Genomic DNA, 72,089 nt, shown 5'->3' with positions numbered 1-72,089 from the left:
TAAAGCAAACGGCAGCACTACACGGTACATGCGCTGCATGGACGCCCGTCAGCCATACGTTCCGACCGCCGGCGGCCTGATACAGCCACACGCCCTCGGTAGGCGGGCGGGAATCCACGCAACCGTGGCCACCCCGAGCGGATCGGATCAGGACGACGAGGGAGCGCTCGGTCGAGGCACGGCAGACAAGAAGGGACGGGGACGGCGACGGCGACGGCGACGGCGACGGGGACACGGCGCGGCGCGGCGGCTGCAGCGTCGCCACCTCGCGATGAATGCACAACAGCTGGGGTGGGTAGGCCGCCGAGGCCTACTAGCGCCTAGCGCGGAAACCCACGCGACCTCGTGCAGACGTGCAGCAGACGCTCTCGGCGACCTGAGGATCGTGACGGCGCGCGCTGCGGCCACCGGCGCGAGACGTGGCCGGGCGTCGCTCGGGCCCGTCGGCGCACGAGCCGTGGCCCGTGGGGGTCGCGTAGTCATGTGCCGGTGCGCTTCATCAGTTTATTCTTGATCAGTACTGCAGCAATGATTCATGTTTCTCCTCTCGATCGATGTCGACCCGTGTCGTGTAGCTAAGCCTGATATAAAAGAGTTAACGTGAAAGGTGCCTTTTTTCTAAAAAAAAAAATAACGTGAAAGGTGAAACATTCCGTGGCGCTCGTTCTTGTTGCCCATGTGTGGTGCCTGACAATGAAGTGATCCGTTCCATCCAGTTGCTCTGAGTGGTTCGCACACTCAGGTCAATTGGGGACACGGAGATAGAGTAGAACCTCAAGGATCGGCATCAAAGATCCAACATCAAAAGGCTTCAAGTAGTATGGGTAGGGATTGACAATGGGTAAGTAAGGTGCAGGGTGAGTAAAAACACTCGTCATCAACGATGCTCGTAATATTTGGCTATGCCCGCCCTCAATGAGACCCGCGGATGCAACATCACACCTCGCAACCGCACCGCACCCGCACCACACCCGCACCCCGCACCCGAAGGTGACCTGCGGGTGTGCTAGTAAGAAGCTTACCAAAAAAAATATATAAAATTCGAGGGAAAATAACAACAATTATCAGTTTATCATCACCAGTGAATCATAAGTTCACGAGAACTTAATTGAATCTAGCCTAGTACTCCCTTCATTCCAGATTAAATAAAAGTTCATAACTTTTGCTATCTAATTAATTAGATATACACTATGTCTAGATGCATAGTAAAAACAATATATTTAGAAAATCAAAACGTCTTATAATTTGAAATGAATGGAGTACATACTATCTAGGCAACCTAGCCTATACGAATCATCCTAAGTTTTACGTATGTTTGCGCCAAACGTTAGTTCTAGTCTTCTAGGCCCCTAATTGAAGAAGGGGAATAGAGAAAACATGCGTTTCAACCCTCGCAGGTCACCCGTGAGTGAAGTATAACACCCGCACATGACATGACGCTGTCGTGGGCCCTAACCCGAAGACATCCACGGGTCCAATGTTACACCCGCACCACGAGTGTGATTGCCATCTGGTAAGGAACTGTTTTTGGAAGAGGTCACAGAGCGATTGTAGAGTGCTTACCTAAAATCTAAAATTAACTAATACTCCCTCTATTCATTTTTACATGTCATATTAACTTTGTCCATAAATGAAATATTACTATATTTGATCGTCCACTTTAAAAAAAAACTTTAGTTTCACAACATATGAGTTCTATATTGTGAAATTATTTCTCATAGTAGATCTAAAAATACAAATTTTATGTCATGAACCTATATAAGTTTTTTGAATGATGATCCAAGATCCAAATGTTTGACTTGGGACAAAACTAACATGGCATGTAAAAAGAAAGAGAGGAGACACTACGAGATACTCAGAGTTAGAAAAACCACTTTGTCATGAATATTATTATAACTAGAAGGAGCTCTGTCAAACGCCCAAACATGCTCTAAGGTTGAATACATTCGTTGCAACTCGCAAGTTACGACGAGTGTTTGCTTTACTTAGTTTTGTTTGAAAACTAGACCCATGGTGAATTTCGAAATACATCAATGCACGTGTTCTATCATAAAGCATACAAGATTATAGGGCTGTGTTTAGCACGTGTTCTATCATAAAGCATACAAGATTATAGGGCTGTGTTTAGTTGGAGGGAAAGTTGAAATTTAGGTAATGTAGCACTTTCGTTTTTATTTGGCAAATAGTGTTCAATCATGGACTAATTAGGTTCAAAACGTTCGTCTCGCGATTTCCAACCAAACTGTGCAATTAGTTTTTTTCCGTCTATATTTACTGCTCCATGCACGTATCGTAAGATTCGATGTGACGGATACTGTAGCACTTTTTTGGAAGTATTTTTGGAACTGAACACGCGCTAGGTTGTGCCGCAACCAAATATTGTCCTTCATAAGACAATTCTACACGTGCTATTTTCGTACAAGCATTCTAAGCACGGGCACTCGATGCACCAATGGCTAAATACTCGTACTGGTACTGTAGCACTACTAATTTCTAAAAAGTTCTTTTTCACAAAGACCTTAAGGCCTCGTTCGGTTACGGGAGAATCATTCCCAGCCGAGCGACTTCTTAACAACCGAACGGAGCCTAAAGAAAAAGTGTAGCACTAGCCCCCCCCCCCCCCCCCCTCCCCTTTTTTTCGGTCTTTTGAAAAAGAAAACAATCTCCAAATTTTTAACCACACCACTACACCAGGCAAACGTGCGCTACTGTAGTCACCAGTCGGCAGATCCATCCAGCCTGGTTTGCGCAGCCGCGCCGCGCGGGTCGTCAACTTCTCACAGCCCGTTCGGTTGACTGATTTGTATCGTTGCGGTTCATAAAGAAATACTATTGACTAATTTATATGAGAGAAAAATACTATTTCGAACCGAAAACGAGCCATTGCCAAACGAACTGGCTGTCAGTCGCGGGTCGCGGCGTGCCGAACGGAAACCACTGTGGCAGCCGAGCCCACGGGCCCCGGCCACCCCTGTCGAGACTCGAGAGAGCGTCGAGGCAGCTCCGAACGATCTGCCGTTCCCCTGTACGCGCGGGCAACAGGGGGACCCTTCCCACGTCCGTCCCCTGAGATATTTTCCGCTCGCGATCGGCCGTACGCTCCCCATCCGACGCCTCCACTGCCGCCACCGCGTCGCCGGCGCAACCGACGGTTGCCTTTTGAAGACGTGGCCCAGGCAGGGTTCGCTTTTCCCTGTTCCTTCCCTCCCTCCCCTCTCCCATCCCCGTCTCCTGGCTGGCTGGCTGACCAGTGACCAGCCCTCTCCCACCTCGCACGCCTGTGGCTGTGGCTCTTGACCATTCCACCACCGGAGTTAATGCCTCCGCCTCTCCGTCAGCGCCGCCTCGGCTCGCCGTCTCGCTGTGCGCGGCGTGGGTCGTGGTAGCAGTACCGCGCGTGGTGGTTGGGGCCTTGGGGATGGGCGGAATTGGCGAGGGGAGGTGTGGACATTGAGGGGAGAGCTGTTGTGGCGCGTGTCTCCCTGTCGCCCACAGCTTCTTTTTATTCCTCCGCGCCCGGTTCCGTTCCGGGGAATGGATTCTGGGGAGGAGGGATTCTGAGCCGCGGAGTCAGGAGACGCGACGCCGGCGCCGCCGCGGTTGCTTTGATCCCTTGCCGTTGCCGCCTCGGCTCTCGTTCGTACGTCCTCGTCGTCGTGGCAATTTGGGTGAGTCCACGCTTACCTGCTCCTGCCATTCCGGCCTTGGATTTTTTTGGCTGTTTCTTCCCACGGTCTAGGAGCGAGAGTTCCTGGTTGCTCGTTGTTCCTTTTTTCCGTGCTTTTATGTGGCGGTAATCCTCAGTGTTTCGCAGCGGTGTGCGTGTCCCTTGCCTAGATTGGCGTGATCCAATTCTAGTCCAACCGAGAGGCGTAGAGGTGCGCGCCGCAGAACACGAGCGTGCGCTTGGTGCTTGCTAAGGTAAATCTATGTTTCACCTTTTGCTTGTTGATGAGTTGCTACTAGATCCATTTGATTGATGTAGTCATTTTTGGGGGCTATGTCTGAAATTGGGAAATCGGGTTAGCATCATGCTTCCTGTTTTCTGAAGAGTTTGTATCGCAAGGTCATGGCATGCGCATGCACCAAGTAGGAGTACCAACTCTTTGTGGTGAAAAACTTCCTATTAAGTTCCACTCCCGCCATATACATATACCCACCGCACTTCGCTAGTTTTAGTGAAATCTCCAGCGCGATTGATCAGCTGGATTTCAAAGTGGAGTTGTATCTAAACAAATCTAATGGAACTTCTAACCCTTTTATGTTTTCCTGATTTACCGGTTTCTGCATCGTTCTTCTGTCAGGACTTAAAAGATCTCGTTATCTCTGATTATGTTATTGTTTGCGTCCTTGACAGAAGAATCTACAGCCATATTTCCAGGCTCACGGAAAAAACTCATTTACTTGAATCATGTCAGACTTTGTCGGGAGTAGATATGACAAGCAAGAAGATTGTGCCTCCATGCAGCATGCCCGACAGTTCAATTCTAGTATGTGGGGTATGGCACGCCATGTTTCCAATGAATTGGGACCAAAGAATAGTGAACAGGTTGATGAGTCTTTTGAAAAATCTATGAAGAAGGATGCTGTGAACTTGCGAGCCAGGGCAGTTGTGTCAGAAACATATTCTATTCACAAGCTTTCAGAGTTACCGTTGGATTTTCAGAACCTTGGGAGCTCAGATGATCCAAGTCCAGATTGGAGCCACTTTCCAATGTTCGAAATTAATCGAAAGATTGACAGTATTCTCAACCGTAAACGAAGGTCTGCAGCACTTGGTCCTGCACCTCTGAATCTAAATGTGTCTGCATCCCATGTGATGGCTCTATCGTCACAAGAATACATGATGCACTCACATCAAATAGCTGACAAGAACATGGATACGTGCAAACCTGCAGAAGGCTTTGCATCTCGCATAGACGATCCTGCTGGCCTCAACTCAGATCCTTCAGGGCCAAAGTTAAAAGGACAATTATCGGATACCATGTCATGTTCTTGCAGCAAGGATGACAACAACTCAGCAGATTGTCCAATAGATGAGCAGCATACAAGCCACTATTTTGCAAACTCAAAGCATGAACTACCCTCTGTATCTAACGAAAAGAAGTTCAAGTTTGCAGGAAACAACCACAATCGAATTGTTGCAAGTGAGGCCCACAATCTGAAGACAAGAAGATCTGTTGTCCATAAACAACAAAGTGCTGCAGAGGCAATGTTCTGTGCACCAGTACTTGGTAGTGAGTTTCAGAATGAACCAATAACTATTTCTACCATCGGCAAGAAGGATGGTGAAAATTTTCATGAGATGTATAAATCTCATGGCAAGGCTGTTTCGTGTTCTTTGTTACCTTATGAGCATCATCATCATCTCAAAACACAGAGAACGGAATCTGCAGGAAATCTGAAAGTCTGCACGTTACCTGATCAAACTGCAAATAAATTGACAGAAAAGAGTAATGGTGAGCTGCTGACATATGGACCAAAGTCAAAGGAAATGTATACAGGTTCTTGTAACCGAAGAAGGCCCTATTTATTCGAAAAGTTAACGGTTCCTTCCAAATCACAAAGTGCATATCCTAAAAATTCTGTGTCTTCAGGAAAATCTAGCGGCTTTGGAGTTTGTATGTACGGCACCAATATTGGCAGTCGGTTATTCGGAGCACAGAATCAATCTTCAGCTAAGACTGAAACATTGCACAGTGATACTCTTATTGGGTCCAAATCCTCAGCAGGTGAGGTCTAGCATCTATAAATTAGTATCAGCTAAGAGCGTGTTTTAGTATGGCGTCTTGCGTTAAAAGGTGCTTTTTTTTCATCGAACGCGCAGGAGAACTGCACATCTTTATATATTATATAGAGAATACAAGGTGCTTCTTAGTTATTCAAAACATATATGCTAACAGAGCAGCATCACTGGAATGTTTCATTTAATATATATCTTTTTTTTTGTTGCTGATGGTAGCAGTATCACTCTCAGACTCACACCTGTTTTCCTTTTTCTGGATTGTTGTAGGCATTGCTTCATTGCCGGCACAAAAGGTATCAGAGTTCCATAATCCAATAGCAATCTGATCTCCTGTTTTGCGCATGAAGAGTGTTCCTGGACTATTTATATTGTTCGATACTATAAAAAACAACATATGGCTTGGAACTGTTTTTGTATTGTTTGGATGGTTTTGGGGAAAAAAAACTTTCCTGAAAAGGTTTATAAACTTGATTGTCAGAAATGCATTTTGATGTGTCATCAACTTTGTTTTCAGTGTTAGTCGATCTTTCCTGTTTATGCTCTTTAGTTAAAATCCTGGAATGTGAATATATTTAGGTTGGTTTGAATATATGCTCACCTACCTGTTGCTTGTTATTCCACATGATAATTATTTCAAGCTGTGCTCATTAGTTATGGGCCCGTATCAGTTGATAGATCTATGTTTTTGAAAGTAACTTGATAGATCTATGTACTGATTCTATTATTACCAATAAATGTACTACAGGACTACGGTTGCCCAGACGAAGCAAAAAGTGAGCAGCTGGCAGCTCCGTCCAAGAGACGAGATTCAGGATACAGTAAAGAAGATAGAACCCATAATGTCAATGAAGGTCATGATGTTTCGTCCAAAGCAACCATTGGTAGTAAGCAATCGTGCATGCCCGGAACAGGAATCACGAACCTAGATCTGATACTTTCCCAAATGAGCAGAATGAGAAATCAAATTTCCAGTGGTATAATTCAACCACCAATTGGTGCCGAGCCAAGTGATAGATGGCTCAAGCGCCTACCGCTTGACATATCAGATCCTGACATGCCTGGTTCCAAGAGGCCAAAAGTTGGAGACAGTCCTCCACTCAGGCAAAGAAATCGTTCTTTTGACATGGCACTTCCTTGCAACAGGACTGACACTGGAGCAATCGATCGTGTTAAGGAGGACCAGAGCTTGGATGAAGGGAAAAAAATGCAAGAAACGCAAGAAAGAACCCCCATTCTAGAGAAGAGCGTGAATAGTTGGATAGGAAGATGGTGCCAGGGTGGCACTTCAGTTTTCCATGAAGACCCAGGCCAGGGAAGGCAAGCAACAAAGCCTGGCCGGTTATCCGAAGAACTTGAAGGTCAGTTCCCAAGCATTGCAGCGATGGCGATGATGGGGCGAGCGATGAACAAGCTTCGGCCATGCGAGCATCAGAAGAAGGGGCCATTTGTGGTGTGGAAGACAGATTGACCTCGTGGTTTATTTTTTTGGTTTCTTTCCAAAAAAGAAAATGTAAAGCAACTGGGAATTTTGCCTGGCAGTGGTTCATGGTTTATTTTTTTTTTCTGAAGTGAAAGTAGCTAGGTGTAGTGTCTACTGATGGTGTAATGGTTTAATATACCAACAGTATAATACTATAATGTTTACTGTTTCGTTATGATGATGATGTGTTGAGGCCTCCGCTGAAGGGCATTGTCAAGACGAACATGTGAATTATCCCTGAATAGAAACATTGATCTTCATTTTTCTTTTGATAGGGGAACCATCACGCGCCAACATGTTGTAGAAGTAGAAGTAACTAGAACAACTAATGATGAAGCAAAAAAGAACATATGATGAAATCATAATCCGTGTAATTGGGAGCAATGAACAGCTGAATAGGCGGCTAAGCACTGAACTAGTTTCGGTTGTGGTTGTGTGTTATGGTAGGCAGTAGGCACTACTGCACTAGGAGGGTTATCCTGAGATATATAGATGGCCATAAGGCCCGCGGCCCATCAGCACGACCCACGGACCGTTTTGGCTTGGCCCAGGCGCGGCCTGGCACAGAGGAGAAAGGTAGTCAAGACCAGTGTGCTTCCTTCATCCTTGAGACCTTACTCATGCGGCGACACACCTGACCCACGCACGCCAGTCTAAAGATGTCAACGGGGCCCCGTTCCCCGATTCCCCGCGGGGAATTCACCCATTAGGGGACAGGGATGGTATAAATTTTCTCCCCATGGGGAATTAAATGGGGAAAAAATCATCCCCGTCAGGTATGACGGGGACGGGGATGGTATGCATGCCCCCGTCCCCGTTCACCTGCGGGGACCCGATGCCTCCCTCTCCCTCACGCCCCTGATAGTGGGCAACGGCGTCCCCCGACGCCTCTCCCTCTTCATCCCTCCACTCTCTCTCTCTCTCCCTCGAGCCTCGGCAGCGCTCCCCTCCCCCAGCCCGACGCCCCTCCCCTCCCCTCCCCATCTGGCGGCAGCCCCTCCCCTCTCCAACCCGGTGGCTGGCGGCGCACCCTCCCCTCCCCTCTGGCGAGGGCTCATGGCGGCGAGGCCTCCCGGATCAGGAGCACGGCGCCACGCGCGGATCTCCTCTCCATCCCGGCAGCGCCCCCTCCTCTCCCCATCCCGATGGCTAGATCCGGAGCACGGCACGGCGCAGCGCGCGACCCGCCTCACAAACCCTAGCTCTCCCGCTCTCTCCCTCTCCCATGCGCCCCCAAACCCTAGCTTGCCGCCCGCTCATTGACGACGACGCAAGGAGGCTCTCCCTTCCTCCCGGATCCGGCAGGTGGTGTCCTCCTCCTCCCTCCCGAGGCCACCCCTCTCCTTCCTGCGGCGCAGCTCCCTCCGGATCCCGTCGATGGCGCGGCCTTGCCGCCCCTCGATCTCCCTCCTACGGCGCAGCTCCCTCTCGAGCCTATCGACGGCGCTGCAGAGGCCCCTGGAGGCAGAGGCCCTGGCACGGAGGGCGCACCGGCAATGGAGGCGGCGGATTTGCAGCGTGGAGGCAAATCCAGCGCGAGGAGCAGATCCAGCAGCGGGGGGCCACACGCGCCTGATACAGCAAGCGGCGGCGGCGTTGCTCGACCTCCACCGCCTCCACCAGATCCGACTGTATGGGCTCCACCGATGGTGCCTCCAGGTGTGGATTCATCGGCGATGGCGCGTCCAGGTGCGAAAATCCAGGATGGCAGCAGCGTGGGTGTGCAGTTGATGCGGGGATGGGGATCCCCGTGGGATTAAATCCCCGAGCGGGGACGGCGATGGGGAAGAAGTGCTCCCCATGAGCCTTCACGGGGACGGGGACGGGGAAAATTTGCCCCCGCGGGGACGGGGATGGGGCAGTAACCCCCGACGGGGAATTCCCCGTTGACATTGCGACATGCCACACAACCTCTCGAGCTTCTTCTTGAGGTCTTTGCTCAACACACTTCCCCAACCTCTGTCCTCCCGAGATCCTCCCACATCAACCTCCGTCCTCCCGCATAGGATCCCCATCACCAATTCCTCCACCCTGGACACACGCCCCGATAGGCCGCCTTCTCTGTCTTCCCCATCGGCCTGGGATTACACGATTTGCCGCGGGAAGCAGGCTGACCCATGTGGCCTCTGGCGGTCACATCGACAACCTGGCAACCGCATATCTAGCGCCCTTTCGGCTTGGATATCAATGATGGATGAGTGGTGGCCGACGTTTGACCAAGCTGCCGCGGCTGACACGCGGGATTGTGGGTTAAGTCTTTAATCCTGTTCTGATTCCTGAATCTCTGTTCACTATGTGTTCGTTTTGGACTCAGGGTCCGACCGATCGCTCTTCTGATGCCCCCTCTTTATAAAATTTGGGAAAGGATATATTTTTGCATCTTTGGGGGCAATTTATTTATGAACGACACTGCTAGCTCCTAGACGTCCGGCACGTGAGACGCATCCGGACGTCGGGCCTTCGCACTTAGCAAACCTATCCACCCCAGCCGCTTCACTTTTCTTCATCGCCCGACCCTCTTCCTCCAGCCACTTGCTTCTCTTCATCGCTAGATCCCCGCTCCAGCCACTCGCTTCTCTTCACCGCCCCCCTCCCCTCTCCGTGGGAATACAACGAAACCCGCTTGCCCCCCTGCATCACCCGTTCCCCCACGCTAGATGTGTCACATCCTCATCGCGCTCTCGTCAGAAAATTATTTTGCAACATCAAACAAAACGCAATGCGAGGTGAAACATCAGAACAAGAACGACTGCAACAATACAACAAAGCTGCTGCAATACGAGATGCAACATAAAAAATACTAATGCAACAAAGAAAAATTACTTGTTGCAACAGCAAACCAAAGCTACTGCGACAACAGAAACAAAGCAGAATGCGAGATGCGTGTAAGGAAAATGGACCCTTGGCCCATTTATTTTGGATTTTGGTGTTTGATGACCAACACAACCAAATTGGACTAATAAATTTGCAAGTGTTTATTTTGTAGTTCAATAGGGTGCAAGACATGACTTGGACGAAGGCGACGTGATGATACGATGATCAACACCTTAAGAAAGACCTTAAGAGCATAGGAAAAGACCCAAGATATCAAGCAAAGTCCAAGCATGAAGATAGGAACCAAGCCGTACGCAAGATCGCGAAGAAACGAGCTCGCAGAGGCGACCGGACGCTGGACCGGTGGCTCGGCAGATAGGCGACCGGACGCGAGGACCGGACGCTGGCGGCAATCGACCGGACACAGAAACGCAGCGTCCGATCAAGTACAGAGAGGTTCCAGGCACGCGAAACTACGACCGGACGCGTCCGGTGGCAGGCGACTGGACGCTGGCAGCGTCCGATCGGTGGTTCACGGCTACAACGGTCGGGACGACCGGACACGTCTGGTCAGGATGATTCAGCGTCCGGTCAGTAGCAGAATTGTGGGAGTTCGACCCCAACGGCTACTTTCTCAGTGGGGCTTATAAATACAACCCCCAACCGGCCATTTGAGAAGTGTGGAGCTGAGGAAACATACCAAGAGTGTTGATACACCATTTTAGTGATCTCCACATGCATAGTGCTTAGTGTTTTATTAGGTGATTAACATAAGTGCTTTGCGAAGTGCTTAGGTTGATTAGACCACCGCTTATGCGCTTGCTCTAGGTGTTTGCCTAGTGTTTAGTGAGGTTTGCATACCTCTTGCCACCCCGTGCTTGCGAGCACAAGTGTTGTACATCGGAGGAGCTTGAAGTCTTGCGAGATCACACCAACCACGTTTGTGGTGTGGCCGCCACCGTGTACCGGAGGGAACAAGGCCCGCGGCGTTTCGACCAGAAGCTTGATAGTGAAGACGGCGGGGAGCATCTGGGAGAGGCTTGCCGAGAGGCACATCGGAGACCCACTTACGCGTGGGGAAGGCCCGAGGCTATCCACGGAGTTACCCGATCGGGAGCTTGGCCCTTATGAGGGATTCCTTACGAGGGGCTCCAACGAGGACTAGGGGGAAGCTTGCACGCTTCTCGATACCTCGGTAAAAATACCGGAGTCGCCGACGGGAGTTTTTATATCTCTACCTTGCTCTTTAGCTTCCGCATTTACATTGATTACTTTAATACGTTTGCAGTAGAGATAGCAACACACTAGCAAAACCATAGTTGCACATCTAGATAGTTTATCTATTGCATATATTTTGCTAGGGTAAGAAAAAGAGGCCATAGTTTAGAGTAAGTTTTTTAAGTTGCCTAATTCAACCCCCCTCTTAGGCGTCACGGTCCTTTCAATTGGTATCAGAGCCGGTTGACTCATATTTGGACCTTTGGCTTAATCGCCATTGAGCTAACGCTATTGTAGAGTGGTTGGGATGGATACCGCTAGGCCTCCACAATTTGATGGCACTAACTTCCCATACTATAAAGCAAGAATGGCTTGCCACCTTGAGGCGGTTGATTTGGGTGTATGGAGAGTCACTCGTGACGGGATGAAACCCATCAAGAATCTTGAAAAACCCACAAAGAGTGACGAAAAAGAAATGCATTTCAATGCTAGAGCTAAGAATTGCTTATTTTAATCTTTTAGCATAAATGTGTTTAACCAAGTGTTCACCTTAAATATGGCACATGAAATTTGGTTAAAACTCCAAGAGCTCTATGACGGCACAAGTAATGTCCGTGAGCAAAAACATTGTCTAGCCAAGCAAAATTATGATTCCTTTGCTATGAATGATGATGAGCTTGTTCGTGATATGTATTCTCGATTGAATCTAATCATCAATGAGCTCCATTCAATAGGATTATTAAAGCTAGATGATGTGGACATCGTGAGGAAGATCATCTCCATTCTACCACAAAAGAAATATGCAAGCATCATCACCATCCTTCACAATATGGAGAACTTGAGCACTATGACCCCGGGCATTGTCATTGGAAAGCTAGTGGCATTTGAAATGTCACGTAAGATGGGTCAAGGAGAAGCATCTTCATCAAGCAAAGGCAAGGCTCTTGCTTGTAACGAGAAGAAAAAGATGAAGGGCAAGAAAGTTGAGTCAAGCTCAAGCTCAAGCTCCTCAAGTGAAGAAGAAGAAGAAGATGATGATGATGGTGATGAACAAGAATCAAGTGATGATGATCAATCTTCCTCCTCCACCTCCGACCTTGATGAAGAATCAATCAAACTTATCAAGAAGGTGGAGAAGATGATCGTAAGGCTCAATGTCAAGGGTGTGCCCATCCAAATTCAAGACCTCGTTTTCACTAATCAAAGAAATGAGCAAAGAAAGAGAGGATGCTATGGATGCGGCGAGTTGGTGCACTTTGTGGAAGTTTGTCTAAACAAGCCCACACCCAAGGCAAAGCAGAAGGTATGCAAGAACAAAGCCCTTACATCAATAAGGTAATGGGATGATTCCTCAAGTGAAGAAGATCATCACAAGAGGCAAGGGCATAAGCACTCATCATCAAGCTCTTCTCATGTGTGCCTTATGGCACGAGGTAATGAAAGCTCATCCTCTAGTGAGAGTGATAGTGATGATGATTTGCCTCCTTACAATACAATTGTGCAACAAAATCTTAAATATGCTAAAGTTTGCACTAGTCAACAAAAGAAGCTCAAAACTTTAAAAGAAGAGCTAGGTAGTTCACAAGAAGCATACAAGAATTTGCTTGAACAATATGAAAACTTTGCAAATCTCAATGTTGAACTATCTACTAAAATTGAGCAACTTGAGGCTAGTGCAACAACAAGTGCATGCACAATTAATGATAAGCAACTTGAAAAGAAAAATGAAAAATTAAAAGAAAAGTTAGCTAGCTCACAAAACGATTATCAAAGTTTGCTTGCTAAAATGGAAATCATGTGCAAACATTGTGATGAGCTAACAAATAAAGTTGCTAATCTTGAGGCCGTCAAAAATACCCCCACCAAGGCATCTAAAAGAAATGACATAATTAAAAAGGATGCATCTACCTCTTGCAATGATTTATGTTTAGACTCACCTTTATGCAACCAAGCTTGTGTTGAGAAAGTGATTGTAGATACATGCACACAAGAGGTTGCAAAAGAGAATGAGCAACTCAAGCAAAAAGTAGCTCGCCTCACCAAGGACTTGACTCAAGTGAAAGGTAAGGCGAAGCAAACCCAACTTCATCAAGATAACACCGTCAAGGGAGTGAAGAAGCTTGATGAAGGACAAACCGTGGTTTGCTACGTGTGCCACAAAGAAAGCCACAAGTCCTATGAGTGCAAGGTGAAGAATGGGGGAGGAGCAAAGAAGAAGGAGAAAAAGCAAACAAGCAAGCTCTCCAACACCTACACCAACAAAGTGGACAAAAAGGCCTCCACACCTTATCTCTTGAAGAAGAAGAAAAATGACAAGGTGGTGGCCATCAAGGTGAACAAGCAAGCCAACAATGGGGTCAAACGCTTTTGGGTGCCAAAGGAAATCATTTCAAACATGAAGAGCACCAAGAAGGTTTGGCTCCCAAAAGGGAAGTGAGAAGTCCATCGAACTTTGGGGGAATTTAGAGACTTGGCAAAGTATGGGTGCATTTCATGGGGTGCATCTTGATGGACATAGTCATTGCCAAGTAGGTTAGTGAATACTATGGACCCAAATTCCCCTTCCCATGTTAGGTAACTAGATGTCATTACTTTCTATTAGTATTCATTTCAATTGGTTTTATCCTTCAATTGATATACTCTTAAAGCATCTAGTTATCTTTCATGCCTATGTTTGCATTTACATGCTTAAATCCTTTGTCATGCATTCAATAGGTACATCATATGGTAGGCTTGCTCGGTTTCATTATCAACCCTTGGAGCAAACCTACATGGTTTAAAAATTGTTTAGAAGCACAGCACATAGCTTGTTTTACAATCATTTATCTAATATGTGCCAAAGTCCAAATTGTAGATAATCTCTCCCAAATATCATCTTTCAAGTGGTATTTTGATACTTAAATCAATGTGGACAAATTTTACAAGTATTCAACACTTGTGTGCACAAATTTAGGGGGAGCTTAATCTACAAGTTGGATGCTTTGAGACTAACACCTTTTCAAGCTTATCTTATGTGTTGTAGTCTCATTGCATAGAAAATGGAGTCCTTGGAGTTAAGCATCATTCTTCAATTGGTATCATCATGTTGTTTACTTTTCTTCTTTATATGCTTTCTCCATGCATTATATAGATTAAACTCTCTTATACAATAAATTGCTAATTATGCATATGCTTTGCTTTCTACCATATGTATGCATACATTTAGGGGGAGCTTAGTCTATATAATATGAGAGTCAAATTTTGTGATCCATTTCACTCTATACACAAAGGATCACGAAATTTGACCCTCCCTTGTGCTACTAATGTCTTCCTTTTCGGTGTTTGATGCTAAAGGGGGAGAATTTGAAGGACCAAAGGCAAGCATCAAGTTGATGTCTACAAGTGGTAATGGTCCGAGAAAGGGAGGAAAGTGAATTATGGATTAGTCTAAGTAATGGGAGATTTTTTTTTAGAAAGATAGGCTTTAATCCATAACATCACATGAGGACATTTGCAAGGGCAAGACATGGCTTTTAAGTAAAGTTTTAATTGGTATTTGTCAATTAGTATCATATAACCTTGCCCTTTGCATTGCAACCTAGTAAGTAGGTAGTTTTTAACTTCCAAATTCTAATTATTTGCTTGTTTTGGTCGTGTTGGCATCAATCACCAAAAAAGGGGAGATTGTAAGGAAAATGGACCCTTGGCCCATTTATTTTGGATTTTGGTGTTTGATGACCAACACAACCAAATTGGACTAATGAATTTGCAAATGTTTATTTTGTAGTTCAATAGGGTGCAAGACATGACTTGGACGAAGGCGACGTGATGATCCGATAATCAACACCTTAAGAAAGACCTTAAGAGCATAGGAAAAGACCCAAGATATCAAGCAAAGTCCAAGCATGAAGATAGGAACCAAGCCATACGCAAGATCGCGAAGAAACGAGCTCGCAGAGGCGATCAGACGCTGGACCGGACGCTGGAAGCGCGACCGGACGCTGGACTGGTGGCTCGACAGATAGGCGACCGGACGCGAGGACCGGACGCTGGCGGCAATCGACCGGATGCAGAAACGCAGCGTTCGATCGAGTACAGAGAGGTTCCAGGCGCGCGAAACTGCGACCGGACGCTGGCAGCGTCCGAGCGGTGGTTCACGGCTGCAACGGTCGGGACGACCGGACGCGTTCGGTCAGGACGATTCAGCGTCCGATCAGTAGCAGAATTGTGGGAGTTCGACCCCAACGGCTACTTTCTCAGTGAGGCTTATAAATACAACCCCCAACCGGCCATTTGAGAAGTGTGGAGCTGAGGAAACATACCAAGAGTGTTGATACACCATTTTAGTGATCTCTACATGCATAGTGCTTAGTGTTTTATTAGGGATTAGCATAAGTGCTTAGGTTGATTAGACCACTGCTTATGCGCTTGCTCTAGGTGTTTGCCTAGTGTTTAGTGAGGTTTGCATACCTCTTGCCACCCCGTGCTTGCGAGCACAAGTGTTGTACATCGGAGGGGCTTGAAGTCTTGCGAGATCACACCAACCGCGTTTGTGGTGTGGCCGCCACCGTGTACCGGAGGGAACAAGGTCCGCGGCGTTTCGGCCGGAAGCTTGATAGTGAAGACGGCGGGGAGCATCTGGGAGAGGCTTGCCGAGAGGCACATCGGAGACCCACTTGCGCGTGGGGAAGGCCCGAGGCTATCCACGGAGTTACCTGACCGAGAGCTTGGCCCTTGTGAGGGATTTCTTGTGAGGGGCTCCAACGAGGACTAGGGGGAAGCTTGCGCGCTTCTCGATACCTCGGTAAAAATACCGGAGTCGCCGACGGGAGTTTGCATATCTCTACCTTGCTCTTTAGTTTCCGCATTTACATTGATTACTTTAATACGTTTGCGGTAGAGATAGCAACACATTAGCTAAACCATAGTTGCACATCTAGATAGTTTATCTATTGCATAGGTTTTGCTAGGGTAAGAAAAAGAGGCCATAGTTTAGAGTAAGTTTTTTAAGTTGCCTAATTCACCCCCCCTTAGGCGTCACGGTCCTTTCAATGCGATATCTAGAAAAAAGACTAATGTAACAAAGAAAAATTGCTTGTTGCAACAGCAAACCAAAGCTACTGCAACAACAGAAACAAAAAGGGCAGTGCGAGATGTAACATGAGAATAAAAAGACTAATGCAACAAAGAAAGACTACTTGTTGCAACAACGAAACAACACTCCTGCAACAACAGAAATAAAAATGCAAATACGAGAAGCAACATCAGGAAAAAGAAGTCTAATGCAACAAAGAAATATTGTTTGTTGCAACGGCAAAACATGCCTGCTGCAACAGAGCTCGCCGAAACCCTAGCCACCGCCGCGTCCCTCAGATCCAGATCCAGAGAAGGAGTAGTAGGAGGAGGAGGAGAGCTCAGATCCAGAGGAGGGAGGAGAGCTCAGATCCAGATCCAGATGAGGAGGGGCAATGCCTCAGATCCAGATCCCTCCGTGACGTACCTCGTTGGAGCCGCCACCGTCGTCCTCGTCTCCGGTGGGGTGCGGGAGCCGGGTCATAGGGAGAGTGGGGGTGCATGGAGGTCGCGGAGGCGCGAGGGACGGAGGGAGGAAGGGAGCACAGGCGAGCGGGCGCGCAGTGAGCTCGCGTGCGGAGGGAGGGAGGGAGGTCGCGGAGGGGCGAGGGACAAAGGGACGGAGGGAGCTCGCGCGGCGACGAGCGGCGCGGAGAGCGAGTGTGGGAGAGAGCGACGGCGGGGGAACGGGCGGAGTGCGGGACAGAGAGACTGCGGGGCAGCTGGCGCAGCGGGTGTGCGAGTCGCGAGTGCGGGGCGGTGCATCCGGAAGCCCGGACGCCTGGTCTATAGCATTACCGATTTACGAATCATCCCGCCTTAACGAACACGTCGTGGACGCCTGCCGAGATTAGAATTCAGGGGGTGCGTTTTTCTCTTCACTCATACTCAGAGTTTTCAGAGTATATTTAGTATCTGTTTGCATTACATGGTATCTTAGATTGTCGTGATACCAATCTCGTGTTATTTCAGTGCGGATTATCTCATAGTTGATCAAGTTTGGGTGACATGCATGGTGATGGGGAATAAGAGAAGGGCTGTAGCATCTGGCGGTGCACATTTCCTGCCGGAGGAGATGATGACAGAGGTGTTCCTACGGCTGCCCGTCAAATCCATTCTTCGCTTTCGGGCCCGTCTGCCGGTCCTGGAATGCAGTGCTTTCTTCTGATGAATTTTGCCGCCTTCACATGGCGAAAGCTGAAGCGGAGTCAGCAACACCTAATCTGTTCTTCACTTCACCAACAACTGGTTTTGACGCCACTGCGGTGTACTCGAGCTCGTCATCAGGCCCCGATGACGGCCTGCTGTTCACTCTTGATGGTGTACGCGGTGGTGACTTCATCCACATGACGCCTGCACCGTGCCGTGGCCTCACCCTTCTCTACGGTCCTTTTGCACCAGCTCACTATGTTTTCAATGCATCCACAAGGGCAGTTACCCGATTGCCCCCGTGCCACAATGCGGCGTATGTGACCGCTGGACTTGGGTTTGATGCCCGTACGAAGAAGTACATGGCGGTGAGGTTATTCCTAGGGGATTATGGTGATAAGCAGCATATTAAGTGTGAGATATACACGCTGGGCGGTGATCATGGGGATGATTGGAAGCCGCCTGCTGCAGGTGTACCCTTCAGATTCTGCAGGGCTGCTCAGGCAACTATTAGCCATGCTAGACATGATAAAGTGCTGCCAGTATTTGCAAATGGGTTTCTGCATTGGCTTATCCGTCCCTCATTTGTCGTTGAAAGGCCACGAGCTGCCATCCTATCCTTTGCTGTCACAGATGAGATCTTTGCATGGGTCCAGTCGCCGTTTGAGGTGTCAGGTGTGCACTTGGTGGAGCTTGCTGGCCACTTGTGTATGGTTCGGGACCTTCTTCATGTCGGCATGCTGGAGATATGGAAGCTGAATGACTATGGCTCTGGTGGTTGGTCATTGGAACATCGCATTGATCTGTTGCAGCATGTTAGCAGAGATGATGTAATTGAGCCTGAGATTGTTAGAGTTATTGGTTCTGTTGGCAGTTGTGGGTCCACGAAGATGATAGTCATTGCTACATCCAAACGCAAGATGATTGTCTATGATCCCGTGTCTCAGACTGTAGAAACTGGCACTGCGATCAGAGAGACCCCTTCGTCTTACCAAGCTGAAAATCTTGCTCTTACCAGCGTCTCCCTATTTCAAGAGAGCCTTGTTCCAGTGCATCAGACAAATGAAGAGAGAGCCCTGTCAGCTCCTTGGCTAAAGCGACAAGGGAGATCTTGCTCTGACTCCCAGCTGACTGTACCATGCGATGCAAACTTGTCTGCAAGCAGTGGCTTAGCTTGATCGAGGATAACAACTTCATGCGCTCTTATCACTCGCATAACAACATGGACAAGAGGTCCAAGAACATGCTTGTGGGCAAGGGCATCACTAGGGATCGCATCACTAGAGCATCCGGCTTCAGTTTTACTCCCTGCTCAAAGTTGTTCCAACGTGCTCGTAGACATGATATATGGCTTGACACAAAGGTGGTTTGCTCCAAGCCTTGCCATGGCATGTGTTAGCCCGCTGGACCCTCAGCTCAGGTGAGTCGACCACTCGTCAGTCTTACCAACCATGGCTCAGGTGAGTCGTTCACTCACCAGTCTTGCCGACCACGACAAACGTTGTCCGACCACACACTAGGACTAGAGATAGAAGAAGTGAGAGAGAACAGAGCATACACACACAGCAGAGACACCAGTGTTGGCCGGAGCCCTGTATAGGAGATGGCAAATCTGAACTCTTTCTTTACTGAGTTGTAGTGTTAAACTATTTATACAACTCTATCCATCTAGTCGTAGTACAGCTGCCATACTGCTACAGTGACAAGATGCGACAGCAGGGTTGACTCTAGCGCCTGCCACTGCTGTGGCTACAGTGCGACAGGTGAACCGTTCGGCGCCTGCCCCTGTAGCTACTACAGTGCGCAGCAGGGAGCTCTTTTCGGCGCCGCCTTCACCTACTACGCATTCACACAAGAGATGCAGAAGATTATCTAACAATTCTTTCCCTAATCCTTCTGCTACCCTTGAACCCCCTCCATGCCGATCATCTTCTTCAACTCCGTGAGTCAAAGATGGCCGAGCGGCTTGGTGAGGACGTTCGCGAGTTGCCGACCAGTTTCGACGAACTCGATGATGATCTGCCCTGCATCGACACAGTCCCTGAGGAAGTGAAACTTCATGTCGATGTGCTTGCTCCGGTCATGGAGACCCGAATTCTTCGCGAGGGCGATGGTGGGCTAGTTGTCCACCATCAGTGCTGGTGGGTGAGCTTCCGCACCGGTCAGCTCGCCCAGCAGCCGGCGCAGCCACACAACTTGGCACGCCGCTGTGGCAGCTGCCACGTACTCTATCTCGCATGTAGACATAGCCACCACCTTCTGTTTCAGCAACAACCATGAGATTGGAGCTGACCCAAGGAAGACGAGCACGCCTGAGGTGCTCTGCCGTCCGTCGATGTCCCCCGCCATGTCTACATCGCTGAACACAGTGAGCTGCAGCCTGCTTTCGTCGGTCTTGGGAAAGACGATCCCTTGATCCACCGTCCCCTTGACGTAGCGCAGCGGCCGTTTCACCGTAGCCCAGTGATCCTCTCGAGGATCCTCCATGAAGCGACTGACGTAGCCCACGGCAAACGCAATATCCGGCCTCGTGTGGACTAGATAGCGTAGACCGCTGACGATGCTTCGGTAGAGTGTTGCATCCACCTTCACCGTGGTACTAGCCTTTGTCAGCTTCAGCCGCTCCTCCATCGGAGTTACGCATGGCTTGCACTCAGCCATGCCGCTCCGTTCCAACAGTTTAGAGGCGTACGCTCTCTGACCTAGCGTTAGTGCCTCCTTCCCTTGTCTCACCTCGATGCCGAGGTAGTGGAAGAGCGCCCCGAGGTCGCTCATTCGAAAATGAGCTACCATCTCACGCTTGAAGTTGTCGATGTCCTCCGCACGCGCGCCGGTGATGATCAAGTCATCCACATACATGCCGCCGAAGAGCTCCTCCTTCCCCCGTCGTCGCGTGTAGAGCGCGTGCTCGGTTGTGCACCGCTGAAACCCAAGCTCGCCCAACGTGGCATCAAGCTTGGCGTTCCACGCTCGTGGGGCCTGTCGCAGCCCGTAGAGCGCCTTGCGTAGTTGGAGCACCCTGTGCTCCACTCCCTTGATGGCGAAACTCGAAGGTTGCCTGACGAAGACTGTCTTCGCCAGCTCACCATTGAGGAAGGCTGATTTTACGTCCAGGTGATGGACGCGCCAGTCCTTTACTACTGCCAAGGCTAGTAGCAAACAGACAGACTCCATGCATGCTACTGGCGCAAAGACTTCCTCGAAGTCGATGCCCTCGCGCTGAACAAAGCCTCAGGTGATGAGGCGCGCCTTGTGCTTGACAATGGCGCCGTGCTCGTCCTGCTTGACCTTGTACACCCACTTCAGGCCAATCGGACGACATCCTAGAGGTGGATCGACGAGCTCCCAAGTCTCGTTTTCCTCGATCGCCTTCATCTCCTCCAGCATCGCCCGTCGCCAATTTCCATCACGCTCTGAAAGATCCTAATGGCTAGAGGGGGGTGAATAGCCTATAAAAATATTCTACAACAACACTTAACAAACCGGTTATACAATTATGTGGCGAAGCAAGTGTTGCGCTAGCCTACTAAAAATGCAAGCCACCCACCACAATTCTAGTTTATATAGTTTCTATCTACACAATGACTATATCACTACACTAAGTTAGTGTGCTCTCAAAGGCTAACTAAAGAGCCACACAAACTAAACTAACAAGCTCTCACAACTAGCTATACTAAAGAGCTTGACAACTAGTTTGCGGTAATATAAAGAGAGTGAGCAAGATGGTTATACCGCCGTGTCAAGGAATGAACCAATCAATCACTAGAATGAATACCAATAAAGACCAATCACCTCAGCATCAAATAATGAACACAATGATTTTTTACCGAGGTTCACTTGCTTGCCGACAAGCTAGTCCTTATTGTGGCGATTCACTCACTTGGATGTTCACGTGCTAATTGGCATCACACGCCAAACCCTCAATAGGGTGCCACACAACCAACACAAGATGAGGATCACACAAGCCACGAGCAATCCACTAGAGTACCTTTTGGCTCTCCACGGGGGAAAGGTCAAGAACCCCTCACAATCACCATGATAGGAGCCGGAGACAATCACCACCCTCCGCTCGATGATCCTCGCTGCTCCAAGCCATCTAGGTGGCGGCAACCACAAAGAGTAACAAGTGAATCCCACAGCGAAACACGAACACCAAGTGCCTCTAGATGCAAACACTCAAGCAATACATTTGGATTCTCTCCCAATCTCACAAAGATGATGAATCAATGATGGAGATGAGTGGGAGGACTTTGGCTAAGCTCACAAGGTTGCTATGTCAATGCAAATGGCCAAGAGAGTGAGCTTGAGCAGACCATGTGGCTTAAATAGAAGCCTTCACGAAATAGAGCCGTTGTACCCCTTCACTGGGCACAACACGGGGTGACCAGACGCTCTAGTCATATCGACCGGACATAGGACCCCAACGTCTGGTCATGCTATGCACGCCACGTGTCCCCTCTCTTCAAATACTGAGCGCCTAATCCCAATGGTCAAGTGATAACCGGACGCGCTGCTGCGAAGTGACCGGACGCTGGACCTCAGCGTTCGATCGTTTCCAGTAAGCATTCAAAAGCGAAGAATCACGACTGGACGCGTCCGGTCATGCTCGACTGAACTCACCCAGCATCCGATCACACGACGTCTCCTCTGTGCGCTGTCACATCAGTAGGACCGGATGCACCTCGTCAGCGTCCGGTCGAAGACCGATGCCAGCGTCATCACGCTTCCACTGATCGGACGCTCCGGTCCTACCGAGACCAGCGTCCGATCACTTATAGTGACCTCCGTCTTTTCAGTATAAAGCGCTGGTGGCATTGTTAGACTGTCTGCACTCTATGGGCAAACACTCCGCTGGTGAAGTTTCTAACCGTTGCTCAAATGTGGCAACCACCAAGTGTATCACCTTGTGCACATGTGTTAGCATATTTTCATAAAATGTTTTCAAGGGTGTTAGCACTCCACTAGATCCTAAATGCATATGCAATGAGTTAGAGCATCTAGTGGCACTTTGATAATCGCATTTCGATACGAGTTTCACCCCTCTTAATAGTATGGCTATCGATCCTAAATGTGATCACACTCACTAAGTGTCTCGATCACCAAAACAAAATGGCTCATACCATTTATACCTTTGCCTTGAGCCTTTTGTTTTTCTCTTTCTTCTTTTCAAGTCCAAGCACTTGATCATCACCATGGCATCGCCATCATCATGTCATAATCTTCATTTGCTTCATCACTTGGAATGTGCTATCTATCTCATGATCACTTGATAAACTAGGTTAGCACTTAGGGTTTCATCAATTCACCAAAACCGAACTAGAGCTTTCACGCTCGGCCAGCGTGAACATGGGTGGTTCCTCTGCACTGACGAGCAGTAGCTCTTGGTTATTGAGCAGATGACCCGCCAGGCCTAAGGGCACTATGTCGTCGATGATGTCATCCAGCCTATGGAACCGTACCTCCTCACCTTCGTGGAAGACATCCACAAACTCAGTGATGTCACTTGGAGGTGAGGCAAACTCGATCGACGTCGATGGAGTTCCCTGTTCCGCCGGAGTACTTGGCACAGCACATGGAGTGCTCGGCAACCTAGATGCAGTGCTCGGCACTACTCCTGGACTGTTTGTCACCACTTCTGGAGTGGTCTGCACCCCTCCCAGAGTGCTCGGCACCAGTCTTATAGTGGTCGGCACCACTATAAGATTGCTTGGCTCCACTATGGGAGTGCTCGGCGCCCATCCTGGAGTGGTCAACACCACTGCAGGACCTCCTGGCTCCACTCCTGGAGTGCTTGGCATCTCTCTAGGAGTGCTCGGCTCTATTGCTAGAGTGCTCGGCACCCCTCCTAGAGTGCTCGGCACCTCTTCCCCAGCGTCTCCACCACCGTGGATGACCAAGTGCTCGACGACGAAGGTGCTAGTGAAGCCGCTAGCTTCCCCCATGCTTGGACTGTTCTAGTCCCAGGCCACCTTCTCATCGAACATGACGTCGTGCGAGACAAGCACCTTGTCTCCACGTGGGTTATAGAGCCGGTACGCCTTGGTACCCTCTGTGTAGCCTAGGAACACTATTGGTGTGCTCCTGTCCTCTAGTTTGGTGAGGATCGGCTTCGTCTTCCTGACATGGCCGATGCAACCAAATGTCTAGAGGAAGGACACGCTTGGCTTGCGCCCATGCCAAGCCTCGAATGGCATCTTGCCTGTTAGGGCCTTGGTGGGCGCGCAGTTGAGGATGAACACCGCTGTGGTCATTGCCTCACCCTAGAACCTTGTCGGCATGCCTTTGGCCTTCATCATGGACTGAGCCATGCCAACCACCGTCTGGTTCCATCGCTCCACCATGCCATTCTGCTGTGTTGAGTATAGTGCAGTGTGGTGTCGCACCACACCCTGATCCGCACAGTACGTAGTAAACTCCACCAAAGTGAATTCACCGCTGCGATCAGTCCTCAACACGCGAAGCTTCTTGCTGCTCTTAGCCTCCGCACGCATCTTGAACTTCTTGATCGCCCTCACCGCTTCATCCTTACTCGCCAGGAGTTGCAGCCACATGTAGCGACTGCAATCATCCATGAGCAGGAGGAAGTACCGCCGACCACCGTTTATGGCTGGCATAATTGGCCCATAGAGATCACCGTGGATGAGCTTGAGAGCGTTCACCGAGTGATACTTGGCCGCTTTTGGGAATGGTAGGCTCCTCTGCTTTCTGGTCAGGCAACTATCACACAACTCACCTCCATGCTCGATGTGGGGTAGCCCTCGAACCATATTCTCTAGCTGACCAAGCGCGTCGAAGCTGAGATGTCCGAACCGGGCATGCCATAGCCATGGTTCCTCGGTGTTCCTTGCAGCCAGGCACATCGGCTGCTCTACCTTTAGGTCGAGCAGGAACAACATGTTTAGGGACCTCTTCACCTTGGCAAGAAGTCACTGCTCCCGGTCCCTAATCCTGAGGACTCCATCTTTGATCAGTACCTCGCTACCGTGCTCATCTAGTTGACTGTCGACGAAATATGGTCGACAGTCTACCTAGGGGTATGTCCAAGGTAGTAGATTATCGGTAGACTGATGCGCAAGCTACAAACAAGATGGTGACACAAGACAGACACGTGGTTTTATCCAGGTTCGGCCGCCGTGAAGGCGTAATACCTACGTCCTGCGTCTGATTATATTGCTATATGTCAATGAGAGATGTTTTTAGAGGGGTCCCCTGCCCACCTTATATAGTCTGGAGGGTAGGGTTTTAGATCTGGAAACTAATCCTAACTAGTTACAATTGCCATAGGTGACCGGATAAGGATTCCTATTCTAACCGACCAGGATCTTGCTTGATCTCCAAGTCTGTCTTGATTCCTTGTGCGGGACTCCGAGTAGATTGGTCGAGCCGTGTGTCGTCTTCTAGTGGGCTAGATCCCCTAGTCCGGGCTGGCCCAAGCCTAGCTGTAAGGGTATAGGGGTTAATACCCCCACAACTAGTCCCCAAGCACCATGCATTATATTGCGACACGCTGTTCGATCTTCTTCAACTAACGCAATCTGTCTTCATGTCATCTCCAACTGGCTGAAACATCGACCAAGCAAATGTGCTAGTATTCTAGTCAGAACAGAGAGCAGTAGACCACAATTATAGCCAAAGATTCTAGTTGTCCAAAGAATGCATGGTGCTCTAAAGAAAAAAGAAAAAGATTCCTTTCCTGATCAAGTGTGCCCACTTGTATTTCTGAAAAGAAATGTAAGTGACCCTTATACAATAGTAGTTATGGCCGACAGTCAGAGCGTAGGGGTCGATAAAATAAGCACATTCACCGCAAGGTGAAGTGTGCCCACTTAGTCCCTGAGCCTGGTAGTAGGTGACGCAGGCACGTGGTGCTAGGGTCTAAAAAGAATTCCCACTTTAGTTGAGAATCCTATCGTCGTACAAGCGAGACGAGATGCACCGGCAGGTGCATCGTACTGATGTAGTCCCCGAGCTTGTTGGAAGGCATGGTATCATCCTTGTAGCAAGGTCTAAGTGAGAAAAAATAAATGCCTCTCAACTATATGTGAGTACAAATCACATGTAGCCGAGGAGAGCGGTCTCCGAGCAATGTTCGCAGAGTGGTCGGGGCAGCCCCCGAGCACGAGAGTGGTCGGAATAGTCCCCGAGCATGATGGTGGTCTAGACAGTCCCCGAGCATGATGATGGTCTAGGTAGTCCCCGAGCACGATGGTGGTCTGGACAGTCCCCGAGCACAGGGATAGTCACGACAGTCCCCGAGCATGAGAAGTGTGGCAAAAAACCATATGCCACTTGTACTATTATTTTATGTATTTATTTATTTACTTGTTCTGTCAAGTCCAATCTGACACGTCTGGTCAAAAAAGTAGACGGATATAGCACGTCATACTACCTTTTTGTCTTGTCTGGCAAACAGTTGCGTGGCACCTGTCAGTAGGTGCGTTAGCATGGGCCCTCCCACACTGGCAACGAAGAGGCACATATATTGGCATAGATCTCGAGGCTATGAAAACAACTATCTGTGGCACGTGCGCACGTCTCCCGAGAATCTCAGGCAGATGAAACAACATAACTCTTGGGTTAAATACAGTATAGGATAGGTAAGTTACTTTTTACTGAACCCCATTGCCATTCGCAGCCGCAGCTTTCTTCTTCCTCTCGCCAACCCTAATACCTCCAAAATCGCCACCAATCAATCCTTCGCCATTTCCTCATTCATCATCAAGGCCAGATTCATGGCGAAAAGTGATGCGCAGAAGAAGGCAGGAGTCATGGCGAAGGAATGGTGGAAATCGAGAAGCAACGAGCAGACCATTGAAGACCTCATCACCATGGGGGTACTCCACAACAAGGAGCTCGCAGGATGGCATGCGCCGGAGGGCGAGGGGTACCCTGATCCACAACCAGGTGAGATCGTGGTGTTTGAAGACTTCTTTAAGCGGGGATTTGGGGTTCCGGTACATCCTTTTCTTTAGGGGCTCTGTCTTTACTACGAGATTGGGATTTGCAATCTGCATCCCAACTCGATCCTCCTTGTCACCACTTTCATACATCTTTGCGAAGCATATGGCGGCTTCCAGCCCCATTTTGATTTTTCCCGCCATCTTTTCTGTCTGTGGAAGAAAGGAAGCGGCAGTTCGAAGATAGCCGGGGGTGTGTACCTCAACCTCCGTGACGGCATGAAAGCCCAGTACCTACACTGCCCATGTAACACGTTGCTAGACGACTGGTACAAGAAATGGTTCTACATCCACGAAGAGCCAAACACGATCACACTGTGCGATGTGGGGTACATTCCGGAGAAGAGGACAACCTGGTTAGAGAAGCCCGAGCACCTAGAACAGATTCCAAAAATATTTTGAATGATCCCGTGGAAAAAACTAGATGGTCCGAGCATGGTCGGGAACTTCATCAGCTGATGGATCCAGCCCTGCCAGAGGAAAGTATATCCTGGCTATGAATATTAAGATAGCACGGACCCGACGAGGATGAGGCAGGGGGCACTTGACAAAGTCGAAGTCAAAGCCAGAATTGGAGAGCTATTTAACTTAGCTGATCCAAATTATGCTAGATTGAGCGACATCGAGCATGCTTTCAAGCTTGCCCGACCTCCCCCAAAGGTAACTCATCTTGCCCTATACCCATAGTTTTATATTGTGGTAGGATAAGTGGAAACTTACTGTGTTCACCCATTTTTGTTACCTAGGTTAATGGTCGGGATAGAGCGATAGTGTTTGTGTCGCCACCCCCTGGAGTGGAGTGGCCACAAGGAGCTGGTCCCACCACCTAGACCAGCGTCGAGATCGAAGACGAGGACATCGACTGGGCGGTGCTCGGAGCTGGAGAGGAGGCAGCGGCCCTAGCCGCTGGTAAGCAGCTGGCTACCCCCAAACAGCCAAAGAAGAGATCAACAACCACCCTGCTCACTGGGGGGCGCTAAGTATCAATGAGCCAAAAGGAGAACCTGGCCAGCAAGCGTCGACAGGCAATTTTTGCCTGGTCGGATGATGACACGGAGGAGGGAGAGGATGTAGACACCTTTCAACTTGTCCCTCGAAAGAGGAGGAAGCAGCTAGAGTCGATGGAGCAAGGTATCTCCTCCATGCCTATGGGACCCACATTGCCGACGGCGGTAAAGGATGTAGCCGGGTCGACCTTGGGAGTACCTGGGCAAGGAACGCGATTGGCGATAGGAGCGACAACTCGACCGAGCATGCCACCAACCACTATAGCGCAAAGGGCAAGTAGCGGAGGGGTTGAGCACCAAGGCCCAGTAACAGTGCTAGATGTAGAGGGAGACCAGGCGTCACAGCACGTGGAGCAAGTACGGCCAAAGAGACGCGCCTTCTCCACATCATTCCGCACATCCAACATGTAAGTATTTGTAACCTTGATGTAAGTTAACAATTTGCATTGAATATGGTTGCCTTCTGAACTTATCTCGGATGTAATAGTTCGGCATCCACAGAAAGTCTGGACTAGTTAGCCGAAAGTAGCGTGGCTCCACCAATAAGTTCAGAGCAGACTGCCTAGCAGCCGGCCACCGAGGAAGCCATAGTAGAAGATCCGTCGGGACCTTAGCAAGGGAGCAGTCAGACGACAGTCCCCGAGCAGGTGGTCGAGGGACCAACTGAGCCGGGCATGAGTGCTCCGAGTGCTGGACCTGCTGAGGGCAACACCTCAATATCGAGGGTGATAGAGCAGATCGAGGAGCAGCAACCAGAGGTGAGAGCACAGCCCACATTAACCGACGCTGAAAACTGTGGGAAGGCTTTGGTGATCACAGACACTGCTGACGCTGGACCAGCACTAGGGCCCAAAGAAGAGCCCAAAGAGGACGAGGTGGAGGAGGTCCTGGGCCACCCGCAAGACAAGCAACAACATGTTTATGTGTCACATTGGTGGAACGACCAATGGGTTGTTCATGAGGAAATCCCAGAGGTCGAAGAAACCAAGAAAGTTGAACGGGCGGTGAAACGGCTTGTGACGGAGGTGCAGGTAAGCTTTGCTTCACTACCTGATCTTGCTGTCTAGTCGAACTATCTTACTTAGCTATCTGCACATAGGACTTAATGAAGACCATAAGGTACCACAAGAAATGCTTCGACCAGATCGAGGGGATCGCTGCAAGCAACAAGGAGTTGATGACGGAGGTGGAACGCTTGCGCCAGTGACTTGAAGCCGCCAACCATAAAAAGACAGTGCAAGAGTCCCAGAACTAGAACCTGGTCGTCCAGCTCAGTAATAAAGAGCGGGAAAGAACAAGTAAGTAGCCACTTTTTTCACAACGACTACTAACAAGTGTTGTTGCGTTGTTGGTAGTAACAGCTGTAGTGCAGGCTTAGAAGCCGAAGTTATCCGTCTCCGAGAGGAGAATAGTTGTGCAGTCGTGGAGAGTGATCGCCTGAAAGAGGACAACAGAAAACTGGCGCAAGACCAGTCACAGCTCCAGGACCACACGACCAAGATGACAGAGGAGCTGAAAGGTAAGTTGTCCAAACCCCTTTGCTCATTTTTGTTGCCTGCCGTAGTTTGGCGTGGTCTGAAGTTTTAATAGCGTGTGTGGTTTGCAGTTATAAAAGTCAATGCAAAGAAACATCTGGAGGCCATGATAAAAGACCATGATGGCTAGAAGGCACAATGCCAAGAGATCATCAAGGACCGTGACACTTGGAAAAGCTGGTGCTAGGAGGTGGCAACGGGCATTTTGTCGGTCCTTAACCTCATCGATCCGGCACTAGTAGAAGATGTGCTAAGGACTCCGTAGCTAGGATTGATCGAGAGATGCCAGAAGGCATGGGGATGATTCCAGGAGTTCATGAAGGAGGCAGGAGAGTACACAGGCGCACATGTGCTGAGCATGGTACGTGCTCACTACCCCCTGATTGATCTCAAGTGCCTAGAGGCTAGATACCTAAAGGAGGTAGATCTAGACAAGGCCGAGGAGCTACGAATGACCTAGCTGGACTTGTCGGTGAAAATAATTGGTGATATTAACCTGTGTGGAGGTGCGACACCACCCATACAGGGAACGTCGTCAACAAGTCAGCTAGGAGCGCCGTCATTTTCAAGCCAACCGGCGAAGCCTACGGTCTCGACTAGCCAAGCATCGGCGGGGCCATCTTCTTTAGCTCGATTAATGCTAGAGTCCTCGAGACCCTTGCATGATGCCAGGCCCAGCGAGCAGTAGGTGCCGTGTGCCCCGACCAGCCGAGGACCTTTTCAGGCAAGCTTGTAATAAAGTAACTGTATATCAGCATAAGCTTGTTTGTTTTGTAGAAAACGTGTTTAAGCTCGGATATCGTGTTGGTGTAACTAAGTTAGAACGTGTTAGCGTTCTGTTTAGTTGTACCAGTTTAGCCGACACATCATCCTGAAAGGTTTGTATGGCCCTGGTTTGTCTTGTGGTCAGAGTGTGAGGTGCGTAGCTTGTGCACAAGTAGAAACACACAAGTCAAACCAGAGAGCACCTGCCGATCACCCATAGCGTAGAGAGCGGATCCCATGCACGCATTGGGAGGAACCGGAGATAGGGCCTGCTCCGAAAACCCCAGAAGGAATGGTGGTCGGTTTTAACTGGTTGAGTTAGAATAACAATAGACTTCGAAGTGACACATTAGAGTGGTCAGAGAAATCATAATAGCTTTATTGAATTAAATCGAAAGTACAAGAGGGGTACATATCTTAGTAGTTAAGCATAAAAACACCTAAGCTTATCGATGTGCCATGAATTGGGTATGTCCATACCGTCTAGGTGAGCTAACCTGTAAGATGTTGGGCGTGTAACCTCCTTGATCATGAAGGGCCCTTCCCATGGGGTTGCAAGTTTGTGGACACCGGCCTGATTGGTCTTCCACTTCAGGACCAGGTCCCCAACCATGAAGAACCGCTCCTTGACGTTCTTGTTGTAGTACCTGCACAAAACAACAAGGTATTTCGCTGTACGTATGGAAGAATCGAGCTGCTTCTCTTCTACACTATTCACTTCTAGCTCTCGTACTTCATTGTCCTTGTCTTCATTGAAGTTCTCTACCCGTGCTGATCTGAAGGCTATATCTGCTGGGAGCACTGCCTTAGCGCCATAAACCATAAAGTATGGTGATACGCCAGTATTACGACTGGGCTGGGTTCTGAGACCCTAGACCATGGCCGGTAACTCTTTGAGCCATCTTCCGGGAGCTTTGTCATTTTCTCTGTACATCCTCTTCTTAAGTGCGTCCAAGATCATACCATTTGCCCGCTCGACCTGTCCATTAGCTCTAGGGTGCGCCACCGAGACGTATTTTACTACTATGCTCCTTTCACCGCAGAAGTCCCAAAAAGCATTTCCGGTGAACTAAGTACTTAGATCGGTGATGATAGTATTGGGTATGCCAAAGCGGTGGATGACCTGGTCGATGAACGCGACAGCCTTTTCTGAAGATGCCTTGACCAGGGGCATGTACTCTATCCACTTGGAAAATTTGTCGATCAGCACAAAAACGCATGTAAATTTCCCAGGGGCCGGTTTGAAAGGCCCGATCATATCCAGTCCCTAGCATGCGAAGGGCTAGGAGGCTAGTATTGTCTAAATCTTGTGTGCTGGTACATGGATTCTCTTGGCAAAGAACTAACAACCTTCACAATGGTGGACTAGCTTCTTTGCATCGGCTACGGCTGACGGCCAATAGAACCCTGCTCGGAAAGCCTTGCCAACCAGCGTTCTCGAGGCCATGTGGTTGCCGTAGGAGCTAGAGTGGATTTGTTCTAGGAGATGTTCACCATCCTCCTGGGTTATACACTTCATCAAGATTTCCTCCTTCGCGTTCTTGTGCCACAATTTGCCATCGACGAGCAGATACTACTTACTACGATGCATCAGGTGTTCGTTTTCTATCCGATCAGTGTAACCGCTACCATCTGTAAGGTACTTGATGAAAGGTACTCTCCAGTCAGGCTCCTTAGTGGTTGGAGGTGGTTCGGTGGTGTTTGACATCGGAACCGTAGCCACCAATAGCTGGTCTGGAGGCTTGTCGGCCGCAGGATCTTCTTCTTTAATGGAAGGCGTGAGCAGGTCTTGAACAAATACACCATGTGGGACTTTGGCTCGGGATGAGCCTATCTTTGACAGTGCATCTGCTGCTTGATTTTTGTCCTGGACCACATGTGTGTACTCGATGCCATAGAACTTGCCTTCTAGCTTTCTGATCGATTTGCAGTATGCGTCCATCTTTTCGCTGGTCGTATCCTAGTCCTTGTTGAGTTGGTTGATGACTAGAGCCGAGTCTCCATAGACATAGAGATGTTTGACACCGAGCTCAACTGCAATGCGTAGACCATGTAGGCATGCTTCGTACTCAGCGGCGTTATTAGACGCCGGGAAATAAATCCTGAGGACATACCGGAGCTGCTCCTTGGATGGTGATACGAAAAGGACTCCTGCTCCTACACCATTGATGTTGAGAGAGTCATCGAAGTACATCTTCCAATACTTAGTGGCCCCCTAAGAGGCAGGTGTGCTTAAGTCTGTCCACTCGACGATGAAATCGACAAGTGCCTGAGACTTGATTGTAATATGGCTTACAAATTCCAAGGAGAAAGGGCATAGCTCCATTGCCCATTTGATGATGCGCCCGTTCGCATCCTTGTTGCGAATGATGTCTCCCAGAGGGTACTTGGTCATGACCACCACACGATATTCGTCGAAGTAATGTTTCAACTTTTGGGATGTAATCAGTATAGCGTAGATCAGTTTCTGAATCTGTGGGTACCTGGTCTTAGATTCATTGAGCACCTCACTAATGAAATAGATTAGACACTGTACCTTGTAGACGTGGCCAGGCTCGTCATGCTCGACTACCATGGCAGTGGAGACCACCCGATTAGTTGCCGCAATATAAAGCAAGAGGGTTTCATCTTCTTTGGGAGCAGTGAGGACCGAAGGTGATGTAAGGAATTGCTTCAGCTGTGTAAAGGCAGCGTCTGCTTCCTCCGACCACTCAAACTTCTCGGTTGCTTTGAGCAGCTTGAAAAACGGTAGTCCTTTTTCGCCTAATCTTGATATAAAACGACTGAGGGCAGCCATGCATCCTGTAAGCTTCTGAACATCCTTCACCTTTTTGGGTGGCTTCATGTCCAAGACAGCTTTTACCTTCTCTGGGTTAGGGCGTATGTCGTCATGGCTGACGATGTTGCCGAGCAATATACCAGATGGAACACCAAAGATACACTTCTTTGGGTTTAATTTCTATTGGAATGTGTTAAGAGCTGCAAAGGTACGTTCGAGGTTGTCAACAAGGGTGTATGCTTCCTTGGTTTTAACAACTACATCATCAACATAAGCCTCGACAAGGTCATCTTTTATCTCATCTTTGAGGCAGGCCTGTATGGCGCGTTGATAGGTAGCCCCTACGTTCTTGAGCCTGAACGACATGGTCATGTAGCAGTAGGCGCCGAAGGGCATGATGAAGGATGTCTTGATCTGGTCGTCCTTTTTGAGAGCGATCTGGTGATAACCAGAGTAGCAATCGAGAAAGGAAAGCAACTCACAACTGGCAGTTGAATCTATGACCTTGTCTATGTGAGGTAAGCCGAAGGGGTCTTTAGGGCAGTGTTTGTTGAGATCAGTGTAATCAACGCACATTCTCCATTCATTATTCTTTTTGCGTACAAGAACCGGGTTGGCTAACCACTCCGGATGATACACTTCTTTGATAAATCCGGCTGCCAAAAGCTATGTAACTTCTACCCTAATAGCCTCTTTTTTGTCGCGAGCGAACCGTCGTAGCTTCTGCTTGATAGGTTTGGCCTTGCCATTGACATTTAAGGAGTGCTCGATCAAGTTCCGAGGTACACCAGGCATGTCAGCGGGTTTCCATGCGAACACACTCACGTTGCTCCTCAAGAACCTGATGAGCGCGTCTTCCTATTTAGGATCCAGATTGGCCCCGATAAGGGCTGTTTTGCTGGGATCACCGTCGACCAGCTAGATCACTTTGTGCTCTTTGGACTTGATGTTCTTGCGTGGGGCCTCGAGCTCTGGGATCTCTAGGTGGTCGGCTGGGGTCTTCTTGGCATCGAGCATGGTCTCAGCCATGCGAATAGAGAGGTCGTGAGCCTCTGCTATTTTGAAGCTGTCATCCTCACAGGTGTAAGCTGCGTATACGTTGCCCCTGAGAGTTAGAACCCCCTTCTCAGTAGGCATCTTGAGCACCAAATACCTGTAGTGAGGTATGGCCATGAACTTGGTGAGCACTGATCTGTCAAGGATAGCATGGTAGGTGCCTTCGAAGTCAGCGACCACGAAGTTGACGTAGTCGATACGGAAGTGGTCCAGGGTACCAAATTGCACAGGTAGCGTGATCTGCCCAAGAGGTGTGGAGCTCTGTCTAGGGAGAACACCCCAGAACTGTGCCTCATATGGCTTGAGATCAGCCTAGGTTATCTTCAGGGCTGGCAAACCGTTCTTAAACAGTATATCAATGGAACTGCTGTCGTCAATCAGCACTCTGTCAAACTAAACCTTGTTGATACAAGGATCAAGAACTAGAGAAAACACCCTGGCTCAGGTATTGTAGCCCATTGGTCCTTTCTGTTGAAGGAGATCTCATGGTGAGACCAAGGAGGGAGCCGTGGATCGGCGATGAGGTTGTCGGTGTCGGCCACGTTCAATCAAGCACGAGCGAGTAGCTTGCGTTCTCATGTGGTCTCGATGGACACTTTGCCCCCAATGATGGTGTGGACGCGATTGGTTGGCTTGACGTACTTGTGATGGGGATCTGCATCTTCATCATCGTTGTCCTCGTTACGCTGCTCCCCTGCGTTGTTAGGCTTGTTGAATGTATCCAGAGCCTGTTGGTGCGTGTAGATAGATTAGAGAATACGACAATTCTCCATAGTATGGTTTGACTTGGGATGGAGCTAGCAGGGTCCTTTTAATGCTTTGGCATAGTCTTCTTCGTAGTTGCGATGTCCGCCACCTTTTTTAATGGTGTTGACCTCGCCATCGTCTTCCCGAGCACGCTTGCCCCTATAATCGTCACGGCGATTACGCCGCTGATTACGCTGGTCGCGGGAATCGTTGCGCTGGTTGCGGCGATCAAAATTGTCATTCTGACCACGGTTACCGCGGTAGTCGTCGCGGTGTGGGGGGTGGTCAGAGCGTGGAACCCTTGCTGCTTTTTCGATGATTATCTTTTTAGCATCATCGACATCCGCATATTTTTTAGCAGTGGCTAGGAGCGCTGTGACTGATTCAGGTCTCTTGCGGAGGAGCTTGTCCCTTAGGGCATCGTGGAAGCGGAGACCAGTGATGAAAGCCTCGATTGCCTCATTATTAGAGATTGATGGGACCTTGATGCGCATCTTCGAGAAGCGTCGGACGTACTCGTGCAGTGGCTCATCTTTGTGATCTCGAATCTGCAGCAGATCATATTTGTTGTCGGGTTGCTCATAAGTAGCAATGAAGTTATCGATGAATGCTTGCTTGAGCTCTTGCCAAGAATCAAAGTAGTTTGCCGGCAAGCTGACCAACCATTGGTGGCCTGCATGGCTGACGGCGACTAGGAAGTAATTAGACATGACGTGCTCGTCAGCCATGGCTGATCTGCATGCGATTTTGTAGAGCATGACCCATAATTTAGGGTTCTCCTTGCCGTCGTACTTCTGAAGTTTTTTGAGCTTGAAGTTCTTGGGCCATATGACTTGGCGAAGGTGTGGAGTAAACTGCTTCAAACCCAGAGGGCCGTGGGTAGTATCATATTCCATACAGCGATAGATTTCGTGGGATGCACGATCGTTGGCTCTTTGGTTAATGTGATCGCGCAAATTGCATTCTCCGAGGGAATGGCGAAGATCGTTATTGCCATCACGGCGATCCTGATTGCCACCCTAGTTAACCCTATGACCATGGTTATCACGGTGATTATCGTGGTTGTCTCGGCAGTTGTCGTCCCGGTAGTCGCGGCGGTTGTTGTCCTGGTAGTCGCGGCGGTTGTCGTCCCGACCACCATCATGACCACCGTTTCCTCCTTGATGGTTGTCTGATGGGTCGTTGTTGCACGAGCCACGTTGGTTGGGTGGCTGTGAGCGACTTGAGTACTGGCGGCTATGGCTTGATTCGACTGAGACAGATGGAGCCTGGGCTTGATTTACAATCTCTGCGGTCTAGGCCATAGCAGCCATCAGGTAAGCTTGTATATCATCACGAACTGCCTGGATTTCCAGGGTATTGGGTAGTCGTTGCATTATCGCCATAGCAATAGCTATGTTGGCGCTCGGAGTCCTGAAGACCTGCTTGTCCCCCACTCTATCAAAGGCATTGTTAAGGTCATGTGGCTGGACCCTTATGCGTCGTGCCTCCTCCTCTACCTCGGCTTTGATTTGTCGGTGATTAAATCGGTCAATATTGCGTGCTTCACGTGCTAGCCTTTCTTGTTCTGTTTTGCCAACTGCCGGTGGTTCGTCATTACTGACAACATTGATCAAGTCTTCTCACCTTGGTGGGAAGGATGGGAATCATGGGAACCCTGGGGCGTGGTCTGGGATATCTAGATCGTATTCAATGCCTTCATTGTCATGATGCTGGAGCTCGGTGTGGACGGAGCCATTAGATGCGATGCTGGACGGGGAGCTTGAGCCGCCCTCTTGAACTGTGTGGACCAATCCTTCTTGATACTTCTTAATTCAGACCATGTTGACGAAGTTGCGTAGACCGTAGGGTTGAGCCTGGTAGTTCTCCATCAAGGCTTCGCTCTCGGAGAGCCGAAGACCCATCGTAGGGGCTGGTCGGCGACGAACAGAGCACCCTTCAGGAGTAGATGTGACCATGAGATCCATACCGAGTCATGCAGGATGACTGGCCCGAGCTGGTCGGGTAGATCTATTGTGGACAGTGGTTACCCGCTCATTAGGTTGACTTTGAATCGAACTTACCAGAGCTAGGGTTTCAGCAAGCTTGGTGCCGACCCAATCGATGGAGTCGAGCAGGTCGGTGTTGTCGATCTGCCTCCCCTTGTAGCGAGAAAGCGGACGACGGGTTGTCGGCGTGGCTGAAGATGATGCTGGTGTGGCCGAAGCCAGATCCACCGTGGTTGGAGCTATAGCCGATGCAGGTGAAGCAGTGGTCGACGTAGATTGAATCCACGCCTCCTCCGTGGTCATGGCGATGAAGTCGTCGGAGCTAGTGGTCCAGGTGATCTGGCCGATGGTGAACATGAGGCCGTTTGGCGTAGCCATGGAACCGGGGATGATGACCATCTTGTTCGTTTGGAGAGCAATACGCACACCCCCTACCTGGTGCACCACTGTCGACAAAATATGGCCGGTAGTCTACCTAGGGATATGCCCAAGGTAGTAGATTATCGGTAGATAGATGCGTAAGCTACAAACAAGATGGTGACGCAAGACAGACACGAGGTTTTATCCAGGTTTGGCCGCTATGAAGGCATAATACCTACGTCCTGCGTCTGATTGTATTACTGTATGTCAATGAGAGATGTTTTTTAGAGAGGTCCCCTGCCCGCCTTATATAGTCTGGGGGGCAGGGTTACAGATCTAGAAACTAATCCTAACCAGTTACAATTGCTATAGGTGGCCGGATAAGGATTCCTATTCTAACCGACCAGGATCTTGCTTGATCTCCAAGTCTGTCTTGATTCCTTGTGCGGGACTCCGAGCAGATTGGCTGGGCCACGCGTCGTCTTCTAGTGGGCCAGATCCCCTGGTCCGGGCCGGCCCAAGCCTAGCCGTAAGGGTATAGGGGTTAATACCCCCACATTGACCAATGCTGATGATGTTTGAACGCAGCTGCAGGATGTAATATACATCCGTTAGCGCGCAGTGCTCCCCGTTCTGGCACCTAAAGATGATGGTGTCGCGCCCTCGGATAGCCACCCTTGATCCGTCACCAAACTTCACCATACCGGTAACATCGTCGTCAAGCTCAGAGAAGGCTGCCTTGGAGCCCGTCATGTGGTTGCTGGCACCAGAGTCCAAATACCACCGCTGCTCCTGCTCACCGCCCACACATCCGAGGTGGACTTAGGCGCGCGGTTCGTCGAGGTTGACAACTTTCAGGGCCTTCCTAGGTCCTTCCACCGTCGCTACCTCTCCCTTCTCCTCGGTCTCGACATCGTGCAGTGCATAGAACATTGCCATCAGTATAGTGGCCTCATCATCATCATCAGCTTGCGCCAGATGAGCCTCAGCCTTCTGCTCCTGCTTACGATTTGGACACTCCTGTGCCCAATGGCCCGTCTTCCCACAGCGCCGGCAGGCGTTGGGGCCGACCTGATTCTTCTTCTCTGAAGAAGCCTTGCCGTGGCGCTTGTCATCGCCACCACGGCTAGAGGAGGCTACCCCGGAGCTCCTCCTAGCAGCCCACTCCTCCTCTATCAGCAGCAGTTTGCCGCTGTCCTTCGTTGCTGTCGCCTGTTCCAGGTGCTCGTCCACTGTCTGCAGACGGCCTGTCACATCCTCAATGGTGAGGGTGGACAAGTCCAGCATCGTCTCTATGGAGAGAGCGATCTGGATGTACTTTGTCGACACAGAGTGGAGGTACTTGGAAACCGCCTCCTCTTCGTCGATGGTGATGCCGTGACTCTTCAGCTTGCTGATGAGCGTCTGCAGGCGGAGGGAGAAATCCTCCACCGTTTCACCATCCTTAAACTTGAGTTTGGCGTACTCCCGCTTCAGAAGCTGGGCTGTCGCCTTCTTTGCACGGTCAGAACCGACGCACATCGCCGCAATAGCCTCCCACACCTCCTTAGCAGAGCTTTTCGCCCCCAACGGCTCCCTGTACTCCGTCGGTACAGCAACGAGGATATCCTCCAACGCTGACATGTCATCTTTCTCATTTTCGGTGCCTTTGTCAACAACATTCCAGAGCCGTCGGGCTCTGAGCTTGACCTTCATGGTCACCGACCACTCTCCACAGTTGGTGCGAGTCAGCATCGGCCAACTGGTGCCGCTGACCTCCCGCAACGTGCGAACAACGACCTCTTGTTGTGGCTGGACAGCCATAGCAGTGCCACTGCTGTCGTCCATCTCCGAACCGTCCGTCATCGCCAGCGGTTAGTCCGTCGACGGTGCTTGTACGACTCTGATACCACTTGTTAACCCGCTGGACCCTCAGCTCAGGTGAGCCGACCACTCGTTAGTCTTGCCGACCACCGACTCAGGTGAGTCGACCGCTCACCAGTTTTACCGACCACGACAAACGTTGTCCTACCACACACTATGGCTAGGGATAGAAGAAGTGAGGGAGAACAGAGCATACACACACAGCAGAGACATCAGCGTTGGCCGGAGCCCTGTATAGGAGATGGCAAATCTGAACTCTCTCTTTACTGAGTTGCAGTGGTAAACTATTTATACAACTCTATCCATCTAGTCCTAGTACAACTGTCATGCTGCTATAGTGACTAGATGCGACAACATGGCTGACTCTGGTGCCTGCCACTGCTGTGCTACAGTGCGGCAGGTGAATCGTTCGGCGTTTGCCCCTGCAGCTGCTACAGTACACACAGCAGGGAGCCTTTTTCGACGTCGCTTTCACCTGCTGCACATTCACACAAGAGATGCAGAAGATTACATGAACCTGCTAAGCACTGAGCTGAAGGATTATCTCTACAACCCCCACACTCGAGGGACGGCATCCATCCATGTGCCCCCGAACATTCCTATTTGGAGTATACCAGAAGGTCAGTGGCGGATCCAGGGGGGGGGGGGGCAAAAGCCCCCCCTGTGAGAGTGATTTTCCTTTGTATTTACTGTAGAAAAAACGTGATTTCACCGTTAATCTTCGATATTTGTTCTAAATCTCTATTGATTACCCCCGAGGTGCTCATTTTGGCTCCGCTAATGCAGAAGGTCATGACCATGCTTTCGCGCTTGGCCAGAAGAATGTTGGCCTGGGGTTCAATCTGTCGACACAGGATCATGTGATTGTTGAAATGTTTTACCACGTGAAGGACTTCAAATCCCGTCGGTATTTCTTGACATGCATGGTTCGAGAGCGTGGCCGGGGCTCCGTGCTTGACTGCTTCCCGCCACCTCTGCCTGTGAGTGACATGCCGCCAGCCTATCTTGCAGGACCGCTCTACTGGATGAGTGATCCAAGGTTGGGCGAAAGTGACGAGAGGGCCATGGTGTCATTTGACATAACAACACGTGAATTTGTTGTCATCCCCTGTCCGTCATGTATTGCTTTGTGGAACAATGGAAGTGCTTCCAATGCTTTTGTGGTTGAACTTGAGGGAACATTATGTGCTGTTCTTGCAGACCCTGATGCAGAAGAGCTAAATATTTGGAGGCGTGAGCATGATCAGTGGCATAGCGCATACACAGTGTATTTGGAAGGTTGGCCAGGCTATTCCCTTGGAGCAAATGTTGTGGTGCCATGGGCTATCGATCCCAAGGACGGGAAGATCTTACTAAACACGGGGAGGAAATTGGGATTTTATGACCCAGCAAGGCGTTTTATTGAGAATCTGTATGATCTTGAAGAGGTGCTGCGTGTCGGGAGTACAGAGCAATCCTCTCGTGTTGGAGTCCCTGGAAATGTTCACATTGCCAAATACAAACATGATGTTGAGTTCTGTTCACAGGAATCACTTTTGGTGCAGCACAAGGTTTCAGATGATCCTTCGCCTGCTTTATCTGGGAACAGTTCTGCATGCTCCGGCGGAGAGCAATGTTTGGAGAGAAGAATTCATTACATACTGAAATAATGCCCTTGGTCCCTATATTATATGAGGAGAGCGTGGCAAGTTATCCCAGAAAGTGCAAATCAAGAGTTTTATTAGATATTGTAGCATTACAATTTCGATAATACTAGTCCATCAATGTATAATGTTTTATCATGTTCAAGTCCAATCGGAGATAGGCTGGTAAACTGGTGCTCCTAGGCTGTTTACCTGAGAGTGCACATGCAGAAGCTATTGGTGACGGCCACCGTCGTTTCAGATCCTTTGATACGCAGAAAGTGTTCCTGTGTTTTTCTGAACCAGTTTCTTTTGTTCACTGCATTATGTATAGAAATGAAAAATCATTCCATTTGATCATTTCTTGAGTTTCTGGTGCTGTCCTGTAATCGAGTATTTCAGATATTAGATGCCTTACTTTTAGTTGTCTCATGTGTCTTGTAGTCTGTGGTTGCTAAATGATTTCTACTTGCCATTTCAGCTTCCCATCCTAAAATGATGTAGAATATAAATGAATATGAGTGCCCTAGCTGAACTTATTTTCTTTCTTATGTTATTACTTTATTGATAGCAGTGGCCATTTTCCCTGCCGTCAGTATATGCATTTATATTTTCATTGAGCATGAGGCAGTATGTGATAAAGGAAATGTCTCTAGATAATTGATAATAACATGTACAGCCACTCTGGGAGGATGGAGCGCTACGTTCTGTGATCTGATACCTCACATGATGTTTGCAAACTGCAATCAAATTAGACATGTTTTGTGAGCATAATTTCTTAGAAAATATGCCACACAAGGAAAAGGGCAGCTTCAGAAAGAGTGAATTCCAATTGTCAAATAATGTCATCTATAGTTACTACCTCGAAAACTGGATTAGAAATGAATTCACTATCTACTCGCGTGGTAGGGATATGGCTTGTTTAAAAATGTTTTAGTGATTACATCCCTATAGGTCAAAGCATGTTTGGATTGTCGTGAGCTAGGCTAATGTTTATCTTGTGGTGCAGCAATGCCTCTTTGTGTTCTTTCTACGTAATTTTAGAAAGAAAAGGTCTTTCTGGGTTCTATACCTACAACATATTGATGTTTCATATAAGGATAAGATAGAGCTTCACATTTGTGCAACCACTTGTCCAAGTCCAACTTTCTATAGCATTTTTTACATAATATGCAGACCTCTCCATAGACAAGCACAAATAAACTATATAGCTAATGTTCTTAAAGCTAAAATGATAGTGTTGTAAATGAAGGCCTTTAATTATTACATCGAGTTAACACACCAAATTTTTCTTCGTGAGAACCTTATCTACCAACTAATGCAATTGGTCATTAATTTTGAGAGCTCCTGATGTTTTTTTTGTACTATTCTGATCAGCTAATTGTTTGTTGTATTGCAGGCGTCTACAGTCCCATTTCATCATTGCAGCGCTCCCTCTGACATAAGCTGCTAGGCGACCGTTTATTTGTGTGACCGCCTGTTTGCGCCTTGCCATAAGCGTCTACTGCTAAGTGTTTAACGGTTGAAGGAACTTGCTACTAATCTACTAATGTAGTCGCGAAAGGAAACCTGCTACTATTGTACTTGACTATATATTCATATTTGTGTGAACATGACTGCATGATGCAAACTGTGTGTACTTCTTTGGACCAACATTCTGAACTACTGGCAAAAAATATTTTGCATGTAATCTATGAACAGACGGAATCATATGGTCCATAATGACCGTGCAATTTGTGTTATCAACAAAATCTATTTGTCATTGGTGTCTATCATCCCATATATACTTACTTTATTATAAAGTCTTTATTATTGCTTAACAATTTGATTGGTAGGGCGCCGCGAAAGCGTGCATCCTTTTGTAACCATCTTTATGGGCAAATGAGTGTGACGACCCAAGTAGAGGATCGAACTCCCGACCTCAGGATTACTCAACAAGCTATGAGACCTACGCGCTAGCCAACTGCGCCACCACACCGTTGGTGTTGTTAAGCTGAGGAACAATCCTCCCATATCTGTTGCACACCCATATGCTCAATTTTGTCCCATCAGCCGCGGTGTCTCCGTCGGGAGATCCTTCGCTTGCTTCTATTCCAGATTTCCAGGTCATGATGTTTCCGTGCAAAGTTTGGTTGGAGTTGTACGAGGCCGTGATGGAGGTGCGTCCAAGTAAGCGAAGCTTGTGTTCGATTTGGAGCTACCGCAGTTCGCCAGTTCCGCACATGATATCCTCTTCGTAGAGCAAGATCTTGGTAATGGTGTAGGGAATGAAGAGCCACCAGTCGAAGCACATGATCAAAGAAGAAGAGGCTCCTCAAATGGTTGTTTCACACAGTTTTTTTTTCCATGCAAGAGAGCTGCCGATTATATTAAAAAGAAGATAAGCTCAGAGTGGGCACGATGATACAACTAGACGGCCATGACAACACAACAAAGAGCTCTTCTAGCGACAGAGACCGGTTGGAATGGGACCTCAACACGCGTCACACAACACTACCAGACTCGCCAACTAAACACCACTAATCTGGCACTCCACAGCAACACCACTGACAGCCAAGCACCACCCAACACCACAAAGAACCAGACAACAAAGCTATCAAGACAAAAAGCCATCGTTACTGCTCACGCCGTCGTCGCCGACGATGTCCTGCGCCAAGCTAGCCTTGCTAAGCAAAACTAGTCACCGTAGTCCGCTGAGAGCCGTGTAGCCGCCATGCCTTCGAATCCGCTTGCGCCACCTCATGGCGTTGTCCCACACCATACTAGCCTCTGCCATGCAAGACTAGCCCGGTCGCCACTCCTCCTGTCGGGTTCATAAACCCGGGGTCCCTTATGGACCTGCTTCCCAATAAAAGTTCGGCCCAGTAGACGACGTTGCGAACGACGCGCAACTCCTGGGCTGGCCCAAAAACCTAACGACAGGCTAGAAGGTCAATCCAGTCTCCGACCGGAAGGCCTGGCCAAAGAAGAGCGGCGCTCACTTCCTACCCCGGCCCGCCTCTCCGACCAGAAGGCCTGGTCGAGAAGGGATGACGCTCGCCTCTGACTCCGACCGCCTCTCCGACTGGAAGGCCTGGCCAGCCCGCCTCCAACTCCGGTGCTCGCTTCCAACTCCGGCCCGCCTCTCTGACCAGAAGACCTAGCCAAGGGGGAACGACGCTCGTTTTTCGTCGCCTCCGACTCCAGCCACCTCTCCGATCGACAGGCTTGGCCGAGAAGGGATGACGCTTGCCTCTAACTCCGGCCGCCTCTCCGACTAGAAGGCCTGGCCAGCCCGCCTCTGACTCCGGCGCTCGCTTCCGACTCTGGCCAACCTCTCCGACTGGAAGGCCTGGCCAAGGAGGAACGTCGCTCGTTTTTCGTCGCCTTCAACTCTGGCTGCCTCTCCGACCGGAAGGCCTGGCCGAGAAGGGACGACGCTCGCCTCTGACTCCGACTCTGATTCACTTCTCCGACCGGAAGTACATCGAACCTCTGCTTATAGCTCTTCTCCGACCGGGAGGCCGGAGCCGACCGGGGAACGACCAACCGGGGACGCCCGCTCGGTGAAGACCCAGGAAATGGATAGAGCAAGCAAGGCAGGGCACTCCAATCAACCGCAATATCAAGGCCATACCCTGCACACCTATAGGACAGTACTGTCAGGCCGTGTTAGAAGGATGCACCGCAATCTTCTAGACATGTCAGAACATGAACAATGTTGTGGGCGCCGACATTTATCCTATAGTATGGTAGACGCCGACACCTGCCGTACCAGAAGAAGACGATGGAACCTACCATATGCATCTGAACATCAATAGTGTTATGGGCGCCGACAAACCGCCTTGTACCCGACGGCGTGGGGAACAAGACTAGGTAGCACACACACTCTTTCTCTCACACTCTCTTGTAAAGCCATCCCCTTCATCCATAAAAGGGGATGTGCTCTCTCCAAAAGGGGCACGATCAATTCACGGACGATTCAAACACCAGGATTGATTCACGAATGATTCAAACGACCTATGATTTGAACGATTCCAACAGAGCACACGCTAAAACACTTAGTGCATGTAGGAGCTCCCGTCTCTCTCGGCCCTTCGGTCCAGAGTCCAACCGGACCTCTTACACCCCCATCTTACTCCCTCTCGTTTGTAACCCCACAACAAACTTCGAGCACCTGGGCTCGGGAATAAAGTCATCGACCAACTCAAACTAGACGTAGGGCACGTTGCCTGAACCAGTATAAACCCTGCGTCATTGAATGTTAGGCCACATCCGATCACAACGTATGGCAAAACTACAAATATTTACGTGTTGGTCACTTTCTGCGCCAACACCTCCAATGCCTGTGGCCATCATCCACACCAGCAAGCAGCATGTATGGGTAGCACCAATGCCATGATGCCGCACGCGTGTCACCCTACCGCTGGCTCGCCCGCTCGCGAGGCTCATGCGCCGCTCCATAGCCAGCACGCCCGCCCACACCGCACCGAGGCCTGCCTCCTCGCAACTTCCTCAACACCGTCGCTGCGCAACCCACTCGCTGCCTCCATGCTGCCGCCGTCACGCGCAGCACATGCGAGGTGCCCTCGTCGTCATCTCGCTCACGTGCCACCACCAAGAGGCCTCCGACCACCAGATCCATGCACGAGGACGATAGATCAAGGCGGGAAGACACCGGATCCACCCGCATCTGGGCTGGATTCGTGCCGCCGGTAGCCACCTCGGCCACCCGCACAGGTGCCCTATGGGAGAGAGGGAGCGAGGAAGAATGCCCAGCCGCCACCATCCTTGCCCTCCGCCGGACACCCGACGTCGAGCTCCGGCGGCGGCCAGGCTGGGGAGCGCGAGGGAGGGAGCCGGCCGGCGGTGGAGAAAAAGCGCCGCCTGAGTCGCTCCTTGGGGAGAGAGCAACACGGGGGCCTATTTGGTTTCGTCTTACTCAAGACTATCGTCTATGTTTCACACAGTTTGTGACCTACTATTTCCGCGGAGGTTCCGCGCAAGGGCACGAAAGTCCCACAGACTGTGAGGAAGATCAAGATACTTCAAGTATGATTCAGGATCAAGATCAAATAGAAGATAAAACTTATATTGGAGGTGATTCATTGCCAAACAATGAAAATGAAAAGTCAACTCAAGACAAATCTTTAATGCCACAACCAAGAGCTCACCAAAACATAAAAAAGGAGTGGTAATCTCTAAAATCTCATGTGCATGTTATTTTCAAATTGTACTACTTTGTCTTTTAGCCACTTAGGAAAAGGAAGCACTTGTGTATATACATTGGTTGTTGGTCATGAAACAAAAAATATGAATGGAACTGTATTGATCATCCATACCAAGCAACATAGATGACTTGAGTTTCCTTTGTGGACTCCAAACCAAGAATTTCAAGATGAAGCAAGTTTATGTTCATTTATGCATAATATGAGTTGGTTGGACGGAATTGAAAACTTGGTCCATGTTGGAGGATACAAGTAAATTTCAAGAAAGCCAAGAATAAAGAATCAAGCTCAAGTAAAGTAGATGCACTTAACACTCACAATTCAAGAAGACTCTACTTGATGGAATCTTGTCATATGGTAGATGTAACACCCCAGGTGTTAGACTCAAGTTAAGCAGCGAGTTTGGACTGAAACAAGTTATGTCAAGTGATGATCATGAGCTCTAATTATTCACAATCCTGGAAGTGGTGACAAATGTGTTGAAGTCTTTTCCCTGAAAATGAGGCCCAACTTAGACTTTTTGCGAGACAAAAGACAAAGCTTGTTTGCTCATATTGCCCTTTTCAAAAATATGCTTGAGCAGTGTTAAACATGCCTCTTTCATGAGCATCACCTTAGGTTCAAGCTATCCTAAACATTGGAAAAGTTTCATGAAGTTTAGAATCGAAAAGTTAATGGAAGGACGCGTTATATTCTTGCTTGGTTACTTTGTTAAGTGAATGGGGATATTTGAGGTCAACCAAAGCTTGCAACCCTGCTCAATAACTCTAATTAAACTCTTGGATAAAAGTTATGAAGGGTTCATGTTGAGCAAGTGCCAAGAAAATGTTTAAAAGGAGCCAAACCCCTAGTTTCAATCTTTTCCATGATGCTACTTTCACCACGTCAAAATAATAGTTTATGTACCAGATATGACGTTTGACCTAAATGGAAGTGGTAGTTTAGTTTGTGTGCTACAAACTTTATTTTTTTACTAAGAGACCAAATCAGCTTTGAAACAAGTCAAACAAAGGCTCAAAGATTGAATCAGATGCTGTTTTCCAGTCTCTAAACAATTTTAAGTCTGGGAGCTTTGACCGGCAAGGACATGACGGTTGACACGTCAAGTTCTCATGTTTTCGTTAAACAACTTGAGTTGACCCAAAATTAAAATTTGGAGTTAATTCTACGGAGAAGGTATGGTAAGAAGTTGGACTGAGTTTGACCAAGTTTGGACCTTCGAAGCGAGTTTCCGTGACCACTGTCCTTGCGCTGATACTGCCAACTTGAGACGTAATTACCCGCTAATCCATAGCCTTAATGGCAGTGAATCATTAATCGAAGTTGTAGAGCATCAGGAGTGGAATAAGTTTCATAATGGGGTCGAGATCCGAATCCAAGCTGAATATGCTGTTTTTGAACCGAAGCTAGGCACACTGACGCTCGCCACCTGTTTGTGGGAATGCCTCCGTGGCTACCATGCACCAGCCGCGTCCCCACCATGGATGCCACGCGCCCCTGCCTTCCCCTCGCTTTGCCACGTCGGTGTGGACGCCGAGCACCAGTGCCGAGTCCTAGCTTCCTCTCTGCCACTCGCACTCGCCTCTCCGCTCGCCCCAGCGATCGCTTTAGCACCCCAGAGCACGCATCCGCCATGACCGCATAGCCATGGCCGGCGAGCAGAGCTCCTGCCGCCGTGTCTCCTTGCCTCCGCGCCTTCTTGTGCCTAGCAGCCACCACCACCTTCGCCGCACCGTGCTGCACGTGGAGCGACCCCGTTTCAGTCCCGCTTTGTCGCCCCGTTGCTGTGCCGCTCCACCGTGGAGCCATGGGTTCGCGTGGCCAGGCTGCCTCGGGCCAATTCGGACCGAGCCGAGCTCCTCCGTGGAAGGGCGCAGGCCCCTGAGGTTCCCCCGCCCCTTCACTGTCGACGACGACTGCCATCCTAGCCGGAATCGCCATCCCTGAGCACTACTCTGCTCCCTACAGCCTCTAGGGACCTCGCGTGCGAGAAAATTGCATATCTGGGACTCCAATCGTCGCGCTTCGCAGTATTAGGACTTCAAACGTCGACTTCATAAAAATAGGCCTTCAAACATGGACTCTTAGATTTTCTTGACATTATGTGTATTTTCTCCTTTTATACTATTCCTTCATGTATTTGGTACCTGAGCGGACGTATTTGGCCCTGTGGCCTTCTACCTGCATGGATACGAGATCGAGTCTTCCGACGTTTGATCTTCGTTAGTCCGCCCTAATCCCGCGACATTCGATCTTCCCACTGTCGCCCTTCTCGACCTCGACGCGCCGTCGAGATCTCCGCGCCGGCCATGGACGGCCAACCTCCCGACGACCTAGATGGCCACCCGCTTGCCGGAGCCCTGGCGTCCCCCGCCGTAGCCCTGGTCGGGACCTGGATGCCTGCCAGCCAGCCAGCAAGGCTACAAATCACATATGTAACCAACCCAGCTTGCCTCCCTCAGGTGCGAACCCTGCCCCACGTACGTATAGAACAGCGCAAAATCACAGAAGGGCAAATACACCCGCTCAGGTGCCAAATACATGGGAGAATATTATAAAAGAGGGAAAATACACATAATGTCAAGAAAATCAAGAGTCCAATGTTTAGAGACATATTTTTACAAAGTTGACGTTTGGATTCCTAAATCTACAAAAAGGTGACGATTGGAGTTCCAAATATACAATTTTCTCAGCGCGCTCAAATAAGAAGAAATGGAAGGGCCTAAGGGGTTGTTTGATTCCTGGGGAACCATGATCTGGAACTAGTCAAGTAGGATTGCTTCTCTAATTTGTATATGCTTCCTAGCCGGAATGGTTCTTGGGCTCTGTTCCAGGCCAAACGAACGAGCCCTAAGTGTGAAATCAGTGACTCACATGAATAGTACGCTACAAGGTTTCTCTTTTTTCTTCTTCAAGAAACTGACTGAAACTCTAAAAATGCGTAGAAAATCATAAAATGGAAAATGAAGATATTTTAGAATCCTTGTGAGTAGATATATGCAGCGAAACTATAATATGGCATGTTTTAGTAGAAAGTTTTTGTAGTAGAATTATATCTATGCTCTTTTGGGGTTTTCTGTGTTTAATTCATATCCATAGATTTTGTGCTCCAATTGATGTGAAATTGTTATGATAGGCTATTCATGTGATTCTTGTGCTGTGGTAAAAATTTCAGATTTACTGGATGCAACATGATTGAGTTATTGATTTACCTAGGTTTGTGCTTGTTAAATGATTTATAAATAATATACATGTGTGAAAATAGAAAATGTGGTTCCAATAGCTTTGAATGATGTTGTTGTAACCTAAGGAACCTTAATATGGCCATATGTTTATAGAAAATGTTGATATACATACATATATATTTATCTTACTCTCACATGCTTAATTGCAATTAAAACTTGTTTTGGTTGTAATAATTAATTTATAAAACCTTAGCATGTAATATTTCTACAGTAGTCATGTTTTGTCATCACATATCACCTAGACAAATTTTGGCTTTAAAGTAGATGTTTGCCACACTATTTAAAAATTAATATATAGGTTTATATACAAAGGATTAGTGAAAGTTTAGGGGGTGTTTGGTTCCATGGACTAAATTTTAGTCCATGTCACATCGGACGTTCGGATGCTATTTAGGAGAACTAAATATGAGTTAATTATAAAACTAATTACATAGATGGAGACTAATTTACGAGACGAATTTATTAAGCCCAATTAATCCGCCATTAGCACATATTTACTGTAGCTCCACATTGTCAAATCATGGACTAATTAGGCTTAAAAAATTCGTCTCGCAAATTAGCCACAATCTGTGCAATTAGTTATTTTTTTCGTCTATATTTAATACTTCATGCATGTGTCCAAACATCCGATGGGACAGGGACTAAAATTTTCCTGTAGGAACCAAACACCCCCTTAGTAGTAAGGTATGTTTATAGTTATGATGTTTGAGATACCATGCTTGCTGGTTGTTAGCTATATGATGAATAATATGCTAGTAGTAGTTCTAAACTTGGTATGCTTATAGGTATGTTTCACCACCTTTAGTAAGCTTGAACTCGGCAAAGATAGTGTCAAGATAAGATAGATTGCAATAAAAAATAGATGAAATGACTCCTCTCATTGTATGGTTTTATTCTATAATTCTATAATATTTAATTTAATGACTCATTGGAGTTGGAAATCGAGAGTTTCATTTGTATAAAACTCGATTTTATAGCAGAGAACATAGTGATTGGCAAGGCATTTTATAGAATGATACGCACGACGGAAACGTTAAATCTCATATCTCGTACCACTGAAAACATAACACATTAAATCTCGTATCAAGTCGAGGGTTTGAACCCGGGTCAACAAGTTCCACCACAAAAACCTAACCAATTGAGGGCTAGGCTCAATTCGCTTTTTGAAAGATAATTAATACATATAAACACATATCAAACTCCATCTCCGTGTCTTTTTGACGATGTTGCTTGGTTCTTTTGGTTGCAGGGCAGGATATGACATTTTTCGGGGATATAGGCCATTCAAGCACAATCAAACATACAACACTCTTGTCATAATATTCCGGCAATATATAATGCAAATTACCTACTAGGTAAAAACATAGAAACAAATTCATAAAACATATTTTGGTTGTTCAAAAAATCTGAAATTGGACACATTAACAATTCATACAAATATGTACTCACATGCGAATTCATATGAAAATGACCAATTTCATATGCATGTGCACCAGAAGACAAAATTCTTAAGACTAGGACTAGTATTTTGTCTTCTTGCGCACATATATCTGAAATTTGTCATTTTCGTACAAATTTTTTTAAAAAGCAAGTTTGCATCTCAACTTTAGCATGTGAGTACATATTTATATATACTATCGCGATACCGAATTTTAAAAAGATTTGAAAGATCATTTTTTTTTTGAATTTGTTTCATGCTTTCGCCTAGCATGCAGTTTGCACTACATATTTTGCCATAATATTCCAAAATATATGGCTATGAACACATGTGGCTTCGAAACCTGTCCTTCCCTTCCTTTCCCGGAAAGTAAAGTAGCACTCAGACCCGAGCCAAACCTAGTTTGTGTAATCTATGATGTGTATGAGTGTATATGTTTATCTATTTAATTAAATAACATATGGGTAGGTTGTCGAAGACATATATGTTGTTTAGTAGAAGAAGAGGAGGTAATAGTTGATACCGGAAGCAACGCTACTACCCGGTAAAAGCATCAACAATGTACATCCGGTAGGAAGGTGGGCCCAAGGAACAACGGTAGTAGTAATTCCCCCCACTCACACAATGCACATCCGGTAAGAAGATGGGCCCCGCAATAGAAAAATCAGCAATCCAACTCCAACCTCCTCCTGCGCTCGTTCGGTTGTTAGGACAACGACGCCAGAAAAAGAATTTTTAATTCATGCCTACGTCTTTTGCTTCACGCAACCGAAAGGGTTTCTCACAAGCGCTAACCATGAGGGGTTGGTGAGGAGTGCATTAGACAAGTAATCCGCTTAAAGACGAAAGCCTTCCCTGGAGCATGGAGCACGTGAGTGAAAGCTTGAAGACTGTCGTGATCATCTACAGCTACCTTGCCAACATGGACTACTTCGCCTACTTTGACTACTTGAGTGTTTTTAACAAAGCCCTTGTTTAGTTCCACCCCAAAATCCAAAAAGTTGCTACAGTACCTGTCACATCGAATGTTTGCGGCCCGTGCATGGAGCATTAAATGTAGACGAAAAGAAAAACTAATTGCACAGTTTGGTGGGAAATTGCGAGACGAACGTTTTAAGCCTAATTAGTCAATGTTTGGACACTATTTACCAAATAAAAACGAAGGTGCTACAGTAGCCCCAAAATCCAAATTTCGCGAACTAAACAAGGGCAAAGGCTCAATTATGAAAAGAAGGTGTCAAGGGATCAAAGACAGGGTCATAGAGGTTCGAGCGAGGGTTAGACACGAAAGACTATCCAAAGATAAAATCATCCCTAGACTGTCTCGGTATAGACGAGAGTCATGTGCTAGGCCTAAGATGTAGTTGGGCCACACTTTAGTTGAATTCAGCTATTGGGTCTTGTGCTTCTGAGCAAAAATAAAAAAGCTAAAGCGGACGAGTGGGAAGGTGGGGTGACTCTCCATCTTACTCATTTAGCTCTCTCTCTTTCTCTTCACTCCATCCCAATACATAAGGCGTAACCACTTTTTATACATGTCCCATAATATAAGGCGTGCTCTTTCTAGAGGCACATAGATCGATGCACTAGTACTAGTGTTGAGAGAGAATTAAATGCGTTCATTGGTCTTTGAACCGGAGGTGGTTGCACCTTATATATTGGGGCAGAGGGAGTATAAGTTATACGATATTGTATATAAAATCATTGGTGCAAGGAAGAAGCGAAAACTAAATCGGTCAATGGGAGTATTATAAGCTAGTAGAAATTATGTATATATTGGTGCAAGGAAGAAGAGAAAACTAAATCAGTCCATGGGAGCAAAAGTTATAAGCTAGTAGAAATTATGTATATTTATTGGTGCAAGGAAGAAGGGAAAACTAAATCGGTCAATGGGAACAAAAGTTATAAGCTTGTAGAAATTCTTTATACTTATTGGTGCAAGAAAGAAGAGAAAACTAAATCGGTTAATGAGTGGCTAGGGTTCAGGAGGCGGTTAACAAGAACTGAATGTAATGATTCACTGTTATAGCATTCATGGCCGTGCTAGAATTAGTAGTTTAAGGAGAGTCCACCGCAGAGGGTTGACAAACGCGTTTATTACCTGTAGGTGAGTACTGTGATGTTTGGTGTGATAAGTGAGTACTACGTTGGATGTGATTTCTTCCATTACCCGCCACCCGCCTTGTTTCGCGTGGATAATGAACTGTGGATGTTTGTTATGTATTGTGATGTCAAAATCATCATTTGGTGTTGTTGGATGATGAACTATTATGTATTGTGATGTCAAAAACATTGTTTGGTGTCGTTGGACAATGAACTATTATGTACTATGATGTTTAGCTTTGCTCCACCTTCACTACTACAGGATGGACTTGTTGTCCCGGGCAGTAACGGTCTTTAGTCCCGGTTACCGCGCCGGGACAACGATCCCGGGACTAAAGGTGGAACCTTCAGTCCCGGGTCATCGAGCCAGGACTGAAGAGGGACCTTTAGTCCTGGTTCGTGTTACCAACTGGGACTAAAGGCCCTCCAGCCGAGCAAACGTGGCCGTACCCTTTAGTCCCGGTTGGTAACCCCAACCGGGACTAAATATTCCTTTTCTTTTTCTTTTTTTTGTTTAATTTGTTTTTAGTTCAGTTACACATATTTGTTTAATATATAATATATTTTTATGTACGTATTCTACGCTGCTAATATAAATACACGCACGCATATAATTACATCTAATTCTCATCTCGAGCATTATTATATTCGAATAAAGTATGAAACTATATATATTATAGATATATATATGTATATATACAACACTTTCATAATCTTGTTCTCGAAAATAACGATATCAATAAACATTTAATTTACATCATTTATTCCTTAGGATCAAAGTAGAACTCGTCGTTAGGATTTAGCACTTTTTTTAGAAGAAATCCTGCTGTTGACTCTTGAACTGCTTTCAGATGGTCTTTTTGCATAACCCTTTGTTTCAACCATTCAGTCTTGCATTTGAAATAAAAGGAAAAGTATTAATACATATATATATTTATTTAAAAATAAATAAAAAATTAATATATACGTACTTTGAGGACATCTTTAGGAGTTCTTCTTATGTGTGCAGTGATAAATTCACAAACGTAGTATCCACATAAGTTATTACCTGGTTCCTACCACAAACACCACTGTACGAGAAGAAGATTATTCTCATCATCTCACACGTAAATTGAAGTACGATATAGTAATTAAACATGTGGGGAAGTATATATAGTACAACTTACTGGTATTTCAACTACATTAAGTGGTGCCTTGCAATCCTTACGATGTTGCCGAATAAACTCTTTCCAAACTCTGTGCGACCAATAATGTACGATCGTTAATAAATTATGGCAAAGTCTATTCAATAATAGTTGTGTGCGAGAGATCGAAATTATCCCTGAATAATGTCTATCATATCTTGGTATAGTGCCCGCTCTTTTCTCAATGAGTCCAAGATTACTAACCGACTTGAGTTTAACTCAATGACAATGAGTATCCAGTAAAACATGCATTGGTTTATACACACACGTACAAGCATATAAGTTGTATTGATATTACAAAAAATGTGTAGACTACATTATTATTAACACTTACTCAAAGTTGTATGGGAAAAGTATTGTTGTCTTGTCGTGCTGCTTCACGAAAAACTTCATGATATTCGTCTGTGCTTCAGATACCCAGTGCTCCTTGACAATAATATCGGTTTTGAATACGATATAAGGATCAATGAAGTTAATATTGGTGTCTTGTATTCTTTGGAGCTCTGACATCTAGAATCTGTATATAAATATAAGTTACATGTGAGGATAATTATATACACGTACGCATAGAAGTGAGTTTATTAAATAAAAAGTAAGAATCACTTACAAACAAAAGGAGCTAATGATTGATTTGTCCAGAGCGTCCAAGTGGTATAGTTGATGCAATTCTTCGAAACTAATATGTAAGATGTCATCGCCACGGAAGTAATGATGGTCTCTAAATCTGACAAAGATCCACTGCTCACCCCTGCCACATGCCTGCATGTACCACTTGTTGAGCAAGTACATTTGCGTACCCAATTCATTCAGAGCCGCAGGGTTGTACAGACTTTTGCCAAATTTATAAGTCTTCCAGGTATCAACTTCTAGGTTCTGGATTAGAGCTTTGCCCGTCAATTGATCCAAGGTTAAACCAGTTAGTTCAAAAAAAGCATTAAGGTCTTGAACCGACACTTCTCCAGAGTTGTCTGGTCGATAGACTTCTATGTTGGAACCATATTCATTAGCAACAACAAGATTTTGCATTGGTTGCTTCTGTTGTCCGAGCTGTGGGACATCCTTCCCTGATGCTCTTTTCCTTTTCTTATGTGCATCATGTGACTTCATGAGGGAGCGGTCATAGTCTGATAGTGGCGGAGGCTTACGAACTTCAAGCATCTTTTTTGTGAGCTTTGACCTTCTGCCTCAGCTGATCTCGTGGTATGTAAAAGTACGGCTTCTCCTTAAGCTTCGCTTGTCTCTGCTTTTGGATATCTATAAAAAAATCTTTCACTTTTTTGTCTTCTTTAGCTGCTATTTGCTCATTAGTCTTTTCAGGAAGTATTTCTTGAGAAATAACTCTTTTTTGGGGTCTTCTTTGCCGTCGGGACCTTAAACGTCTTTGTAGTGCGTCGCTGTGGAGGGGGTGGGGGCGGTGTTGGAGACCAGCATGGAGGCGATGAGGCCGGTGTTGGAGTCCGGTGTGGAGGCGTCGGAGATCGTTGTGGAGGCGGTGGGGCCGGTGTAGGAGTTGGAGATCGTTGTGGAGGCGATGGGACCGGTGTAGGAGTTGGAGATCACCGTGGGGATGAAGTCGTCTCGCCCCCCGTGATGCTATGATGAGATGGGGAATGAATGATTGGGCTAGGCTGGGGGGGAGACCCTGCTACAAAAACAAGTTGTGGGTCAATTATTTTTGAAGCCAATATAAAATTAATGGAAAATAATATTTCATTCACTTTCATTCGTACCTAGGGTGAGGTAGGGGAAGCGGTGGCGCCCTAGGAATGATGATGAAGCGTTTGCGCCATTGAATAAATGTCTTCTCTGCTTCTCCTAGTGTCTTCTCCCCATCACCGCCTTCAATGTCAAGAGGAACATTGATGTAACCTTTGAGCACTCTATCGATCGAGACGCTAGCATATCCAGGTTGAATAAATGACCCATGGATTCTTGGTGTCTTCGTTCGATCTATTAGAGATACAACCCCGATAGCCCCATGATTGATGCATTATTACCATCTGGAATGTGCAGCTCACATGTTGTTAGAGGCTCGGTAATGTCATCAACAGGGAAGCGCAACCCAGCGTCACCTTGAATAACTGACAGCTCCGTGGAAGCACAACTGCTTTTCATCTGACCAACAGGGCTAATGGTGACTCTCGGCATTGATTGCAATTGCATTTGACTCATTGCTAGCTGCACTTGCCTCTTGATCTCCTCCTGCATTCTTGCCTCAAGAGATTTTTCTCGTTCATGTGATTCAAGCAATGCTTGTCATGACTCATTAACAAATTGCTCTAATACACGAATTCGGTCTGCCTCCTCATCCTTTTTTCTCTGGCGGCTTCTGTAGGTATCCTTGTCTGCTAGGAATGCTTGTAGCCATGGAACCGCCCCATAGCCTCTTGTTCGACCACCGTGTTCGGGATTCTCTAGGGCATATGTCAATTCATCATTTTCTCTATTGGGCTTGAAAACACCACTATCAGCTTCTTCCCTAGCATGAGCTAGTCTCTGTGTTGCTCTCTCAAATTTTTGGCCAAAAATTAGCTTGCTAGTGTCTGGGTCTAGGCTTCCCCCATGAGCGTAGAATCAATTCTTTGTGCATTGAGACCAGTTCTTCTCTATTGTTTCAGGTATGATTCCTTTGGCAGTAATCTCTGCTTCTAGGTTCTGCCACTTGGGAATAGCACTCCTATAACCACCTGATCCCATGCGATGATGGTATTGCTTCTGTCAGGCATTCTGCTAATTCCTCATCACACGTTCCTCACTCTCTTGAGATGTCTTATATTATACGAAGTTATCCCAATGGGACTCCAACTTGACAAACGCCTTAGCATTGAAATCCGGCGTTTCATTCTTCAAGATAAACTTTTTATACAATGTCTTCTTCCAACTCTTGAATAATGTTGCCATCTTCTTCATTGTCTAATGCCTCACTAGCTCCTTCAAAGCATCATCTGCTTGTAATGTAAAATGCTGAGTGATATCTCTCCAAGCTAGATTCTTGTCACGATCAGATACAAAACTAACATTAGGAGCAGATATCTTCTGCTTCCATTCACGAGCACTAACTAGGATCCTATCCCTTACAATGAACCCACATTGATTGACATATGTCTGAGCATGTGATCCCAATGGTTTGCCGGTGTCGGTGTCAAATTCTGATATTATGAAACGGCCCTCTAATGGCTTTTTTGGCCCTCAGACTTTCCTACTCTTGTCAGTGGTTGATGTAGATCCAGAGACCGGCTACATGAGTAGAAATACAACGATTAACAACAAATATATGTACGCATGCATCTATAAGAGATGATAGATAATCGAATATACCTCGCCAGTATTTTCTTGCGCGATAATCTGTTGATCTTCAACCACCGGGATATTCAGGATATCCTCATAATCAGCAAAGTACTGACTCATGTCATCTACATCCGTATTGGTGCCGGCGTTGATAATATCCGCCATTATGTCATCATTCAAGTTATCATCCGGAGCAGCCATTTGTATCTTCAAGACATAGATAGAATTACTATGGCACATAACATAAGTACATGTGACAACACATATAGAATTACTAAATCCAATTAAATATAATAACACATAATATTTCATAAGGATAAACAATAATAAGGTATAGGCTTTGGAATTGAATCAAAAACATTTTGGATCCAAAAACATGGAAATAAATACATGTATATATACACATAGAATGATACAATTTTCTCTCTCTCTCTCAACACATAGAATAAGTGCATATGTATATATCTCTAGATATGCATGTGATAACACATAGATTGTCTCTCTAGATACAATTTTCTCTCTCTCTCAACACATGGAAATAATTAAGTACATGTATATATACACATAGAAATAATTAAGTACATATATATGTATACATATAGAATCTCTAGATAGAATTAATTACTAAATCTAATTAAACCTAACATATATACATAGATAGAATTACTAAATCAAAATTAAATCTAACACATATATAGAGAGAGATAGAATAATAATTACTAAATATATAAAAAACTATAATAAAAACTATCTAAAAAACTATCTAAATAAAGTACTAATTAAATTTTAATACATTTAAATATAATTAACATATATAAAAAACTATCTAAAAAACTAAGAATAAACTACTAATTAAATTTTAATACATTTTAATCTAACATATATATCAAACACTACCTAAAAAACTATCTAAAAAACTATCTAAAAAAATATGACCGAGCTATAGCTAGCAGGCTAGGGGCGGATGGCCATGGCGGGCGTGCTGGCCGGCCACGGAGCCGAGCTGAGCCGTGCGAGGACGACGTACGGTGGAGACGATCTCGACGGCCGTCGGGCGGGGCTCGACGACGAGGCCGGGCGGGGGTAGACGACGACTGCGGTGCGGTAGAGCTCGACGCAGCCGGGCGCGGCAGAGACGAGATCGACGTTGTAGATCAAAAAGTAGAAGATGAACATAGGAACCGTTCGATATATATGGGCCGGGACCCTTTAGTTCTGGCTGGTAACACCAGCCGGGACTAAAGATCCTTTAGTCCCGGCTGGTAAGTTGAACCGGGACTAAAGGTCCAACCCTTTAGTCCCTGCTCGGCTTACCAGCCGAGACTAAAGGATCTTTAGTCCCCATTAGAGTTACCAGCCGGGACTAAATGTATTTTTGGGCGGGCAATTCCGCCCACCCTTTATTACCAGTTCCTGGCCTGGGCCGGGACTGAAGGCCTGAAAATTTTGGCGGCCCGCCAAAGTAATTGGAAAGGCCTGGGATTTTGATTTTGTTCTCCTTGTTTAATACTAATTAATTCTATAGCAACTTCAATACTTTGCAATATTTATTTTAAAAAATACTATTGATTAAATAATTATTTATTGTAAATAGGAAAATTTTGTAACCTAAAGTTTTTAATTTCTTTTATGAATATAGAATATAAATGTTACTAATACTAAGTATTTTGTTAATGCAAAAATATATTTGTAACTTAAAATTAATAAAACTAATATTATTCGATAGGAAATTTATTATCACATTATTGTAACGTCAATGTTTCAATTTTTTCTCGGTTTTTTGACAAAAATGACAGGAATTTTTTGTTGAACCTATAAAAATAAAAAAATATAGTATTTTTATTCTACAACTTTTTCAAATGAAAAATGGCCTATATAAGGATTGCAGATCTTGATGAGTTGAACAAACTTAATATTCAAAATTTTTCAATTTGAGACAATCTAAGGTTCCGAAAACTAGTTTATAGATGTTGAAATTTAAAAATCATAAATTTGAACCATCTAAACTTTCTCAAATGGAAATTTAACCAAAACAACAATTGTATATCTTGATGAGCTGAACAAACTTGTTATTCAAAACTTTTCAATTTGAGACAATCTAGGGTTCCGAAAACTAGTTTGTAGGCGTCAAAATTTAAAAATCACAAATTTGAACCATCCAAACTATCTCAAATGGAAAGTTGACCAAAACAACAATTGTAGATCTTGATGATTTTAACAAACTTGGTATTCAAAACTTTTCAATTTGAAGTCATTTAGAGTTCATAATACTAGAATCAAAGTGTTATTTTTTCATTTGATCAAATTTGACTTGGTCAAACTTGCTCAAATGAGACACTAAATGACCTCAGATGAAAAAACTCTGAATACCAAGTTTGATCATCTCAGCAAGATCTACAATTGTTACATAGCTCATTTTCCCATTTGAGAAAGTTTTATCAAACACTAGTCACAAATTCTTGAATCTCATATAGACTTTCTAAAACTATGTCACACACTTGTGATATTTGAACTAAATTTTGTTCAAACTTTCTCAAATGAAAAAATGGCCTATATAAAGATTGTATATCTTGATGAGCTGAACAAACTTGGTATTCAAAACGTTTCAATTTGAGACAATCTAGGGTTCCGAAAACTAGTTTGTAGGCGTCAAAATTTAAAAATCATAAATTTGAACCATCCAAACTATCTCAAATGGAAAGTTGACCAAAACAACAATTGTATATCTTGATGATTTTAACAAACTTGGTATTTAAAACTTTTCAATTTGAAGTCATTTAGAGTTCATAATACTAGAGTCAAAGTGTTGTTTTTTGATTTGACCAAATTTGACTTGGTCAAACTTGCTCAAATGAGACACTAAATGACCTCAGATGAAAAAACTCTGAATACCAAGTTTGATCATATCATCAATATCTACAATTGTTACATAGCTCATTTTATCATTTGAGAAAGTTTTATTAAACACTAGTCATAAATTCTTGAATCTCATATAGACTTTCTAAAACTATGTCACACACTTGTAAAATTTAAACTACATTTTATTTAAACTTTCTCAAATGAAAAAATGACCTATATAAGGATTGTAGATCTTGATTAGCTGAACAAACTTGGTATTCAAAACTTTTCAATTTGAGACAATCTAGGGTTCTAAAAACTAGTTTGTAGGTGTCGGAATTTAAACATCACAAATTTGAACTGTCCAAACTATCTCAAATGGAAAGTTGACCAAAACAACAATTGTAGATCTTGATGATTTTAACAAACTTGGTATTCAAAACTTTTCAATTTGAAGTCATTTAGAGTTCATAATACTAGAGTCAAAATGTTGTTTTTTCATTTGACCAAATTTGACTTGGTCAAACTTGCTCAAATGAGACACTAAATGACCTCAGATGAAAAAACTCTGAATACCAAGTTTGATCATCTCAGCAAGATCTACAATTGTTACATAGCTCATTTTTCCATTTGAGAAAGTTTTATCAAACACTAGTCATAAATTCTTGAATCTCATATAGACTTTCTAAAACTATGTCACAACAGTGCATCGTTGTATCATGTGGGCACAACAGTGAATTTCTTCTTGACGTATGACCCTTGGTTATGATCTTGCCATAACCATGGAGTGTCTTCATCATTTAACATGATGCTTGGATCTTTCTTCACTATGAAGGGTGGAATTCAGATATTTCTTTCATAATCTTCTAACATGTCTGACCTGTCTTCAATTCCCACTATATTTATTTTCCTAGAAAGAACTATATGGCGCTTTGGCTCATTGATCATTGAGTTGATGTCTTCGTTTTTTCCTCTCTTTGATTTTGTAGACATGTCTTTCACATAGAACATCTGACTCACATCGACAGCAAGGACGATTGGTTCGTCTTTGTACCCAATATTGTTGAGGTCCACTGTTGTCATTCCATACTCTTTGTCGACTGTTACCCCTCCTCCGGTCAGCTTCACCCATTGGCACCGAAACAAAGGGACTTTAAAATTAGGTGCATAGTCTAGTTCCCATATATCTTCTATGCGGCCATAATATGTTTGTATATTCCCATTTGGATCTATGCCATCTATGCGAACACCACTATTTTGATTGGTGCTCCTTTTATCTTGGGCAACTGTGTAAAATGTATTCCCATTTATCTCGTACCCTTGGTACGTGAGGATATGCCACGATGGTTGCCTAGCCAACAAATACAGTTGCTCATCAATATTGTCATCACCTTAACATTCTTTTCGCAACCAACCACAGAAACTTTCCATATGCTGACACCTAATCCAAGCTTCAGTCTTCCCTAGAAACTTAGATCGTAAGAACTCCTTATGTATCTTGATGTACAGATGCACCAATGATGAGTTTTGAAGAACTGTGTAGTGTGCTTTATTGAAATAATCGTCTTCCATGCCAATATATGTTTTCTTCCCTAAAGTTCCTTTACCACTGAGTCTCCCCTCGTGTCGTGATTCGGGAACACCAATCGAGGCAAGGTCAGGAATAAAGTCAACACAAAACTCAATGACCTCCTTTGTTCTATAGCCCTGGGCGATGCTTCCTTCAGGCTTAGAATGGACTTTCACATATTTCTTCAAGGCTCCCATAAACCTCTTGAAGGGGAACATGTTATGTAAGAACACAGGTCCAAGAATACTAATCTCCTTCACCAAATAAACTAGGAGGTGTGTCATGATATTAAAGAAGGATGGAGGGAACACCAACTCAAAGCTGACAAGACATTGAACCACATCATTCTGTAGAGTAGCTAGTTTCATTGGATTGATTACCTTCTGACAAATTGCATTGAGGAATGCACATAGCTTCACGGTGGCTAGATGTACATGTGGAGGTAGAATTCCTCTTAAAGCAACTAGAAGCAATTGCGTCATAAGCACGTGGCAGTCGTGGGACTTTAAGTTTAGGAATTTCTTCTCTGGCACATTTATTATACCCTTTATATTGGAGGAGAATCCCGATGGGACCTTGATGCTGCTTAGACATTCGAACATGTTGTCCCTCTCTTCTTTGCTAAGCGTGTAGCTAGCAGGATTTAAGTAATGACGTCCATCATCTGTCTTCTTTGGATGAAGGTTGTCTCGTTCTTTCATGTCCTGCAAGTCCTGGCGTGCTTCAAGTGAATCCTTTGGCTTCCCATACACACCCATGAATCCTAACAGGTTCATACAAAGATTCTTTGTTAGGTGCATCACGTCGATTGCGTTGTAGACCTCTAGGACTTGCCAATAGGGTAGCTCTCAAAAGATGGACTTCTTCTTTTACATGGGTGCATGTCCCTTAGCATCTTTGGGAATAGATTCGCTGCCTTGTCCCTTTCCAAATACTACTTTCACATCCTTTGTTTGTCTGACCTGAAAGATTACTTAAAGCTGGCCAGTCATTGATTGTTATGAACAACATTGCTCGTAGGTCAAAGTGTTCTTGTTTGTACTCATCCTAGACACGTACACCTGGTTTGTTCTATAAAACTATAAGTTCTTCAACTAATGGCTTCAGATAGACATCAATGTCATTGCCAGGTTGCCTTGGACCTTAGATGAGGATCGGCATCATAATGAACTTCCACTTCATGCATAACCATGGAGGAAGGTTGTAGATATATAGAGTAACTGGCCAAGTGCTATGACTAGTGCTTTGCTCCCTAAAAGGATTCATACCATCTGTACTTAAGGCAAACCTTAAGTTTCTAGCCTCATTTGCAAACTCTGGAAATTCTCTATCTATCGCTCTCCACTAGGACCCATCAGCTGGGTGTCTCAGCATATTGTCTACCTTACGGTCTTCTTTATGCCACCGCAACAACTTTGCATGGTCTTTATTTCTGAACAAATGTTTTAAGCATGGTATTATAGGAGCATACCACATAACCTTGGCAGGGATTTTCTTTCTAGGACGTTGTTCACCCTCGACGTCACCAGGATCATCGCGCCTGATCTTATACCGCGCTGCTTTACATACCGGGCATTCATCCAAATTCTCGTATTCATTGCCATGGTAGAGGATGTAGTCATTAGGACATGCATGTATCTTCTGGATTTTTAATCCCAAAGGACAGACAACCTTTTTTGCTTTGTACATAGTGGTGGGCAATTCATTTGGCTTTGGAAGCATCTTCTTTATGAGGTTCAATAAATTCCCAAATGCCTTGTCGGATACACCATTCTTTGCCTTCCACTGTAGCAATTCCAGTGTTGTACCCAACTTTTTTTGCCCCTCTTCGACCGTCGGGTATAGCAACTTCCTATGATCCTCAAGCATGCGCTCGAACTTAACTTTCTCTTTTTCACTTTCGCATTCTTGTTGTGCATCACGAATGGCATCGCCAAGAGCATCACCGAGATCATCTTCTGCCGCTACCTCTTCTTCATCTCCCCTCATGTAGTATCATCAAAGGCACATACTGAGCAATAATGTCATCAATGTCTAAATCTTTTCCTTCACCTTCTTCCATCATGACCCTGCTTTCTCCATGCTTAGTCCAACATATATAGTTTGACATGAAACCTGACTTAAGTAAATGTGAATGAAGACTCATTGAGCTTGAATATTCCTTTAAATTCTTACATATGGCATATGGACAGCACATGAAACCATCCCACTTATTTGCCTTGGCCACACCTAAGAAATAGTGCATGCCCTCAATAAAGTCTTGGGAGCGGTGATCGGCATTGTACATCCAATGGCGTAATATAATCTGCATTACACGACAAATTATGAAAACCTTGAACATAATTAAGTATTTTATTACACAACATAGATGACACACACACGGTTGATTAATTAACTAAGCCTGGCTACAACGTAAGCAATCCCAACTATCACTAAACAAACTAAAACTACAATGCACTTTAGTAACATAATTATTTCATGACCGTACGCAACTAAAACAGACAAATTATTCTTCTGTTGAATATCAATAAGCTTCTCCTGCTGGCTCACTGCCTCATCATCAGCAGCCGCTACCTCAAGCGCATCCGAATTCTGCACGTATGTAGCATAATCTTTCTCCCAGTACCAACCATTGCATCCATTGCCCTCCCACTGAAATTAAAGCTAAAAAATATTTAGTCAAAAATATTCGAGAAAAGCAGGTCAATTAGCCATAATAATCAAATGCGTAAGAAACTCACATCGTGATTCGGGCACTTGTAGAAAACATGACCTTTATTGGGTCTCTATCTCTTGACTCGGTACTCCATCACAATCTTCTGCTTACACTTGCCGCAGATAATGAGAGGGAGTTCTGGCCTCAGTCGTTTTGCAACTGAACGAGAGGCCGAGGATCCGGTACCAGTTGTCATCTACTTTCTATACTTATTTTTGCAAACTAGTGTAAATTTCACATTTTCTAAAATAATATATTTAAATAAAGCTAAAATTATTTATTTATCTAACTAAACCATGAAATATGTACTATGTATAATAGTAAAATACCAAACTATCAAGTGATTTTACTATTGTAAATCATCATGTGATTTTGAGCTAAAAATGACATAGAAATCACATAGCTCAAAAACACGTTTCAATAAATAACTATCCGTACTAGTTGACCTTGCTTACGTGATCATCTCGGCGAGCATTTCTCCACCGGACGGTACCGTACTTGGCGAAGGAAGAGCTCCGATTCTACGAGGAAGGGAACACGGTCTTCCACGACCGTTGTCGCTCTCCCTCGTAAAATCAAAGCTCCTCCTTGACGTCCGTTACCGCTCGACAGAGAACATGCTCGCCGAGCTGAACACGGTCCGCAAGTTCAACTAGTACGGATTTTCTATAATTTTCTAACTATTTTCTAAGTTTTTCATTTCATGGAAAAATTAATTCTAAGATCACGTAAGCCACCGGGGACGAGTAGGCGCGTGCTCCAGCGAGGACGAGCGAGGCATGATTTTGATGAACTAATTTAACTTTTGTTTATCCAAACATATATGCAAATCATCATGTGATTTTGAGCTAAAAATGACATATAAAATCATAATAAAGTCCAACATATAAAGTTACACATGTATCTACATCGCAAAATAAGATAAGCTACTGATAAAACATAAGAGGATTAAGTTTGTTACCTCCAAAATTGAAGAGCAACACCAATGGAGGGGGAGAGAGCAAGAATAACAGCAAGCTGAAGAATAGAGGCAGTGAGTTTGAATGGAATGGCTCAGGCTCGGGGAGGAAGAAATGAGCTGGTCTGTAGGCTGAGATAATTAGTCCCAGTTAAGGGGCCAAACCGGGACTAAAGATTAATCTTTATTTCTGGGGCATCACCCAAACCAGGACTAAAAGCTTTAGTCTCGGCTGGTATTACCAACCGGGACTAAACCTTTAGTCCCGGTTGGTAATACCAGCCGGGACTAAAGATCCCTGCCCCGCGGACGACCGTTGGGCAGGAACCTTTAGTCCTGTTTGGTATTACCAACTGGGACTAAAGGATCCTTTAGTCCCAGGAGCCAAAAAAATGCCAAAGCTAATACTAAATTGGGACATCGTTCTAAAATTTGTTCTCTGGTAGTGCTTGCCTTGCTTTGCTAAACTATTATGTACTGCGAGTCTGCGACACGCCTGCTAAACAATTGCCCTAAGAGCCATGAGGACGACGTCTACATCAATAATGGGTTCTATCCACAAGGAGGTAATAACGGGTGGAACAACCAATCACGATCACCATTTCAAGGAGGTAATTTGAACTCCAATTTCAATTACAATTCGAATCAACCTTCCTTGGAAGATCTTTTAGGGCAAGCTCAAATGAATAAAAACTTGACAAAGTAACTTGCCTCTAACAATGATTTTTTTTAAAAAAAATATTAATTCAAAAATAGAAGGTTTAATGTCCTCCCTTAATAATCAATTAAGCTTAAATAAAATATTTAAAAACCAATTTGCTCAAATAGCCGCTGCAATTCCTGCATATGATTTTGAAAATATCTCGGGGCAACCTAAGATTTTAGTTGAAAATGTGAATGCGGTAATCACGAGGGATGGTAAGTCCACTCGTGATCTACCATATCCTAACCATGCAGGAAAAGCCAAAAAGCATAGGGGCATAACCCCAAACCTTAGGCTTTGAGCTAGCTTGGGGGAGGACCCCCACAAGGTAACATGTATCTTGCACTCTCATCACTTTTTGTTACCTTGCACAAAAAGAAAAGAAGAAAAATAAATAAAAGAAAAATACCATATGGTTCTCTTGTTCACTACAAAATGTTTTCACCTCCGTTGGATGATTCCTGTTATCCTTTCATTCTTCTTCGCTCTATACCAGTATGTTTTGGTTTAGGAGTGTTGGTCATACATCTTTTAAATTAAACATGGTGGTTAGTTTGAAGTTCGGATGTATTGATCATGCTTTTATAGGCTTTTAATTTAAGAGTGGTGCTTTGGTTAAATAGCCTACCTTTATCAAATTAGACACGGTGTCTAGTTTAATCTTTGAACCAAAACTGCTAGTATAGATTTTGGTTGATCTTATGGACTAACCCCTGTAGGAATGTATCAACTTCATGAGGGTAAGTCTTTGAGATGACAGCAGAGATGAAAATTTGTTTGGTGAACCTTGATTAAAATAATATATATATATATATATATATACAATAATAATAAATAATAATAATGATAATGATGATAATAATAATAACAATGATATTTATTCCACTCCATATATGTGTATTAAAAATGTTTAGTTCAACCTTGTTGAAATGATGAATAGTTGCTCTGTCTTATATTTTAATTGTGCCTAGTTTATAACTTAGTTTTCCCCAAGATTTGAATTTCTTGGCTAAAAATGTCTCACCCTAAAAACTTAAAACTTGTGTGTTGCAAATGCTTAATCTAGTCTAAGATATTGCGGGTATGATATGGTATAACAGAAATTTGCTTTGACTTTGTTCTAAGAAAGACTTGACATTCGAAGTTTTATTTTCAAAATGCTAAAATTAAAAGTTCCTTGGTCATTTATATTTCCTACCAAAGCCATATGACATGTTCTACAAATACAAAACCTTAGTCATATGATGCTTGCTATCATATTAAGCTTTGTCAAATAGTTGTGACCCTTGTTGAGATTCTCGTCATGCACCCATGATCAAGTTTCACGTATACCCACAAATAAAATGCTAACTCTTACACTGAAAGTTATGCAAAAACATGCTTTTCCGTCCACAAAAATAAATAAATAAATAAATACTCCATTCATTTTACATGAGTCTCTCTCTCCAAAGTTTTCATATGCCAAAAGGGAGTATGGGCTATGCTAAAAAAAGAAAGAAAAGAAAATCCATGCCAAAGGGCATGAGAAAAAAATAAATAATAATACATGCCAAGGATCATAAAAAAGTAATAATCCCATGCTAAAAAGCATGATGAAAAAAATAAGAAAAGAGAAAGATAGCCCATACTTTCAAAGGCAACCATCAAAAAGAGAGAGAGTCATGTTCAATAGAGTACAAAAATATTTAGAATTAGGAAAATTTCATAATTCCACACACTTGCACTTCTTGATCAAAGTGTATGACTTGCATCTCCTTGAGGTCTGGTTTTTGACTTAGCAATATTATGTGATGCAAGTATGCCTCTTTGTCATCCCTACCTAAAACTCCACCAAAGAGCCTTTAGAATGTAGGATGAAAAGAAGGCAATATCAAAAAGCCTTTGGTGAGGAACATACACATTTGAGTGATCGAGTGAATCATTCAAGGAACTTACTTTTACAAAACTCTTAAAACCTCTAGAAAGAAAGTTGATCAAAGAATGAATGACTAGTGGTTCTGTGAAACCGTTCTATCTTGCAATCGCCCAAGACTTGGAAAAGCAACAAGCCCCATAGGCATCAAGGTAAAAGGGTGGATAAAATGCCAACTTATTTGAATCAAGGAAGAATACCTTGTTATAGACATGGTACTTTTGAATTGTAATCGGCATAGTAGCAACTCCTGATCAACAACCAATGTCTTAGCTTTTGCTCGAGGACGATGAAAGGTCTCTAGTTTGGTTTTGGTAATTGAGTGATAGATTAGGTGGACTAATTGTGTTTAATATGAGATATACAAGTGATTAGTCCACAGGTACATGTGTGTGAGCAACATATGCCATGATGGTGAAGATGGCTTGTAGATGTTGCAAAGCTCACACATATGATGAAGGAGCTCATTGCATATGAGACATGATATTGAGTCATGTGACCAAGGTGGAGAAGATCAAAATAAGGCTTGGCTTGATGGACCGGTTGCAAGTGTGAAGGGAAAGTTGAGTGATGACTTGGCACCGATGGACCAAAGCAACGGTGAAGAGCAAGTGAAGTCAAGATCGATGAACTAATACGGTCATGTGATGATATGAAGTGGATCATATCATTTGTGACTTAGTTGGTGCATGTGTTGCATCAACATTGGAGGAGATGGAATGGAATGCACAATGCAAAGGTATAACCTAGGGCTTCATGTCACAAGGTGACACCAAGGTATCAAATACTAATGTGGTTGATCATGTTGATTCATATGATGATCTTGTTAGTAGACTTGCTAGCATGACCATGTCTTTAGAAAATGAGAAAGCTAAAACATTGAAATTAGAAAATGAAAACTCATTTCTAAAGAACTCATGTGAAGAACATAAGCACTTACTTGATGTTCTTAAATCTTCACATGGTGAGCTAAAATTGACTCATGAGAAACTACTTGCATCTCATGAAGAATTATTAGAACAACATGCTTCTCTTATTAAAGTATTTTCAAAGAAACTTAAAAAGAATAAGAGCTCATCACATGGGTCAAATGATCAATCACATATTGTTGCTAACCCTTGTGATGTAGGGAAGAAGCATGTATCCACCTCTTCTGATGATTTATTAGCTATGCCATGCTCTTCACGTAAAGATGCTTGTTCTATTTCCTTGTCTTGTGAGACTATCCTTTTGAAGGAGAACAATGAGCTCAAGAATGAAGTGAAGAAATTGAACAACAAGATAGAGAGGCGCCACAACTCAAAAGTCACCTTTGAGCATATATTGACAAATTAAACAAAGTTCGATGACAAAAGTGGCCTTGGCTTCTACAAGAAGATGACAAAGGGCGGAAGAAAAAAGGCAAAGAAGATGAAGAAGCAACTACAATTGAAGTTGTCTCACCCCATGTGATACCGATGTCATGAAGTGGGACACCTTGCAAATGGTTGCCCAAACATTGAGAAGCTTAAGAAGATGAAGGAAGAAGAGAGGTTAAAGCATGTCAAGTGATTTAAGTGCCGCACTTGGGGTCACCTTACCTCAATGTGCCCAACCAAGCAATTGGTGAAGCAACAAGAAGAGCCTCAACCAAAGCCACAAGATGAGCAAGAGAAGATAGCCCAAGAGCAAATCAAGATCAACCATAAAGATGGTGGTGACTTGATGATGATGATAAAGAAGAAGAAGACAAGAAGGGGTGGAAAGGCAAGGCATCCAATGCTTATCCAAGATGCCAAGATGATAAGCAAGACTCAAGATGACAAGAAGATATATGCTCACATCAGTGCTTCAAGTGTGGAGATATGTGGCACTTTGCCTCGAAGTGTCCTAACAAGCTTGAGAAGAAAAATCAAGCAACTCTTGAGAGGCAAGTCAATGAGAAGCAACAAATGAGCAATGATGAAAAGGCTCAATCAAAGAGAAATTGCTACTTATACTGGGAGAGGGGACACATGGCATATTCATGTCCCCTAGGTGAGACTTCTAAGCCCATTTCAATTGATGATACTAATGTGCTTAGAAAGGATGGTAATGGTACCTCTATGGTTGCTATTGCACAACATACCGCTACTCATACTAAGGCATTGCCTAAGTATATTGCACCTAACTTGAGAGGACCCAAACTAGTTTGGGCACCATCAAAAAGTGGATGATTGTTTGTAGGTACCATTGGCATTGGAGACTTGGTTCAAGTGAAATTCATTTTGTTGATCACATGATTGAGCCAAGTATTGAAAAGGAATGATCATTATCCTAATGCCATGACAAGTGAGTGAAGTCCAATGTGCTACAACATACAAGTGCAAAGATCAAGTTGTGATGGTGATTGGATATATTTGATGGCTTGCATATATATGAGTTGAAGCTTGCTAATTGGATGATCATGAGCTAACCAAGGTATATCTCTTGTTGATCATTTTATTTAGGTGCATATGAGTTGTTGAATTGGATAAATATGCAATGTTGCTTGCTATGAGAAGATTGAATGGATTTAATGCTTAAAAATCAAATTTGGATTGATTTGTGTTGGATAAGTTAATAAGATGACCTTTAGTGAGTGGATTGAATGGAGATATGTCCTGTGAAAGTATTCAAACAAGTTAGTTTCAAGTTTGATTCACATTTGATGAAGTATAGCTCAAGTGATTAAAATCTGTCCTATATTTGAAAATCTAAGTGAGCTGTGATCTTAGTCATGTTTGAGTGATCAAATCTATTTATATTGGTGTGAAATTTGGTATGCATGCTTTAGACTTATGTTATTAGATGCTATACAATTTTCATGATGATTGAATAAGAGATGCTTTGGTTTTAGAGTGGATCTTGTCAGCTATAGTGCAATAGTTTTTACCATGTAGCAGTGTGGACAGATATGAAATATGGTAGCAATCTAGAAGTCAAATGAATCTAAAATTTTTACTGTTCCTAGATGACTTAGTGAAACACATCACCACAAAATTTTGTGGCATTTGGATCTGTACATTGGGAGTATGAAAGTTTTCTTTGAAGGGTACAGAATCTCTCCAGAAAAGTAACAACTATTGGATTGATCAATAGTCACTTTGATTGAAAGGTCCTCAAGTTGGAAACATATCTATAAGTGGTTGAGGAACCTAAGTTTGGTTTTGAGATGAGCTAGAAGCATAACAAGCAAAGAGTACAATGCCATTTGATTGTGGAGTGTACTTGACACACATTTGGTACTCAAATTAGAAGATCAAGATCAAACTCAAGATAAAGATGAAGTTTAAGTTCTAGTGACAATTAGAAATCATTTGGTAGAAAGAAAAGGACTTAAAGAAGTAGAAAGAAAAGGACTTAAAGAAGGATTCAAGGTTGTTCATCAAGTTAAGTCCATCACTTAGATCAATCAATCAAGATATTTCAAGTGAGTGTCAAGAATGGTTCTTGGAGAGAGGTCACTTCTTCCTAGTGTAGGGGCTTGCCGCCTATGTGTAGGTAAACCAAGTGTGGTACTTGGAAGGCTAACATGGAAGTGGTGATCCAAGGAACATTTGAGATGCTTAGTTAAAGCAATCAAAAGGGTTGATCAAGAAAAGCAAGCAACACCCAAAAGAGAGATAATCATGATATTTCAAGTGGCATTGTCACATTGATGCTCTCATGCAAGCAAAGATGAAATGACAAAGCAAGCCAACCACAATAAGAAAGTGCACTTGATCATTAGTGGTTCTTAAATCATATAGGTGAAGAAGCTTGTCATTGGTTCAAACTGAACTTGGAAGCTTAGGCAAATTAATTTAGTTCAAGTCAACACTAGAAGCTCACGATAGTGGCAAGAGTACAAGCACAAGACAACAATACAAATGGATATCTAGTTTGTTTATTTCAAGTGGTATCTAGACTCAAATATTTCATCAAGAATTCACAAGTGATGTCTAGACCAACTCATAAGTGATATCCTACAAATGGTACTCATGAAGATAGCAAATGTTCAAGAAATGATTTTTATTGACAAATCAATCATACATGTGGTATCACATCACTACACATGGTATCATTCATACAAGATGGTGGTTCCACAAGTGATCATCAAGTGAAGAATGCATCCCTAATACGCAAGATCTCAAGATTATCAAGTGAATGACCCATGCTTGGACATAGGGGGAGAAGCCCCACTATAATTAGTATTAAGGTCACAAGATCCTACACATAGTGTCTAAAGAGCTATACAAGTGGTGTCCATAAAAAATACAAGATTCAAGTGTCAACCATCTATCCCTAAGTGCAACCCTTTGTATCAAAAGAAGCATACCTTTTATGGAAATTACTGACAAAGGGGGAAATATTAGTACAAAGATATCATGGGAAGTTGGGTTTGGACATGGATATGGACAAAGAAGAGGGAGCAACATTGAGAAATTAAGAATGATCAAAATTCTTGGACAAGAGAAGCACACAAGTAGGGGGAGTAAGCTCATAAACTTTTGATTGATTGTATTTGATATGTGCATATTTATGTGCTTGCTTGCATTGCATAAGTTTTTACATTTAATATGCACGCTTGTGTGGTGTATGCTAGTTGTAGAACTTGATTGATGTTATGATAACTAGCATGCATAGTATGGTAGCTAGACTTGTATTTCTACACGTAGTACTAGAACCTTGCTTATAATGTTGATCTCACGGGGTTTCTAGTATTTTTGTTGTCTAGCTACTCATGGTGCTAAGGATGGTGTTAAAAGTGCAACTCCGATTAGTATCACACTTCAAAGGTTAATTCCTT

At 45.3% G+C, this 72,089-nt stretch overlaps 1 protein-coding gene and 1 pseudogene across 7 annotated transcripts; both read left to right on the top strand.

Annotated features, from left to right (window-relative positions):
* Nucleotides 1-3,206: 3,206 nt before the first annotated feature.
* On the top strand, nt 3,207-7,401 carry LOC136512759 (uncharacterized). 7 transcript variants are annotated; one of them, XM_066506755.1, is made up of 5 exons: nt 3,207-3,668; nt 3,838-3,921; nt 4,358-5,732; nt 6,014-6,039; nt 6,492-7,401. In XM_066506755.1, exons 3-5 carry the CDS (start codon nt 4,412-4,414, stop codon nt 7,212-7,214), a joined length of 2,070 nt encoding a protein of 689 aa, XP_066362852.1. In that variant the 5' UTR covers nt 3,207-3,668; nt 3,838-3,921; nt 4,358-4,411; the 3' UTR covers nt 7,215-7,401. The 7 variants fall into 7 exon arrangements, with proteins under 7 accessions (XP_066362852.1, XP_066362853.1, XP_066362854.1 ...); XM_066506756.1 differs by having other exon boundaries at nt 4,305-5,732; XM_066506757.1 differs by having other exon boundaries at nt 3,815-3,921; nt 4,419-5,732.
* A 9,156-nt stretch (nt 7,402-16,557) lies between these two features.
* LOC136511261 (uncharacterized) lies at nt 16,558-40,266 on the top strand (annotated as a pseudogene).
* The last annotated feature ends 31,823 nt before the right edge of the window (nt 40,267-72,089 follow it).

This window comes from Miscanthus floridulus, chromosome 16, assembly GCF_019320115.1.
Source record: "Miscanthus floridulus cultivar M001 chromosome 16, ASM1932011v1, whole genome shotgun sequence".
Lineage (NCBI taxonomy): Eukaryota > Viridiplantae > Streptophyta > Magnoliopsida > Poales > Poaceae > Miscanthus > Miscanthus floridulus.
Note: the sequence above shows the minus strand (reverse complement) of the source record. Positions and strands in the feature narration are given on the sequence as shown.

Bases quoted from the DNA above. Each gene is read 5' to 3' on its own strand.
- LOC136512759 (XM_066506755.1), top strand. From the start codon at position 4,412: ATGTCAGACTTTGTCGGGAGTAGATATGACAAGCAAGAAGATTGTGCC. The intron at 5,733-6,013 runs GTGAGGTCTAGC...GGATTGTTGTAG, and splicing joins TGGGTCCAAATCCTCAGCAG to GCATTGCTTCATTGCCGGCA. The intron at 6,040-6,491 runs GTATCAGAGTTC...AATGTACTACAG, and splicing joins CTTCATTGCCGGCACAAAAG to GACTACGGTTGCCCAGACGA.